This window comes from Serinus canaria, chromosome 2 (assembly GCF_022539315.1).
Source record: "Serinus canaria isolate serCan28SL12 chromosome 2, serCan2020, whole genome shotgun sequence".
In the NCBI taxonomy this organism is placed as follows: domain Eukaryota; kingdom Metazoa; phylum Chordata; class Aves; order Passeriformes; family Fringillidae; genus Serinus; species Serinus canaria.
Genome location: NC_066315.1, coordinates 44,178,812 through 44,248,866, shown reverse-complemented (window position 1 = coordinate 44,248,866; position 70,055 = coordinate 44,178,812). Strand labels below are relative to the sequence as shown.

The 70,055-nt window shown below is 40.6% G+C and overlaps 3 protein-coding genes across 5 annotated transcripts; 1 reads left to right on the top strand and 2 right to left on the bottom strand.

The window, feature by feature from the left end:
- The first annotated feature begins 7,595 nt into the window (after nucleotides 1-7,595).
- On the top strand, nucleotides 7,596-11,817 carry LOC103812985 (C-C chemokine receptor type 4). 2 transcript variants are annotated; one of them, XM_018909676.3, is made up of 3 exons: nucleotides 7,596-7,685; nucleotides 8,106-8,337; nucleotides 9,980-11,817. In XM_018909676.3, the coding sequence occupies exon 3, from the start codon at nucleotides 9,995-9,997 to the stop codon at nucleotides 11,069-11,071; it is 1,077 nt and encodes a 358-aa protein (XP_018765221.1). In that variant the 5' UTR covers nucleotides 7,596-7,685; nucleotides 8,106-8,337; nucleotides 9,980-9,994; the 3' UTR covers nucleotides 11,072-11,817. The 2 variants fall into 2 exon arrangements, with proteins under 2 accessions (XP_018765221.1, XP_030093968.1); XM_030238108.2 differs by lacking the exon at nucleotides 7,596-7,685 and having other exon boundaries at nucleotides 7,866-8,337.
- Nucleotides 11,818-24,419: 12,602 nt separating this feature from the next.
- On the bottom strand, nucleotides 24,420-66,915 carry GLB1 (galactosidase beta 1). Its single transcript, XM_030229210.2, has 16 exons — nucleotides 66,777-66,915; nucleotides 56,885-57,054; nucleotides 51,159-51,309; nucleotides 50,795-50,855; nucleotides 49,874-49,968; nucleotides 48,462-48,642; nucleotides 46,850-46,908; nucleotides 45,850-45,971; nucleotides 45,728-45,768; nucleotides 45,153-45,265; nucleotides 42,226-42,300; nucleotides 35,581-35,670; nucleotides 34,346-34,459; nucleotides 33,203-33,334; nucleotides 29,646-29,885; nucleotides 24,420-25,880 (listed from the first exon to the last, which is right to left on the bottom strand). The coding sequence occupies exons 1-16, from the start codon at nucleotides 66,828-66,830 to the stop codon at nucleotides 25,620-25,622; spliced, it is 1,959 nt and encodes a 652-aa protein (XP_030085070.1). The 5' UTR covers nucleotides 66,831-66,915; the 3' UTR covers nucleotides 24,420-25,619.
- On the bottom strand, nucleotides 59,610-66,914 carry TMPPE (transmembrane protein with metallophosphoesterase domain). Of its 2 annotated transcripts, XM_030229216.2 has the most exons (3): nucleotides 66,777-66,914; nucleotides 64,540-64,677; nucleotides 59,610-64,078 (listed from the first exon to the last, which is right to left on the bottom strand). In XM_030229216.2, exon 3 carries the CDS (start codon nucleotides 63,987-63,989, stop codon nucleotides 62,673-62,675), a length of 1,317 nt encoding a protein of 438 aa, XP_030085076.1. In that variant the 5' UTR covers nucleotides 63,990-64,078; nucleotides 64,540-64,677; nucleotides 66,777-66,914; the 3' UTR covers nucleotides 59,610-62,672. The 2 variants fall into 2 exon arrangements, with proteins under 2 accessions (XP_030085076.1, XP_030085086.1); XM_030229226.2 differs by lacking the exon at nucleotides 64,540-64,677 and having other exon boundaries at nucleotides 66,777-66,912.
- Nucleotides 66,916-70,055: the final 3,140 nt, after the last annotated feature.

The following is a 70,055-nucleotide window of genomic DNA, read 5'->3' as shown; positions in this document are numbered from 1 at the left end:
TGAAAACCAAAATCACCATTTTAATTTTGGTTATATTAACAGGAAGAGTATTCTAGTAATAGTTCCTTAAAAACTTTGGCTTCCATGGGACATCCCTGTGCTCTGAGAGCAGCAGGTAGCAAACTTTACCAGGTCTGGGTTCAGCTGCAAGCTGAGACAGGCATTGCTGCCCTTTGCTGCCCTGCACCATTCAAGCCTGACAGAAAGCCCATTGATGTCTCTTTAAGGACTGGACTTTCAGTTAATTGTAGCCTTTATTTAAAGACAACTTCTCTTTCAAAACCTCTGCAGCAGGAAACTGGTGTTTTCTAACTGCCTGGTTAGTTTATGCCCTGCAAAGCTGTTCTCTGTACAGCACTAATGATACATTTATCCTTAGATTGGATCCATGCATCCCTGAGGACCAGCAACACCCAGTGCCTCCCCATTACCCATGAGAAAGTAAACGAGTTATCAGTATGGGATAAAACCTTTCCATCTGCTATAAATTAAGGACAGACTCTTGCTTACTTAGCAGGTCACAATTTACACATGGAAATGCACACACACTTGTTGTATCTTTCCATTGACTAGAACTTAGATGTACAAAAAGGAGGTGAGGAAATCCCTGGGTTTAGGGGGTGGGTGTTGGGCTTTGGGGTTTTGAGGTTGATGAGCTATCTTTGCATCCTAATTTTTCATTATTATCAACTTTTTTTTACTGTTTGAGAATCACATTGACACTTACTATAAATCTTTTCCCAGCTGGGTTAAGTTTGAGGAACTAGTAAAACCTGAATCCAAATGTCCTTGCCAGGTTCAGGACAATATTTCATATTCTACTTAAAAACAGAATAAACAAGACCCATATTTAGCTGAACTGCTTGCAGTGAGATACATGGACATCAGTATTTTTTTAGGTGCCACTGTGAATGCACCTCATTCAAATATTACAACACAGTTCCAGAACAATAGGATTTACATTTCTTCTTTAACAAAACACCTGTACAAAAAGCTTAGAAGTGCAGCCAGCCAAAGCATCACATTGGCCTGGGAAATTGCTCAGCAGTGGAAGCTGACATTTCCAACACTGGCATCAGAAGGACCAGTCACTAACCACATATTTCCTTTGGATTCAGTGTTTGGTGGGAGTGGATTTGAAGTCCTGGTCCAGGGTAGTCTGAAATTTTAATGATGTTCTTAACAGAGAAACTATTAATGAATTAATGGGTATGAGTTATATTCTGTAATTTCCATTTTATCTCTATAACCTTTGTGGGGTCCCTCACTGTGATCTTGTGAGTGATATAAGGCTCTTGTCTTATCAGGACAACTAGGGAACAAGTCTGATCCATGCAAATCCCAAGTCCTGCTATCATTAAAAAACAAATGAGAATTTTTCAAAGAAAATCTGAAGTTGCACTATCTCTACGCACTGTTGCTTTTTCCGGTCCCAGCTGGTAATATAGCTATAGCCCAAGCATGATGCATACTTGCCAAAGGCCATTAACACACCACTTCTAAAATAGCCACTGAACAAAATAATTTCTGTATTAAGAACATACCTAGTCCTGCTCAAACTTTTATTGTTTGCACTTCAGTCTCTTAACTCTGTAGGACACCTGAAACTCTAATGAAAATCTGTGTTGTCTAGAGTTTATTATTTTGAAATTGAAGTTCAGTAATGAAAGCAAAAATTGAGAACAATTTCTAACTATTAAAATTTTGTTTCTGACACTTAACCACATACATACAGTTTCTGTTGAAGTTAGCAATAGTTCTGCTGTCATTGGTAAGCAGAACTTCCTAATTTATTTGGTAACCACTGTAAGAGATGGGTTTTCACCATACACACCCAAACCTCAAGATCTATGCTTTACAGGGCCAGGGTTAACACGCTGTTTTCAAAGTGGAAAAAAACCATCCACCAACTTTTCCTGTCCGATTTTGCTTGTTACACTAATATGCAACACAAAAATGTTAATATATTGCATTTTTCATTCCTCTCCCAAAAGAAATACTGTGAAATAATTCCTATTGGACATGAGGAAAATGGTTTGCTTTTGAAGAACAATTTGTATTTACCACATTTCTAACCATGGTATTTCAATGAGAAGGAAGGAGCACATGAACTTTGCATCACTGAAGGCAGAGTTTGGTGAATGGGATAGAGAATGCCAGCCAGGACTCTGGCACTGCTGTTTCACTATGCAGGGAGTACAATCCATTTTCCAACTGCTGCTGTCACTGGAACAGTCTGTTTCCCATCACACTCAGACTTTAGGTCTCTGATAAGCTGCATGCATTTGCCTCTGCTCCTTATCCAGCTGCAGCACAGCAGTCCCACAACACACATCCAATATGCCAGGAGAATGCAGGTGACTGAGAAGCTGCATTTCTCCCATGAGGAGCTCCCGTTGAGCCGATCAGTTTGCTTCGTTAAAATTAAAGCCAGCTCCACCGAGAGCCATAGAAATGTCAGCAGAGATTGCAGAGGCCAAACTTGCAGGGCACGTCGGAGGACAAAGCTGCAGAAGCAGAGCGGCGATGGCTCCTGTGACAGGACAGTTCCCCCTGGTGTCAGACACGGGCTGCTGTCCCCATGAGGAATCTGTGCCCCGGAGCAGGATGGATCCGTACAGGGAAGAGCTGATTGAAACCCTGAGCTGCTGCTTCGATGGTTTTTCCAGTCTCCAACCAGGTAGGAACCAGGAGGAAATGGTAAAGCTGAAACACACCTGGAGCAGGTGGTTGAACCACCTTTGTCCACAGCCCTTTGCCCCCCACTTCACCCCAGGCAACAATTGCAACATAGGTCAAGTTCATAGATCCCAGTCTGGCCACAGCTGGAGCCCAAGGCAATGGGAGCATTCCCCACAGGAAAATGGGAACCAGCAGTGCTAATGGCCTGTAAGCAGCCAGGCATGGGGAGCTGGATAAGTGTGCCCAGGATTTGCTTCTTCAGCACTTCCTAGGGATGTCATGCTAGGTCTCCTGGAACAGATGAAAGACCTTCACCTTGCATCTTCTTTGCCCTGGAAGGATTATGTCTGAGGAGGCTCAGAGCTGGGTTTGCCTGTTTTGGGAATGGCAGTAATAGAAATGACTAAAATTTACCAGGTCATAATCCCTAAGTGGCTTCAGAGCCCCTCCACAGTGAGTCTCTGCTTTATTGTAGTCCCCCTCCCCCTTGGACTCCTCCTAGAAAATAGGTATCCTCATGCAGTGATCAGCTTTTTCTTTTTTGGTTGGTTGGGTTTTTGCTCGTTTTTGTTTTATTTTGCTCTGTGTTTTGGTTTGTTGTTTTGGTTTTGGTTTTTTGGGGGTTTTTTGTGGTTTGTTTTGGTTTGGTTTGGATTTTTTTTCCCCAAGGGAGCCCTTGTTTGAATCATTAAGGCTCGCCCTCACTTGGTCTCTTGTTCAGTTCCTTTTTTTTGGTCCCATTGCTAAGCCTTGCTCTCCAGATCCTCCTGGTAGTTCAGGTTTCAGGAGGCTCCAGTGAAGGGATGGACAAAATTCAAGTTACAATAAAAGCAACGCGGAATGCCCAGGCCAGTTCAAGTCAGATTCAGAAGGTGCAACTGTAGACAGTGGCATTTGTCTTCTTGCACAAGGCTAACAGCACCTGGAGCCAAATATTTCCAGGGTCACCACACCCTCTCACTATCCCTGTAATCACTCTTGCTCACACAGGAAGCTCTGCTCTAAGCTTTCTCCATCATTCCTTCTGCCCATCTTTAGTGTCAGTGCTTTCTTTGCATTTCCACCAGAAGGTGGCATTATTAAACTCCATTGGACCTGAAAGTCATTCATGGTTAAAGCAGGGCACCCCTGACAGTCAGGCAAGTGGAGTCACTGATGAGCAATTGCAGAGTGTAAAAAATATGTTTATGAAAAGTAAGAAAAAATGAGTCATTACATTGTGCTGATGGAAGAACCATCAATTTCCCTGAGGTTTTATATATTTGTTTGTGAGCAAATGAAAGTCTGTGGATGTAAAACTAACTACAGGCAGTTTCACCAACAATTCACACAATACATCAGAATATCCTGTGAATCACAAAGATGACAGAGATGCTCCAATGAAAACCTTTTGTTGTGCCTGTCACAGTTTTATTTTGGTGTCCTGAGTGGTTTCCCCTGCTACTATAAGTGAATTGAATACTGTATAAGTTGTTTATACAGTCTTGAATAGGCCTTGCAATGAAACAACTTTTCCATGGGATAACAGAGTGCCTGGGCCTTGGCAAACATGGAAAGATTAGTAATCTTTAAGATCAAGTATTAGTCCTTTCTCCCTCTTGATCCTCTGCAAACACTTAAATTTTTTTAACTAGCCTCCTTTATATTACATCTGCCATGGGAGGAAGGTGGCAGGAGAGACTTTGAAGATGCAGATGTTCAGGATAAGGCCAGTTATTTAATAAGCTTTTAAAGGCTACCAGCAATTGAAGTGTTTGAAACTTGGGGCACCAACACAAAGCACACAGAACACAAAGCCTTTACACCACATTGTCCTCCTTCCTCTGTATCTAAACTCATCACAAAAGTGGCCTGAGAGCACTTCTGCTTTCACCACTGCCTTTTTTTCTTCTTTTTTTCTTTTTTTTTTCAGAAAGACCAGGATTTAAGAGGACCTCATAGTGATGATTAGGTGATGGCTGAGACATTTAGAAAAAAAAAAATTCAATCTCAGGTATCAACTGCTCCTCAGAGTGGAAACAGCCCAGACTTCTTACCTACCTGTAGAAACTGCTTGGTGACATTTAAGAGATCACTGAACATGACAAAGAAAGCTCCCTGCTGTGCTCTTTCACATTTAAGAAGAATAAACTCATCACCCCTAAAGTTTCATTACCCCCTGATGTTTTTTGCATCAGTGTTTTTTATTTCAAGTAAAATTCAGCATACAAAATGACTATTTCTGTCATGTTTGAGGGGAGAAGTTTCAGTTCTTTTTTTTTTAAATGAGGAGTTCTGTCTGTAGCAGCTTTGCAAGCACAGCATGTAGAAAGAAAGCAAATTAGGCTGAGGAAAAGAATGACTGACACCATTCACAGAATCACCAGTGGATAGAAACAGTAGAATGCATAGGGTTGGTCCACTGAAAAAAAAAAAAAGAGGGGAATTGCAGCTTAGCATTGAACAAGGAAAAGAAATTTTTGGCTTAAATAATTTCCCTGTCAGCACAAACAGCCATCTTCGCTAAAGGGAATTCATGCATTCAAAAAGATTGAAGTAAGTTGTGAGTAAATCACCTGAGAAACAACAATAGTAGTTGTCTCTAAAACTAAGAAATTATTCACTTATTTTTTTAAAGAATCTTCTCTCTCAGATTACTCTGTTTTGCTGCAGGAAATTTGGAATACATCAAGAAATTACAAAGAAAGGAACTATACAACGAACTGGTAGCACAAACACTTTGTTAACAAGGAAGAATGGGAGATACAGATGAGCAAACTGTGATCCAAAATCACCTGAATTTCAAAAGAAGAACTCCCCAAGGCCAGACAACACACAAAGGAGCTGGCTTCCTGATGGAGAGAATGGTTTGACAAGAAAGGTGTTTGTTCATCTGTGACTTTGGCAGCCTGGATCCTGCACCAACCCACACAATCAATCAAAATACTGATTCTTGCAATAGTTGTCCCTTTTTATTTACTGTCACCTGCTTCTCTTGTGGGCCAGCCTCTTCCAAACAAGGACTTGTCTGAATAATCTGTCGCTGGCCAGCGCTGAGATCAGACAGAGTGGATGTGCACTGGCATATCAGGGGTAAGTATCTACTTAGTGGGTTAGGCAAATGTCTATCTCCAGTTCCTCCTTGGGCAAAACTCCTATGCCTCCTGTAAAATGGCCAAATAATGATACTACTTCCCATAAAAGATGGGAGGGGCTGAAATAATCTTGTGGAGTTCATTTTCTGGAGTTCACACAACAGAAGTTTTCAGCATCTGTAACTGCAACCATTTTTCTCTTTTTTGTGGCTGAGCATTCCTCTTTCTGCAGAAACATTCTTGCTCAGTTCCCTCACAAAGACAGCCCTTCCTATCTGGCAATTTATCATGAAGTGAGTTGGTATGATAGCAGGTGCATTTGCTACTCAAAAGCCTTCCAAAGAAGGACTGGGCAAAAGACACTGTGCCAGGGAGGTGCTTTCTTCAAACCAGTGCCATATGGATCATTCTAAACTGGAATTCACATGGCTGCAGACTTTTTCCCTGCTGGCAGTATGCCTGAAAGATCAGAAGCATATCTGAAGTGCAGCCTGTGTGCTAAGGATAGGTCTCAAAAGACTGGTGATGATGGTCAACACCTCTTGCAAAATGTTGCTGCTGATGAGAAATCATTCCTTAACCAAACAGGGTTCTTACAGGATCGAAGAGATTTAATATCTGGATTCAGTTCTATTCACCTCTTCATCTGGAAATCAAGAAAAATCATCACTGATGAAATTCAATAATATCTAGTTTGATAGAGCTGAAAGAAATGAGTGGGAAAAGATAAGCATGCAGATGCTTGGTGGTTTTTGAGGAGAAAAAAATTACAGCCAGAACTAAGAAACATCAATGCCTAAGAGAGCATTGTGAAGAGCAAGAGGTATTTTTTCCTGAAAAGCATGTACTCAAAGAAAGATTTTCTGTCATAGTTATTGTGGCTGAAGAGCTGAACTTGTGGCTCTAGTGCAACAACATGTCGAAGAGATTACGGAGGCCCTTACAGAGACAAAAGAACAGCAAGAGGAACAGCTACTGCTTTCTGTGAGCAGAGCTGATGAAACAGGTACAAGAGTGTTGTCTGCTTATCTGATGTCTGCATCCTTTAAGGACTGCTAGTAGACTGAAGAGAAAATGTAAGTGATCTGCAGAGCAATAACCTGTACAGGAGGAACATCTCCCAGAGACTAACTCAAAAATCTACAGATGCAGCTTGTGAAAGATGACTGACAAGGTCCTTCCCACACAATTATTTTATTCTGGCAAAACCTGAAACCAGTAGATCCTGCATCTCATGCTTCAGGCTTTTCACATCCCATTCACATCAAGCTCTTCAGCCAAACAGAAGTTATTGGGCAGTGTAACAGTGTCAGAGGCATATGAGATAGCAGCAAATGGCATAACTGAACAAAAGCCATACCTGGGTCTGGAATAGCACCAGAGAGCAAACAAGAAAACAGATAATCTCTTGTGGACAGAGATGTCTGATTCTTCCCACTCTCACTACCACCTTCTGTAGATTTCTTGTTTCTGCTTCTCATTGTGTATTTTCAGTTTCTGCTGATCACAAGAAAACAGGCTCTCCTGTTGAGAAATGGCTTGTACTTTTGCTTGGCTGGCCTTTTCTGGGAAACAGAGGAGACCAGCACCTGCCAGCTGCCAGCACAGCTGTTCTGTTGGCAGGACTCACAACCATCCTGCTTGACTGCCATATGTCCTCTGTGCTCTCTTCTTCCTCCTCAGGATCCTCCAAAAGACAAATAAGGCCCATCTCACTCCCAAGAGGAATTCAAAGAAGCTGCTGAGCTTCCTACTGGGGCAGAGAGCCTCTGTAAACCTCAGCACTTTTCATGCTCTGCCCTTAGACCACACACGTGCGCACATCCTACTTCTTATTCACTATTCTGATCAGTTACATTTTGTCCTGGGCAGTGACAGGAGGTAGATTGCTGTATGCAAAACCTGCAACAGAAGACATCAAGAAAAAAGGTAGTTTGAATTAAAATGCCTTCATTTCTATTTTTAGTAAGATAAGTAGGAGTCAGGAAGATCAAGCAATAGTGATTAAAAGGAGCCTTCCCTACACTATCTATACAGTTTTCTCTTCCACAATTACATAATGCAACTTGCAAAATTAGCTATGTGTCAGAGAAGGACTAGAAACACACTTCCCACACACCCACCAAGTGCCCGCCTCCTCTCTGCTCTCTACAGAGGATTCTTTGATTTTTTTTTCCTGAGATTAAGAAAAGAACAAGGTTTAAGTTGAATTAGAGCTGAGTGACTTCTATGCTTAGTGACATCCGTTTTAATGATTGTTGGATGAATGAAAATGTTTTAATCATTCTCCCAGTGGAAACTGTGGGGTTTTTTAAACATTATGTGTTTAATTCTATTTCTGACTTCAAGGAACTATCTCTGATGAGCACTGAGGAGAGAAGTACTTGTGCTACAAATCTAAGGAAGTCGAAGTTTCCGCTACAAGACACAGCTACCTACTGCTATCTGATTTTTACATCTGGTGAATAGTGCTGTGTGGGTAGCACCTCACTGGCAGGCTACCTGAAGAAAAGCAAGAGATTCTGCACCCTAAGAGCAAAGAAGATTCTTCACCTCATCTGTGAAGAAAGGAGGAGAAAAGGTAAAATTCATAAAATGCAATTGCTCAAACATTTGTGTATCATGTGCACTCATGATTTGTGTGAATGTAATGCTTTTTCATTTACCTTTTATAGTTGCTCAGGTAATTTTTTAAGCAGTTTTAAGAATTCTTGCATCATCAGAAATGGGTGTATTCTGTAAGCATATGTTTTTAAGTATTCAAATGTATTATGCTGAACCTAGTTTAAATTCAGGTATGTCTGAGTGGAGTTGCTGGAAAGCTGTCATTTCTACACCACTGGTGTCAAACAGTTCTGTCCTTGTGACTTGTGAATCAGATTAAATTCCTCTCTGTGTAGAATGGAACAGAACTGTAGGCTGGAAAGGTGTCATGCTTGAGAACACACACGGTAGGTCTCAGATTATTAATTATCAACATTTGCTGGTATGTAGAAGCAACACACAGGACTAAGACAAAGAAACTCACTTCTGCTTTACATTCATAAAATGAAGACAAAGGGGAAGAAAATAGCACAGGCTTAGAGTTCTGATATGATAGGCTAAAAAATGCCACTTGTGATGTGAATAACACACACAAGTAAGAACAGCACTCAGACTTAAATTTCTGGTATGTTAAGTTAAAAAAATGATGCTGTGAGGTGAATAACACACAGACTCGTAAGTCAGCAAGATATTTCCCCTGTGTTAAAACTCTGTATCTTCCTATTAGAAAAGAACATATATATGAAGATGACAAATTCCTGTTATTCATTTAGCAACTGAAAATAAGCCCTTATTGAGAGCTCATGACAGCTTTCAGTAAAGGTAATTTCATAAGAAAAGTCTGATGCATGTTTATCACTATCTTTCTATGGTGAGTGATATATACCTGATGGGAAAGGTTGGTGAGTGAAATTCTGAACTGCTACGAACAGTGAGTTTGCGTTTTACTTTGCTCTACATGGAACTTAACCCTCTCTGATTTGACACTGATGTGGCCCACATCTTTCACTCCCATTTGCTTTCCTGTCATCCATTTGAACATACCTTTGTGCTTGGCATGCAAGTTGCACAGTGCTGCAAGGACTGAGCACATGTGTGGTGGTGTTCACAGGGGTCCCAGGACGAGGGAAGAGGCGAGAATCTTCACTCCATGTTTCAGAAGGCTGATTTATTATTTTATGATACATATTATAGTAAAACTATACTAAAATACTAGAAGAAAGGAAAGGCTGCAAAGGAAAGGAATAGAATGGAATGATAATAAAATCTTGTGACTGACCAGACAGTCTGAGACAGCGGGACTGTGATTGGCCATTAATTAAAAACAACCAAATGAGACCAATCAAAGATGCACCTGTTGCTGTTGCATTCCACAGCAGCAGATAATTATTGTTTACATTTTGTTTCTGAGGCCTCTCAGCTTCTCAGGAGAAAAGTCCTGGCAAAGGGATTTTTCAGAAAATATCATAGCTACACAGATGTATGCTAAGGACAATACCTTGCTCAAGTGTGCACATGCATCCATCCCATAATGCTTACATAATGTCTGAGAACCTGCAGTGAGTCGTGTCCCGAGCTGTCACTCATGATTCAGGTTTGTGGAGTAACCATGTGGTCTTGACGCACCAAAGTCACTGGCATTTTCATATTCTGACATTTTTGTATTCTTCCCTTCTCAGAACTGGGGAAAAAACATGATTTCTTCAAGTACAGAGTCCCTTGAAGTCGAGCCCTCGACCCTTTATGACTATTACGATAGTTATTACGATGCTCCAAAACTATGCAGTAAAGAAGGCGTCAGGAGGTTTGCAGCCTCCTTCCTACCTGTTCTGTATTCCCTGGTATTCCTGGTCGGGCTCGCTGGAAACATTCTGGTCATCGTGGTCCTCTTCAAATACAAGAGGCTGAAGAGTATGACTGATGTGTACCTGCTAAACCTCGCCATCTCAGATTTGCTCTTCGTTTTATCCTTGCCGTTCTGGTCCTATTTCACAGTAGACCAATGGGTTTTTGGAACTCCCTGGTGTAAAATCATTTCGTGGATCTACCTGGTTGGGTTTTACAGTGGGATATTTTTTATTATGCTTATGAGCATAGACAGATACCTGGCGATTGTTCGTGCAGTGCTTTCCTTGAAAGCAAGGACAACCTTCCATGGCTTGATTACTAGCCTTGTTGTGTGGCTAGTAGCCCTTTCAGCCTCAGTCCCCGAGCTTGTATTTAGAGAGTCTTTTAATGAACATAATTTTACTACCTGCAAGCCGAGATTTCCGGGCAATTTCACAACATGGAAGCTTTTTTCCACTTTGGAAGTCAACATTTTAGGGCTCCTAATCCCTTTTATAATTATGACATTTTGCTACTCCATGATCATTAAAACATTAGTTCACTGTAGAAATGACAAAAAGAATAAGGCTGTGAAGATGATTTTTGTTGTCATGATTGTGTTTTTCTTTTTTTGGACCCCCTACAATGTTGTTATTTTCTTACAACTGCTGGAATTTATGGGAGTCATTAAAGACTGTCAAGTGAGCAGGAATCTGGACTATGCTTTCCAGGTAACAGAAATCCTTGGCCTTTTTCACTGCTGCCTCAACCCAGTCATCTACTTCTTCATGGGGGAGAAATTTAAGAAGTACCTGAAGATGCTCTTTAAGAACTGGCAGTTACCAGGGTATTTCTGCAAGTGGTGTGGAGTTCACATCACTTACCACACTGAATCTACCAGTTCATTCCACACACAGTCTACAGGAGACCAAGACGCTCTGTAACACATTTCAGACCAGCCACTGAACTCAGCAGCAAGCAAACTGACAACAGCAGGAACTTTGAAAAGCAGAAACTTTGAAAAGCTAAGCAAATGCAGACACATTTAACAATAAGCTAGTGCCAGATAATTACTTAATTCAGCTTTATTTGTGCCTCTAGATTTTCTCAGTGTTATGACAGAAGGTGTCCCCACTGTGGAACGTGGAGGATGGACATGCAAGGTTTCTCTGCCGTGATTACAAATCACTGCTCAGCTCTGTGCAAAGCACTGCGCTGTGGGGCTTTGTCACCAGCATCGAGACATTGGCCTGCATGGAGGGGCAGAGGTGAGACAGCACCTTGTCATCAGCACATACACTTGGAAAACACATTCATGTACCCAAGAAGGATGATTGTAACCATACTTTTTTATTCTGCAGTTGATCTGTGTAGGACTTGTTCACTTGTGACTCTTAGGCAGCTGTTAGCAGTACCTGGTGCTTTTAAGTGTTTCATTTCAGGGGGGATGATATATCCCCTGTCGTTAAGAAAAAGCATATTCTCTACATGCACAAGGACCCAAAGCAAAGCCATTACTTTTCATTGTAGGTGCATTTTCTTACAGGTTGACATATTTGCCTATATGTAGGTATATATATAGGCATTTTGAATTACTTTATCACTGTAATTCAGGAGAGCACTTCTGTATTTTAATTAAAATGGAAAATATTTTGAATATTTTTAAATAAAAGTGTTAAAAAAACTCTTATTTTCCAGCATGTGTGAATAAATTTAAACTATCTCAGTTAAAAGTATATATTTTAAAATTAATGTCCTTTCTTCCAAAAGTACTTAACCCCAAAACTTGATTTTCATTCACTGGAGATGTATCTGGCAAAACAAAAGAAAGTAAAAACAGAGATTGTGTACAAAGGGTATGTCATAACCTAGAAACCACACATAGAATCCTTGCATTTGATAACAGCAAAATGCAAGCAGTGTGATACCCCAGTAGCTGCTCAGAGGATATTAATTCATCAGAAATCAGTAACAGGAAGGAAACTCACACAGCAGTGTTTAGATTTTGGCACAAAAATGATTTTAAAAGAGGCAAAAAATCAGTAATGTGGTGGCAGACAAATTGAGAGTTGAAAAATATGTATTACAAGATATTTCTGGTGTGTCTTTTTGCTGGACAACAATTCAGATTTCTTACACTGTCAATAATAAAGTGCCTGCTCAGCATTCAGCCAAAGCTGCAAAGAGCAAACAAGGCACTAAAATGCATCAGAAAGGGCTGAAGAAGAAATGTAAAAATATTGTAGTGCCATTGTGCTCATCACTCTAAATGAGAGATGTTTCTAAGTGAGAACTCATCTCCATGTGACCTCTCTCATGATATAAGACTGAAAATAAAATGCAGTACACTTAAATCTCACACACACATGTATCCATCATAACTTTGGGAATGAACAACCATTTGCAGTTTGCTGAGGATGACAAGCAAGGATCTGCATTAATGTAGATAATAATAATAATAGCTGTGGAAGACATTACTTGAACTAAGAGAGAGCTTTTATTTTCAAGAAAAAGCCTATAAATTCTTAATACTCAAAACCTTAGAATCCATCACGTAAATCACTTGGGAAAGACTGATAGAAGAGTGGGTTATGCCACCCATCACTTTTTTTGAAAAGGAAGACAAATTTAAAGTGTGAAGTGCTTCAAATTCTCACAGATGACACTGAAGCCATCATAACATCCCAAGGTGGCACGGCACATTATCCTTATGGCACATCATCCTCACAGCTGGTGATGCTGACAGCAGAGGCACTGGGAACTGCTGAGCTGTGCACTTGTCTGGTGCACAGACTGCCCTGGAAGCCAGACAGCTTCCACTGCAGCTTCTTTTTCCTTTGTCCTGCTCTGTGATCCCTCTAGTCAGCAAGAATGGTCCTTGCTTTCCAGACTAAGGGAAAAGCTGCCTTTGCTGGCTGGCAAAAATGAGGGTCAACAAGGAACAAGCAAGCTGATGGCTCTTGATAGATGTGATGTGAGAGACATCCAGGGCAAAAAGTGGTATCAGGGAATGTCTTGCAGGCAGGTCCAGGTCTGGGAAAAGTCTGTGGTGAGGGAGGATGCTGTGGAATTAATGGGGTGCACCCAGCCGCCATTCAGCAATGCCACAGAGCCAGTGCAGGCACAGCCCTTCTCCCACACAAAACTCAAATGTGCCTCATGTCACCGCTCAGCTTTGCACTCCATGGCCTGTGCACGTTTCCCTCGCTGCAGAGGGGGCCTGGTGCAGCCAGAACTCCTCCCAGGCAAATGTTGTCTTGCTCCTCTGTGCCAAATAGCCTTTTCCAGCTCTCCCAGTAATATCCACAGCTGCTCAATGTGTGTGCTGGACGAGCAACTGAGCTGAGCTGAAAGTTGAGCTCTGAGCAGCTTTGCTGCTTTGGGTGCAAAGAGGAGCTCATGTAAAATTGATGGGTTCAGGAAATCAGGTCCTGAGGCTGGAGCTCACTGAACATGGGTGGCTTCCTCCTCTGTCACCTGAACAAACACCCCCTCCACATACACCAAGCTGCAGTGGACAATGCCACTCCTTTTGAGAGAGGGTTTTGAAATCTGTTGATGAGAAAGGTCGAGATAATAGTATTAATACAGACAAAAATAAAGTAGGGATTTTCAAAAGGTCATTTGACAAAGGTGTTATTTCAGCTGAACAAGAGTTTCCAGCAATGAAGAATATATGTACAAACCCACTGAACCATGAAAGACGATGGATAGACATTTGAGTGAAACAAAGCTGACTCATTCTTAAAGCCACATTTTTACATCAAGGTTCCTCAGAAGGCCAGCCTGCATCCTCTCTTCAGTTATGCTAAGCAGCCACAGAAAGGTAGACAAAGGGGGAAATCAGCTAATTAGATTAAATACAAACAATGATGAAAAGATAACAACAAGTTGATTGGTTTTTATAGCGTGCTTAGGCCACCACAGTCACTTCCTAAACAAAAAGCTGAATTACACATTTACTCTGGAGGACAGCTTTACCCCTTCTAATCGTGCAGAAGCAGCATCATGGCCAGCAGCCTGCTCCCAGTCAATCTGCTCCTCTCAGTCTGACAGCCAGTGAGGAATTGCAGTTCCTCTCCTAGACTGCAACTGCTTGTCACTGTCCCAGCTCTGCACACCTGCTCTGAAGGGGAATACAATTCCACAGGCACCAGAGTCCTCCTCTGTAACCAGGATGCTTCTAAACTGCCAGCAGGGATCTACATCACACATTTTCCTGCAAGAGCTCTTAATTCTTTGCAGTTTTATCCAATATCTCTCTCTTGACACAACCAGAGGCCAGTTTCATCACATCCTGTCTCTTACACCAACATCTCCATCTGACTTGATTTACAGTTAGAAATCAAGGGCCATTTAATAATATCAATCAAAATAACATTAAAATAGTGCTTAAGGCAATGCCTACTGAAAGTTTCAACTTTGCTACTCCAGTCATGAAAGGAGGAGACTGGAAATGATACAGCAGTGGTGAGATTTGTAGCATTTGTATATCTGATAAGACCAATCAAAGCAGGAGGAGTGGGGATTGTATCTGCAATCATCTTACAGTGACACAGCAAGTGCCAATGGCAATCATGGAGAAATCAGTCCTAAAGCAGTGAGCCCTACCACTGAGGAGACACCAAGTTAGAAGTTCTCAGGATGATTTTCTTTCTCACAGTTATCCAGCAGCAACATCCATCACAAAAGTAACAAAATCCCATCTTATGGGACAGTCATTGATTGAGTCAAAGACATTTCTCACAGAAATAAAGCTCAAAAACAAAGAAGATTTTTATCTGTTCCAGGCCAACAAAATCAAGTCCTCCATATTAATGCAGCCCAAATACATGACTGATCAATGAATCACACTCCTTTAGTTTTTGTACTTTCTAATTTTTTTTTAAATTTTTCAAGTCATGTTTGAAGTTTCTCTGGGTTTTAATTTCTTGTTTCAAAAAAAAGTAACAGAACACATCCAGTATAAGCAGCTCTGTAACTGCATAATGCAAGCTCTTTGTGAATTCAAGTGTTGCAAAATAAAACTACTAAGGCACTAAGAATTTTTTTAAATTCCAATATTTTTGCTTGCTTGCATTTAACAACAATGGCAAGTAATCAAGAATCTAATCTGCAAGAATCAGATCTTTTTCCATTGATACAAAACACTCATAAAAAGTACTTTTGGTGATGCTAGCAACATGTAAGACATGAAGATTGACATTACTAAATGCACTCTTCTTCTCAAGAGAGACTAGTGGCATACAATCAGCATTTTCCAAGAAGGTCCAAGCAGCCAGGTTCAAGAAGAGAAGACTTTTGTATCTGGGACAGTGATTGGAACAACAGGTGGACATCCCTGCATAAAAAGCATATTGTTTCTTTTGTACAGGAACTTTCAACTCCTTAAAGTACCTCCATAGAAGTATTGTGGCTTGGGCAGGACAATGGAAGGGAGAGGCCCTCCCTGGCATTTAACCTGTCACCATTACTCACAAACAGAGAGAGCAGTACTGGATTGTAGTAACACAAAAGCATCTTAATCCAAGTGAGGAAAGACCACAACACATCTCTGTACTTGCTTATAACTGGTAAACTGAAATTGGACCCCAAGCAAGACCATGACTGCAGGCTGAGTGAGTGACTTGCCTTTTCTGCTACCAAAGTATGGGGGAAAGCTGCAAAAAGTGCATAGAAGGAATATAAGGATGGATTTTGCTGTAGATTATGCCCTTTTTGCTCATTCACAAGCACTGGGAACAGAAAGGAAGTATGTCTGGTAGATTGCAGGGAGCAATGACATGCTCTGCAGGCCCTGTGGACAAACAGCACTGAGAAGCTGCAGAGAACAGCTCTGCCCTTGCTATCGAGAATCTTGTTTTCTGATGCTTTCAAGAACAGTGACACCCATAGTATGAGGTGTCACACAAAACTCCCCAGTCCTACAGAGAAGGGGCTGAAGGGTTTATGAAAATAAAGATTCTGGCTGTTTTCTAATCAGTTCTGCTTTTCCAGCCCACCCTTGCATAATGCAGGTCACTACTCACTTCCTTTCCTCAGAAATATTAGGGAACCTCCAAAATCTCCCACAGGAAGGTTGGTGTCTGTCTGCTGCTGCTCTGGCTTTTTGCATGAATCTTACCTCATCTCCACAGTCACATGGAATCCATTCACATGTCAATCCATTCACTTCCTCACTGGCTTAAGCTCACGTTCTCTGCATGCAGAGGTCACACAGTGGGATGCCTGTCTTGTCACAACACCACAGAGTGTTTTCCTTTTGACAAGGCAGTTCCATGAAGATGTCCCTGCTCATTGCAGGCGAGTTTGACTGGATGACCTTTAAAGGTCCCTTCCAACCCAAACACTTCTATGATTTGAAGAAAATATGGAAAGGGCAAATTTTTGATGGCAGGTGTGTTGGCTAATGATAAACACCTTTTAGCCTAAAATTCCCTCCACATTTTCATAATCTTCACATTAAAACTATTTTAGAGTAAGTCCAGCCTATTTGTCAACATTACTGCAACAAAGTATTTCATTAATTCTGCTCTGAATTCTTATTATAATTTTATTATGATGGGGAAAATAATTTCAGAAGTCCTCATGTAAGCAAAAATGGTAGAAAAAAATCAAGGATTTGTCTTATTTAACACACCTAAACAGCTTAAATAGAACACGTCCACCACATTGCTCAATAATGAGCTTATTACACATATCCATAGGATTGCACCAGAACTTAGGAAAAAAAGCCAGCATTAGAAACATAATTTCAGTGACGTGATGAGTGCTGAAGACTACTGGATAAAAATAGGATTTTTTTCCTGTGTTTTTTTTTTTTTAAATCTACTGCCTATAAATATAAATACTAGTGTAAAGACAATAGTATTTTATAGACGCCATCAACATGAGACTGAATAAAATTTAAACAATCAAACATCATATTAGCATTTATGAAAGGTCAACTCTTAAGTGATAACTATTTACAATTTGCGTCAGAGACTGCGAAAGCAAGGTTAGTACTAGATACACAAGGTTCTGCTGAATTTTAATTTGCATGTTGGTTTTTTTTTTAAATTCCAGGAACAGGTTTGCACAGAGGCAGAGCAACTATTAATAGTGCCAGAAACAAGGGGGAACTAAAAAAGTCCACCTTTTCTCTAAGGTAATTCACAATAAAGATCTCAGTCATAATATGATACAACTGAATGTGACCTGAATTTTCAGGAGGGCACATGCCAAATTCTGGAATTGTCATATCAGCATAATACAGCGGGCATATAGAGGCTTCCAGGTTCCTAGAGAAATGTAAAAAACCATCTATAATTGTCAACTAATTGTACAGAGACAGCTGTGGAAGAGCTGACACCACCCAACAACGGAACAAATAGGCTGCTAGAATCAATGTTAATTTTAGACTTAAAAAAGTCTGCCATGTTTTCTAGACCTGAGGCCACAAGATTCCACAAAGTTACTGCTTTTGCAAAAGCAAAACGAAACACAGTAAAAAAAAGAAATAAAAAAAAAAAAAAAATCACTAGGATCCTTCACAACAAAAGCCCCAGCTGCCTGATCAGGGAACGGCACGAGAGCAGCAGCTGAGGACCTGGTAGGTGAGACCTCGTAGAGACTCAGCAGCCAGATGTGACATTTGAATGAAAGTCTGTTTCTCCTTTGTGACTCCAAATGCAGTGAGTCCCACACAGACAGACTGTGGTGGATGGGGGCAGAATGCAATTGTGCAGATAATGGCCATGTTTAGAAAAACCCCTATGTTTTATTAACACCGCCTTACTAAATGCCCTCCACCATCTGCACTGGCTTCCTTATCATGGTGGTGCAGATTCAGCCAGGCAGAAGTAACCCAGCCATATCAGTACCTCTCAATCTGAGTTAATACACCCAAACCAGACTGTAGTGCCCTAGTCCTATACTTCTCCCTGAAAACAAACCAACAAAATCTGTTGGGGTTTGACCTTTAGCTTTGCAAGGGATGTTGGTCAATCAGAGTCTTGCATTTGCCACATAGAAATCAAAACTCTGCCCTCCTTTGTAAAACAAGGCATTTTGCAGATGAAAAGTACTACAATTAGATAGTATTACAGAAACAAAAATCTGTGTATTACTTGCTAGATTTTTTGCTTTGTGAAGACATCAAGAACCATGCACTCACATTTACTCACAGCCCAGAAAGTTTAATCTCCTTCTACAGAAGATGAAAACAACTTCAAAATGCATTATTCTAAACACAACTCTTCAGTTTTAAGCAATTTCTTCCAAACATTTCTCAGCCAATGGATGATTGTCCTGAACCATGAAGGTTTGAAGACTAAACCCCTACCTCTTTTTAACTTGCTTGCCCAACTTAACTGAGGTTTTGACATTTGTAATCAGCAGGGGGTTTCACCAATTTGCATGAACACACTAAAACAGGTAACAGGAAAAAACAGAACTTCACAAGAAAGGATAGGAACATTCTTTCAAAGCCTAACCAGCATCACAATTTTGCATCAAAAGGTCTACAGCCTGACAACAAATGAGCAACCTCCCAAATCAGAATACACTATGGAGCACCAACCAAGGCTGTTGAACAGAACTCATACAATTAAATTATTTCAATTGCTGTACTCCAGTTTGCCTTGCAGAGCATGAACTTCAGAGTTTTGGGGTGTTAGTTTTGCTAACTGAGTCATGGCAAGTGAGCAGCTGAATCAGCAGTCAAAGTCTGAGTCTGTTGTACTGAAAAGAACTTAAAAACACTGAAATTCTAGCTCGACTTTGTACAAAAAAAGACTTCACCTTAAATTTCCAAGTCCTGAAACCCAAAAAAAGATGATCTGATATGCTCGACTTCAAAAGAAGATACTGCGCTAGATGGACCTTAGGCAAACTCAGTGCCATTAATCTTATATGAAAAAACAAAGTTCTACTAAATGAGATAAAGAGATCAAATGCAACAAAAAATATGAGCTAATCTTTGTGTATTTTTAAAGCCCTCAGCCTCTGAGACAAAAGGGTTCTTGTGAGCTGTGCCAAATCCTTAACCAATTGAGAGAGAGGACAAACCTTGGGAATCTCTGAAGATTCTTTCACTCACCTTGCAGGAGAAGTACAACAGCATGGTTATGTGTCCAGAGAAGGTGCTTGCTCACCAGCAACCACAGTGAAAGCAAACCAGAGATCATCCAACTTACTGTTTTGTGAACTGAAAATAGATGATGCCTATCAATGACTGACAGAACCAGCATGGTTTCTACCTTGCTCAGATAAAATGAAAGACAAGATGGTGACAAGCAGTGGGGAGAAAGTACCAGCAGTGCTGGAACTGATGGACATTGCCCATTCTTGCAGTTAGGCAGATTTTATTAGGATTTGGATTAATTTTCCCCACTTTGTACATCTAGCTAGGGAAGCTGAACCTTTACTACAGTTCACCTCCCTTCTTTCATGTAAAAATTCTCCACTTGTAGCTAAGAAATCTGAAAACTACAGAGCTCAGCATCATTCACCTTTGTCAGGTTAGTGAGATGCAAGGCCACAGCCTGTAGCTGGAGGTACCAGAAGGGGAAATTATTTTCCTTCCCCTCTCCAATGCCAACCTGCTTAGTTTAAAAAGAAAAAAAAAATCCCCAATAAACAAAAAACCAAGGAAAGCAAAACCAACACAAAATCAAAACCAAAAAAGAACCCACCCTTTACCCAACATATTATTATGCTTTCCCCAGTTCTCACTAGGCTTCAAATCCAGATCATGCTTTGTAACACTGAATATTCTTTTTAGTTTGTAGCTTCATAGGGCTTAAACACCCCCAGTTACAGCACTTTTTACTGTATCTACAGGAACAGGAGAAACAGCTTTCATGAAAGTCAAGTATGCTACTACTGTGATCTCTTTTCAGTATCTTTGCATGGACTGAGTTTTTCAGAATTTAAAAGAAAAAAACAAAACCACAACAAAAAGCCTCCTGGCTCATTTCAGCATAGGTAGTGTCTGCTCTTGCATCTAAATTGCTGGCACATGTCCAAGTTCACCTTGTTTCCTAGGATGAGTGAAAAAGCTTAGTTTTGGGGTGGTAACAGTACGTGGTCCTTCTTATCACAATAAAAGATTTTAAGAAGAGTAAAAAGTTTAGCTAATCCACACAGGATTATTTTTGGTTGTTTTTTTTTTTCCCCAGCACCTCTGAAGCCTTTGAATCAAAGCAAACAGACCTGAAGGGTTAATCTAGAAAAAGTTAAAAATAGGCAACTTGCTGCTAGCTGTTTCTGCTAAACTTTCCTCTACTTCAGCACAAGCTAGATGGACTCAGTGCTTTAAACAAAGTCACCTCTGAAAGTGTCTCTGGCCACAGTCAAAAGACCCACATTATCTTGACTTCAGCTTTTGAAGTAGATACTGCTCTGGATCAAAGGACCAGCAAAGCAACACGGACAGGGATGCAGAAAACAACAGACAGTATTTTGCAGGAAATCATGCTAACACTTTGCGAGTTCAGTATAAGGCTCTTGGGCTCTTCAGCATACTGAATTTACCTATTCATTATTAGTACAGACCACATCCTAAAATTGAGGGGGAAAAAGCAAAACAGCTTAAAAGAAAATATGTAAAGTGTACGCAGGGTCCAGACCCATCTCTCAGAGTTTAGTCTTCCAGGAAGCCTTGATGGTACAGCATCAGGAGTGTTTCAACATCCAGAAATAGAATTTAACATGGAAGACACAAGAAAAGAGGGCAAATTTTTCTTCTGCACAGTTTCTATGTTATTCCATTTCTGCTTGCTGTGAAAAGAGCAACCAACACTTTCAGCAAACAGAAGAAAGATCTAAAGATCAGCAACAGGCAAGGCATGAGGAAGGTTAGGAGCACGCTATCAGTTTATTTTTCTTCCTTCTCCTCATCCTGGGCTTTGAACAGCCCCTTCACCCATAGCACAGGAACAAAACCAGATCCCACAGCCACAAGACACAACTGCAGTTCACCCTCTCCCAGGGCAAGTGCTCTGAACAGTGCTATTGGACAAGCCCACAGCCAGGGCAGACTTCTGGCTAAATTTAGACTAGGGATCCATAAAGAGTGTTCACTCTGTACACCTGACCAAGAAGAACTTGAGAAAAGGAACCTCTGAATGAAATTTGAAAGAAAGGAGACAGGCATAAGCAAGCTGGATGCACAGGCATCTTCATCCAGCTTGCCAATGGGTAGATGGAAGGATTGGAGATAAACTCCATTTTGACAAATAAAGACATATTGAAGGAAATTTTTTCAGTTTCTCTACATGTAAGACTTTCCTACTGTGAGAGAAAGAAGCAGCAAGAGTTCAGGAAGAATGAAACAGGAAACAGGTAAGAATTTCTTAGCTACAGCATTAGAGCGATGAGTTGCTAGGCATCCGTCCAATCTGGCCCAGATCTGTGCTCTGGCCCACATTTACAAACACTGAAAATGCTCAGTTAATATTAGTACAGAAGCATGAGCCCTAAAGAAGCACTAAGTTTAATAAAAACAGTGCATATGCTTACAGTGAAAAAGAAAACAGAAAAAGCCATTCTGATGATAGATATTGCCTAGATATTCCTACTGAATTTGCACTGATATTCAACAAATCCACTCTACATGACAAAGGTACCTCCAGCTGGAGTTTCAAATTCAATTCTCAATTTTATAAGGGTGCCAGTTTTTCCCATCTCCTGTCTACCAAAAGATTTCAAAAGGCTAAATTACAATCATGCAGCAGTAAGCACAACACCAGAGTGCAAGACAGTGAGGTTACCGTGGTGCTGGCACAAGGTCTGCTCTCAAACTGTGCTGGGGAGTCTCAGGAACAAGTCTGTGCTTCCTAGTCCAAGTCTATGAAGTTAAATGAGGGACCTTCCTAAGATCCTGACTCTGGAGCTCTGTATATACTTGCCTCCTGAGGGACATGTGTATGTGCTAAAGCCCAAAACAGGAGTTCTTAAATATATCCCAGTTTCCTTGGCCACGCCATATATCCTAGTCAAAGGGGATTGCATTACCTGAAATAAGCTCTGGTTTTGTGAAATGTCTTGAGGTAACAGAGACCTTCAACATTTCCCCCAGAGCAGGGGAAGGTCACTACTGCCATATTTGATAATGTAACAAGCAACAGGAAATATCTTCTGAAAAGGGATTTTTAAACATACACACTTTATTTAGCAAAAACATAAGAAAGATCCTTGTGATGTAGTTTTGTAACATTTTTCCATTCAGCCCATGGCACCAAGTTCTAGGATAACCTATTTCTGCCTAGTTTTGCCTTCTCATTGAAGGAGAACCACCAAAGCAGACCCCATTCTTCTGCAGTTACCAGTTTCTTCTGTCACATGAGCTCCCAGCCAGGACTTTGAGGTTAAGCGCTATGCCTTTAAGTCCCAGCCTGCAAGACAACTTTCTTGTAACTCAGTAATTTCTATCAAAAAGAGATGCTGTAGCACCTGGACCAAGTCATTCAGGAGCTGGTTGCCCTTTCCCATCCTTGCTAAATCTTCTCTGTGTTACCCTGCACCTCTTAAAATGTCTCTAAATAAGTTCAAAGAGAGATAAGAAAGTAAGTGAGAGGGCACAAAACAGCCTCAGAGCACAAATACACACTTTGTGTTGGCTGTAGACAGTGAAAGTGATAACTGGCTTACATACAGCAATGATGGCTTTGGTTACTGCTAACAAGTTTCCCAATAGTAAACACTGGAATAACTTGCCCAGGAAAGAATGGAGTCTTCATCACAAGAAATCTTGAAGGCTAGGTTAAAGAAACACACTGAGAATATTTAAGATACAAATGATGTTGCCTCAGGGTAGAGAGACATAGGGCTAGATCATCTCTTACAAACCTTTCACCATGTGACTCCCTATGGCTCCTCTTCTCTTACTCATTTTCCCTCAGTCAGAAGGTTTAATTCTGATTACATTTCCACTTCAGACAGGGCTGAACTACATTTGAGGCCAGGTTAAAGTAACTGACCTGCCTGAGGCTGCAAAGGAGGAAACGCCACACTGTCCTGTTTTGTATCACAGTCCCAGCAGGACTCCATGCCAAGGCTAGGAAACCTAAGGTAAGTCCCTGGTATGCGGTGTGGGCACAGTGCCCCATTGTGGGCACAGGCAGGGCAGAACACTCAACTGCAGCACCCGCAGACACATCCTTGGTAAAGCAGCAGCAACTGGCAACAGGTTTCTTCTAGAGCTGTGCTCTGGTCCTTTGTCACAGGGACCTCCCTTCTGCATAGTGAAATAGCATCTCCAGCAGTGTTTCTATGTAGGTGAAAGAGGATTAGGAATCAGGGCCACAATTTCCAGCTCTTTTCTGTAGACAGGAGACCACTTCACTGTAAATAGGCAAGTATGCTAAAGAAGCTATCTAGAGCACTACTTGAAAAACTTTAAACCCATTCTTTCCACACTGTTATTGTTATTCTTAGAACTAATCAGATGCATGTTTATAATTCTTGATGCAAAGCCCTTCTGCTGGTAATATCACACAATTTTCATGGTGAAAAGTGAAGTCTCACAGATCACACTACGCTTTCACAAGAACAATGTAAAGAAGTTAGAGTGAGAACCAGGAGTTCTACTGCCCTCACAGCACTCACTGCCATACAAATAAAAATATTGCCAGATGTAACAATACTGAGATTAAATAATACATGAATAGGACTGTCATTCTGCACACTCCAAGCCACAAAACCCATCAGTTAAAAACTGATTCTGTTTCATCCTTTACTTTCAAGGCCTAGCTCTGAAGTAACTAATACTTGATAATTAATTGCATGCAGAGCACATTCCAGGTTCTCCATAGCGATGGTGCCAAGAAAGAAAAAAATCTGTGGTCAGAGCAGACCATTCCAAGAATCAATCATGTCTGGGTATGGAACACACAGCCCTGAGACCCTGGAACTGACATGTGAGGTCCAAATTTAAGAGAACTGCTCCATCCTGGATGAGCCACATTTGTCTCCTTTGAACGCCCATCAAACATGCCAAACACGTAGCAGACATGAAGTGGGTGGTGCTCTTTTACACCTCTTCTCCAGTGATAGCATTGGTCCTCATCAGAAGAAATAGCCAGGATCTTGCACTGGCCATCTCAGAAAAGAGTGGCACCTCCAGTATATGGTCAGCTCATCATAGCTGCTTCATTTTTCTTTGTACAGATCTTCATAACAGAGAAAATAAACAAGACATTAATAACAATAACTCCTCATCCATAGAGACTACAATCTCATTTCTCTCTTAATATAAATGCTCATAATTCTCTCATCCTTTTTTTACTTCTCAAACACACAGAGCAAGAATTTAATCTTTAAAGAATCATTTTAATAATGTCAGACAAAATTCCAAGAAATCACAAATTATGAAAATACTTGATCACCTTCTGTTGTTTAAATATCACCATGGAATTTGTATGACTGACACCAAAATCACAAGAATCAAAAAGAAGATTCTGTCTGCAGAAATTCAAATGCATCTTTGCAAATATCAGTCACTTTAAAAGACCATCAGTTTACTGGAACAAAAGAACTGATGTGAATTAATGACTAAAAGAGAAATAAAATTCTTTAACTTAAAGCATTCCACTTCCAAGGTGCTAGCCTATGAAAAGGAGGTACACCATGACCAATAGGGAAAAAAAAAGAAATGAAACAAAGAAACAAACCAGAAATAACCCAACTCAAACCAAAAAGAATAAAGAAAAAATTCATCATTTTAAAATCACATTTTGCAGGCAGGGTTAGTCAGAGGTTGTGGTTCCACCAAAGCAGCCTAAATTTCACACGTCTTTGCACTTATCAATTTACTTTAAGTCTTCAGAGACAGCAATAGTGAAGCAGTAAATTGGCTTTCCAAGAGGGGACAGATGCAGACTCCATGTTACTGCTGTTTGGACCAGATGGCATTTGAATGCTCTCTTCCACAGTTTTTCTCACTGGTCCTATAAAAAGTCAACTGAAATTTTCTGAAAGTCACTTGCATTAAAAAATGAGGCCTACTCAAGGCTGACAGTAAGCCAAATGAAACTAAAATGATGTTGATACTCTAATAAAGTGATTAGGGAAGCTGAAAGTGTCTTGTCTATTGGCAGCTCTGAACTTACTTAAGTCCACTTAAGTGAAACCAGCAAGGTAGTGGGGGCTGCACACCTTTTGAAGGCTCCTCTCTCCAGTTGCAAAACATGGTGAAAAATAAAAGCATAGGAAGGTTACTGCAGTATAAGTGGAGTACAAGGACTACATTTTTACTAGGCTGATGAAAACATTATCTTCCAGTTGAGTTCAATTTCATAGTCCAAGGCAAATTTCAAAGCTCCAGCTTTTATTTTAAAAAGAAATTCAATATTTAACTGAGAGATTTTAAAAAATATATCTCCTTGAAGGATTTAAGAAGTTGCCTCACCTAAACAACTTCCCTTTTTCAAAGACCCTGTGTTACACAGTATGGTTTAGGGCAAGAGAAGCAAAGGGCTGAGGGTGGAAGATAAAGAAATACTCAAATCATTATAGATGCTTCGTCCACATCTCTCTAACAAAGAGTGGGGGTTTTTCAGTTTCATGCAGTAGGGTTGCATTGATATTAGGTTCATCTACAAATTCTATTTCGCATGCCTGGGCGCTGCAAGGAGAGCGCTCCAGCTCCAGCACCGTTATGTTGTTTGGCACCGAGGCAACAAGCACATTCCTTGGAACATAAAGGGTCAGCTGAGGACCACGGGCTGGCCAGTAGCGACCAAGATTAAAGCCATTGATCCAAATTTGCCCCTGTTAAGAGAGAAAGAAAAAATAATAACATTTTACTAATCTGTCAGAGGTGAAACGACAAAATAGACTTAAGCATAACATTCTTGATATAGTGACTGAACTCCCTTCACCTTTTGATTGAACACAAGGATAGAAAATCTGTACAAGAAAATGCTAATGACAGTCAAAAGAGCCTATATACCCTGAGCAGTTAAAGCCATTGCTAATATTTAAAAAGAAAGTGGTAAAATACTAAAGTAATTCCAAATATGACAATAACTAGAAAAACAACTGCAAGCTCCTTGCACTGATTTTTGCCCCAAGTTTAAGACCAAGAAAAATCCAAAAACTGTATTTGCTTGAAGCTAATTGTTAAAAGGAGAATGAACTCACAGAAGAAAAAAGCAGATCATAAGGCTTTTATGGTTCTCTGTACAAGTATAAGAGTCCCTGCTCTGTGATTTCAAGGGCAAGATACAGCTTGTCCAGACACGTGAAATTCAGATCTCTCTTTTACTTGTAATAGCTTGGTCGACAAAAGTACTTGTGAAATCACACTTCAATAAAGTACTGTTGTAGTTACACACAACCATTAAAAGCCTTGGGATCTCCTAGTATTATTTTAAGTACAATGAAATTGTAGCATAACAATTTTTAAAATTGCTTTTTATAGTTGAGGTGGTCAGAACCCCTAGTTCAAAATACTGTACTAACATCATAAATACCTTAAATTCAAAAGATTAAAATAAATGGGCAAGGAAAAAAGTAAAAGTCAAAACATTAATTTATCTATAGACACACTGAACTGACATAACTGCAGATTTTTCCAAAAGTCCATAAACTGGCAGGCTGCAGAATGTTTAGTAGAACTGTAAACTGACTCCTACTGAATTGAGCTGAGTCTTGGTTCTTAAGCAAGACAGAGGGAGGATATACTGCTGATTTGCATAAATAATTTGCTTTTACTCCTCCAAAGTGTCCTTTCACAGTATATCAAGCAAGAGTTTAGTGTCAAGAAAAGGGATGGAAACAGATAACTGCATCCGTGTTTCTCCCTCTTGCTTTGGCCTTCGGTAATCAAAACACAGACGAAAACCAGACTCACGGCATGGATGTACACTGATAAACATAATAAAATTGTCTGAATCAGTGGAAAGTAGGACTTTTACTGCATTCAGTGATTTCTAAAGTTGTCTGGGATAGCTGAAATCAGAATATTTTAACACAATTTACAGAAGCAAAATTTAATATAACAAGTATTGCCGTTCAAGCTGCTTTAGTGGTATTTTTCTGGTGGTTTTTTTTCAGGTATTAATGAAAATAAATTTTATGAAACTCACAAGAGAAACTTTTTAAGGAGTCAGTAACATACAAATGCGGCTGAGTTATTTCACCTCTGTATCCACTTCCGTGGTATAAGATCCTATCTTGCAATGTTCTGCCAAGGTGTTAATAAACCTTGACCTCAAACGCTTTTTTTTAAAAATCAAGTCTATCTTTATTCAAACTCAGTACTTTATGTAGTAGGTTTAGAAGAAAACATGGCATGAATGCAAGCTCCCCACACACAAGATGGATGAGTGAGTGTACCCACTAGACAGTGGCCCTCCTCTCACAGAGAATGACAGTAACCTGTGAGAAGTAGGTGTTTAGTGTGGGAATCAACTGCACTAGAGTTCTGATGCAGGAGATATGATCAGACAGTTCTCTGTTTCTGATCTGAATCAGTCACTGGCTGTAGCTCCTTTTTCCAGTAAAGCTAAGAACTTAAATTTCTCAACTACAAACTGCCTTATTAACACTGCAGTTTCTAAAGACTCCACACTCAGGAATTTGTATGCACCAAACAAGCAAATTATGACATTATATCTACTAATAAATATGTCCTAGACAAAATAAAAGAGGGAGGAACTTCATCTTCACAAGCAAGATTTCCTTTAGCAGGGACAGCAAATATAGCTCATAATTCCACAAAAAACAAGAACAGTTCTGACTCCAAATCCTCCTTTCTTTAGAAGAAAACAAAGGTCAAATAAATCTAAATATTCACTCAGTGGTATGTATGCTTAAGGGTAACATGGTTCCTCATGTGAGGGTGGAGTAAGTTTTATAACTACTGAAGGGTTTAAAAAGCACTGAAGGCAAGCAAGCTACAACATAGGTCAGGACTGTTAACACTGCAGCTTTCCTTCCAGGCTGTCCCTCATGCCATATTCCCTGCCTTTGCAAAGGCAGAATCACCATTAGGACTTTAAGTTTTCTTGTAAAGTGCTGCTTCTGTGGTTTTTCAGCTATTCAGACAGGTGAATTTTATCCCTTGTTAAGAATCCCACTCCACACTTGAGCAATTTACACAGCGCCATGCAAGGAACTAAGGCCCACATACAGTGACTGGAATTTATACCATCTACCTAAAAGGCATTTGCTCATTTGTAAATTAATCTGAAAGTCTCAGTTTCCAGGTATTTTACTTAAAACTCTCATCCAATCCATAAAAAGATTGAAGGATAAATTCAACATCCAAACTTAAGTTCATCTGAAATCTCTCCCCAGGACTGCTTTACAGGGCATACAAACTACATAACACAGAGGTTGCTATAGATCAGAGGAAAAGATTTCCACCAGTACCTAAGAATTCTTGGACTACCCTGCCATTTTAAATATGTCAGTTTGCCAACTGGCAGGTATGGCCACCTCGCTTCCTGAAGATTTATGACTGATAGGGTCATAGAATTTACTAAAAAGGTCTAAAATTCCAGTTGACATGAAAAAAAAGCTATTTTTAAAATTTTAATCAGCAATTGTGTGACATGCACATATAAAGGAACAGGGACCAAGTCAGACTTCCTCATCTAAGCTCAGTGTCAGCAACACCAAGAGCATGCAATGAATCGCAGCCTTCTGCATATTGTGAAGTGCTTTAACCACTACAATACTGGCAGTGGAGACAGACCAAAAGCAGCTCTTTCTCCTACTTTATTTTAATAGCAGTAAATTTATTGTTTCAGAAAAGAACAATTTTGCTACCTAACACTGACACAGACACTTCCCTAAAGCCTGGACTTAAACATTTAGGCTTCCAAGAGAGTAGCACTTGAGTGCACACACTCTGCTCCCTGCGCCTGCCACCAGGAGCAGCTGAGCTGCTCCTCACCCATCCTGCATGCTGCTGGTTTCAGACATGGCACTGTGAAAACACACTCCTTCCTGCTCTAGCTACACTCCAACACTGTGAGAAATTCCTATTGGCAAAGACCTGCCCACAAGCTTCTCACAGCAGTGCTCCCTGATCAAGTCCATTCAGTCCAGGTACAGGTAACCTTCTCCATGCATTCGATCCATATCTGTGGCACACCACCAGCCACAAAGTCCAACACTCTTTATGCTTTGCAACAGGATCCATAGTTCCTAACACAGCACCTCAAATATGATTCAAAAACCCCTTCACAATCAAATGCAACACTTCTAAACAGCCTGAAAGTTAATCTTTCTCACTGATGAAAAACTTGTGTGGATTGGTTGTTTTGGTTTTGGGGTTTTTTTTGTGATGCTCCACTTTCTAGATCAACACCATGTATCTTTTGAATATGTTTCCCTTTTCTTAATGTTTTATCCCCAGATTTACTTAAAGCAAAGAATCTATTCCTTAGTAATTTAAATAAATTTGAGACACCCATCTCTATGACCAATTTCTACCCATCTCAGAGAGGTGGACTTTGATTGTCCATAAAAGTTTCAGTAGCTTTCTAAGTGGACTTTGAGGTTTTTACTGCAAAAAACTTGTACCTTTGTCCAACCAGGAAAATTGACATAGGTGTCTTGTGGCAAGTCTGGAATCCCTCCAGGAATTGCAAGAGTACCCGTGTAAAATGTAGGTACTTCGTAACTCAGTGCTTCAACAGCAGATGTCTTCTGGTGATAAAGGGGATAAATAATGTCATTGTTCACTGCTCCATCTATGTCTAGAGGATAGTTTTCCCATCCAACAAGTATATCTTGAGCAAGAGTTAAATTTGAAACTAGACCCTAGGAGGAAGAAGAAAGAAACAACACAAAAATATAATTAGCTGATGTTATTGAAGTTATTTGAGTGTAACTATAAATCAGTCACAAATAAAAACTGAATCAAAGTAACAGCTGGCTGCCAATCTGTGTACAAAAAAACCAAGCATCTGGTCTTCACCAAGTAATAAGCTTTGCTTAAAAATAAAGGGCTTCATTTATTGTCTGTGAAAGATCTGTTCTTCTTCAGAGTTTCAGTCTTTCATTGATACGCAAGAGTTTTTTTCAAATTCTTTTCCTGTAACTGGAAAAACTTCTGTTTTGCTTTTACATGGACATGATTCCAAAACCTGAGGCTTAATAAAAAGGAGAAGCAACATTAAAGGTCATTAAGCCTGAGATACCATCACTGAGTCACTAACCCAAGACATTAACTTGCGCAATAACAGAGAAAGTGGAACTTACTTCCCACAAATCTTCTCCAGACAAGATACAGTATCATAAAATCAATGCATATGCCCAATTCAGTGAAATACTTTCAGCTTACAGCCAGCTTCAAGCCCATGGAATCCCACCTCATTTCTACAAGACCATGTACACAGTGGTTCACAGCACACCAGGGTGCTTGCACATGGAATGCCAAAGCAAGGTAAGGTCATAATTTAAGAAGAATGAAAAGAACATGAAGTTACCCCTGCACACACCCTAACTTTGTTACAGTAATGGTTCCTAAAGCAGTGTTTCAGTGCAGTGCAAGGGGCTGGTTTTAACTGCTTGAAAAGACCCTGCACAGAAGCTGGTTTTCACAGCTGGTGCAACACAAGTTATGTTGCAAACATCACATGTCAAACAGGAACAAGCAAACCACAGTTTCCATGCCTTTGGAGACATGATACTAAGTTGTGTGTCTGCTGTGATATCTCCTAAGCATTGCACTGTCTCCAAAAGGCTCACCATCTGTAGGAGCACTAAGTGGTTTTCTCTTCCTTTACCTAATATCCACTTTACAGAGCAGGAGCTTATTTTGCTTATGTCAAAATAAAATGTCTTCAAGTGTTAAAAGTTAAGTGACAAAACTTTTCTATGCAACCTAGACTCTATTCTGTCTAGCAACCAATTGAAGTAATGCAACATAACTTTAGCCTGAACTTTCTAACCCGCCTCCCTAAGTTCATCCATAGGCACTATGAACAGATTTTTCAACTTATATTAAGTACCTACTAAACATTCTTACTTAGGTCTGCATAAGAATACACATTCAGTGATGCTTATCTGGAAAAGATTTGTAGGAAGTAAATACCACTTTCTCTGCTTTTGTGCAAATTAATGTCTTGGGCTAGTGACTCGGTGTACCAAGATGTGGATATAAATTTTCTGAGTAAAACTGAGATGTAGGTGACAGTGTGCATGTGAAAAGACACATAAAATAACAGAAACCACACTCTTCCTTCCTTTGTGTCTTTTAACAACATGACTTAGATCAACAGGATGTTTTAAAAGCAAAATCCTTTCAAGATTCCTTCCCAAAAGCTAGATGCCTAGTTCCATTTCAAGCTCAAAAAAGTCCTAAAACTCGAGCCAAACAAAACCTGAAAACCTATCCTCTTTGTTAAAAAATGTAAGGCTTCACAAGACAGGAACCTCTTCCCCTAACTGGATTTTCAAAAGCACATGGATTTTTAAAACTCAAGGTATAATTACACCCAGTTTTCAAAATCAACACGAAGGAGAGCACGAGGGATGGAGTCTACAGAAAGAAGCAATGCACATAGTCCAAAGCAATCCAAGGAAGGCTGCCTTTCCTACACAGAAGGATCCTGCTTTTAGAGGATTATTTTCACCATGGACATGTCTCTTAAACCTGCTTTTACTCTTATATGGTTAAAAGGTATAAGTGTGAATTTCAACTCAACCATAGCAACTGAGCACCTCCTTAACCCAACCTCTAAACCTCTATTCTCTTACCTTAATTTAAAACTAAGCATGTAGGTTTCCTTATCATCTGGCTGGTTAACAAACAAACAAACAAACAAACAAACAAAAGCAATATCTCTGCTGCCTCAACATGACGGCAAAACACTGGGGTACCAGCTTCTTTCCCCCGCCACTCAGATAAAGGCAAAGTACCTTGAAGAGACAGTATGAGCAGTTAGCCTACTGCTACCTATTGTATCCTAATAATATCAAAAATCAAAAAAAAAGGCATGCTGTGAACTACACAGCACAAACATAATACAAGACTCACCTCTAAAGCACCCCTTTTATTGACTGTTATGTAGCACTGGGAATCCCATTAAGTCTAAAACCAGAAGAGTTTACTTTTCACCCCTGCCCTTCCTAGGGCTACATTAGTGGTACCTCCATGGTATGGGGTTCACATGGCAAGGGTTTGTTAGCAAGGGGAGCTGCAGTGGGGACTTTTCTGAGAAGATGCCAAAAGCTGCCCCATGAAAGACAAAGACAGTTCCAGATGACTCTGGAACAGATCCACTGCTGAGCCCATCAGTGATTCTGGGAGCATCTCTTTGATGACATATTTAAGAATAAATTGAGTTGCCCAAGTTGAGTTTATTTTAACCATGACAGTAATTTCTGAGTGATCTCCTTGTCCTTATCTTGAACAACAAACCCTTCATTTTATTTTCTCCCTGTCTCCAGTGGATGGAGGAGGAGTGACTGAATGAGCACAGCCAAGGTCAGCCCACCACAGCCACTCATGCATGGAGGTGACAGTCCTGAAGAGTAGCACACACCCAGAAGCACAGGCAAGCTCTGTGATAATAGTAACACCTGGTCAGTTTGGGTGAATTGGCCCTTTTGCATGCTGAAGTGCTCATGGGCAGCCTTTCCCAGCCACACTCAGAGTACTGCAAGGGTACACTGCTGACAAATGAAATGGGACAAGAAGAAAGATACAACAGGGTATTTATGTACCCATACATACACCCCCCCAGCCTCCAAAAGCAATCCCAGGATTCACAAGCCTCAAAGTGCAATTAAGTTCTGGACCAATTTCCAACCCATTTTTGAGTTTATAGAAACAATTTTGATATTGTTATTTATAAACTCATCTGAAATAGAAAATCTTGTGGGTGTCACTTTGGCTGTCAATGTAAGTGAACAAACAAATAAAGTTTAAAAGATGTCTAGCACCTTTTAATTTCACATTGATTTTGGTGTCTGGAAAACTCATATGGAAACTACTGACTAGTTATATTTTAGGTAAAGTTACAGCTGTCTAATCCTGACCTTTTTGCTCTTCCTAATTCACTACTTTCTTTTTAACCTGTGGAAAAGACAAAAAACCATCACAATCCAATAACTCAATAGATTTTACTTACCTTAAAGTCATTATTGTATCTACCAAAGTTGACTCGGCCCATATTCTCTACCAAGATGTCCAGATTTGCTCCAGCCTGCCCAGTTATATTTATCTTAAGTGATTTGTCCCTTTCAAGGACACCCTGAGGTACCTATATGAATTGCAACAACAAGAAGAAAACAATAACTACTGAAAGCCAAGAATGCCCTGTTACTTATTTTTTCAACTTACGTGAAAAGATTAAAAGTGACAAAGGAAAAAAGAGTAAAGAAAATCCCTTTTCTCTCCACCTCCTGCATGTCAGCACATGCATACACAAAGGGCTTCTACATCAACATTCACATTTCAGTACATCAGCTGGATATGATAGTGGGTCTTGATGCATCTGATTCACAAAAGCAAGTTCCCAAATTTAGTCCAGTAACTGAAAATATTTTTGGCAATATCAGTGATTTAATCATTGGCTTCATCTTCCAATTATGTGTACAACAATATTTAGTTTTATTTATTCCTATTCCCACCACACAAGGAGAGATGAGCTTGATCTGGACACAAAGGTGATGAGAGTCAATATGTGTCAAATATTAATTGACTGTAAAATACATGAATTTATATTAATTCTCATGAAGCAAGGCCAAAACCCTGCTTATGGAAAGAAAGACTAAGTTTACATTCTGTACAATAAACTTTCTTTTTTTTTTTTTTTTTTTAAATGTAGTTAGAAGCCAGTTTTATAAGGTAAGACATAGGCTCAGGCTTCCTCCTTCTTCCACCCTCAAAGGAAGAAATAAGAGAAAACTTATAAAAAAATATTTGCAAATATTGCAGAAAGCCACCAAATATATCTATCAGTAACATATTCCATAAACCTGCAAGTAAATCCATTCTCTAGGTCTTTTATTCACCTCAGCCAAGAATGTGCATCAACATTCAAATATGTCAAAACTGGCAAGACAATAGATAGTCATGTTTTCTACAATACTAATTTGAACATCGGGTATGCATCAACTATATACTTCCTTATTTTTCTCATGAGATTAAGTACGATCAGGGTTGCTTTGGTGATCTGGAGAAAGGAGGAAAAAAAAGCCCCAGTCTGCATCCCTGACTTTCATGAAGGGCACTGATGGCAAAAATTAATACCAGCAAACAATGATTTTACCCCATTCACAGAGACATAGGCACGATCATGGACTCCATTTAAAGTTGAAGACAGTGGTGTTGGCTCCACGCAGTTCTTTGGAAGTGTAGTTCTATACAATACATATCCAAAATACTAGGAAAAGAAAAGGAAAAACCACCAACAGATTAATGAACCAAGTAATTCTGTTGTTTCAATTTGGGTCATGAATTAAAAATATCGCACATTTCTGCCTACATGCCTGCACTGAAATGCTAACTTTCATTCACTTCAGACAGCAACTATCACCATTCCAGATTAGAGTTTACTTTGACCTTTAGGTAATGGGTGACCTTTAGGTAAACTGGTGAAAATCCCTTTATAACTGAGTTTACATAAAAAACTTGGAAGTTCACTTCTCACCCAGTGCCCATAAATTGATACATTCATCAAGTCAACATGATCTAGTTATCCATTAAACACTACATGGTTTACATCAGGAATATTTTGGAATAATTTTCACTAAGTTCCCCATCAGGAACGGAAAGAATATAAGACATAGCCATTCCTGAGACCTTAGCAGGCTGAAGAGTTGGATGGAGAGGTAAATAACAAGCTTCAGAAAAAGGCAAGTGCAGGGCCCTACACCTGGGGAATAATAACCCCATGCACCAGCACAGGCTGGGGGCTGATCTGCTGGGAAGCAGCTCTGAAAAGAAGGAGCTGGGGGTCCTGGTGGACAACAATCTGTTCCTGAGCCAGCAGTGCCCTGGGGGCCACAGAGGTTGATGGTATCCTGAGGACATTAGAAAAAGCGTGGACAGCAGGTCAAGGGAGATGATCCCACCCCTCAGCCCATCTCCTCAGCCCTTTTGAGGCCATATCTGGAGTGTTGTGTTCAGTTATGGGCTCCTCAGGAAGAGAGGACACAGAACTACTGAAGCAGACCCAGCAGAGAGCTATGAAGACGATTTAAAAAAAAAAAAAAAAAAGCCATTTAAGACCTGAAAATCAATACTTCAAGAGGAGAGAAATCAAGGTGAAAGCCTAGACAGCACAGACACCTACATCCACAGGAAGAAGAAAACCTCAGGGGCAAAACAGGAGCAGTGTAGAATATGAAAACGTCTCCAATGCAAAAATCCAGGATACCTTTATAATACTATTACTTGTGTGCTAGACAAAGTGTAAGACATGACATAAGAAGAGTAATACCATAGAGGGCTCAAATAAACTCCACAAAATTACTGCAAATGGACTACTGAAGGAATCCTCACCTGCTTTAGCTCAACAAAGGTCAAAGGGTAAGTGCTTCTCACTGGTCCAGAACGTGACAGTCCATCAAGAACCTCCAACACAGAGCCTGCCTGCAGCACAAAAAAGGCAGACATATGAAGGTCAGTAATTTTCAGTCCAAATATAAGGCCTGCACATCCAGCCATCAAGTCAGCTAGCTCTATGTGTCCAGAAGGTTAACCAATCTTTAAACCATCCTTGCAGACATTTAAAATACAATATAGCAGAGACGACTGATGAACTCTGAAAGAAATATACCACATGTAAAGCAGTGTTTTAATAAAAACAGATGCTCTAATTTTGCTATGCATTCATAAAATAAAAGTGACCCTTTATTATTTAACTAGAACTACCCCAGGAGTTTCTCACAGAAGTTGTATAAAAAACCACAACTGCTCGGGATGATTAATACAAAGCAATATATAACCTACATTTTGCTGATTTATACTTAGAATCAAGCTAGGGAAAATGCCACTGTTTCCCATTGAGTTACTCTGGAATCATTCTGAGCTAAATAGAGATACAGTTTAATTCTATCAAGAGCCATCCAAGATGAATTTACCCTATTTAGTCTTAAATTATTTTAGAAACTCTAAGGCTGTAATTAAGTTGTCATGTGGAAGTAGCTGGACTGGTTTTAATGAGACTGGGGGCAAGGTTTAGGCTAGTCACACACATAAATACCTTGCTGAATAAGGACTTAGATATGTACAATGTAATTGCCATTATGGAGTATTCGACCCATCTACGATTCTCTCTCAAACACCATCATCAGTTTTAGGTTAGTTAAAATGCACACAATATGCCTAATGTCTTACGAGCTCAAAAAATCAATTGCATATGATTTTTCATGAAAGATGTCAGTCTGTTGCCCCAGAATTATTGTCACTGTTCAGCAGTAACTCAACACTGTGTCACTGTTCAGTGGTAACACATTAGACATTCAAATATCTCTCATATACCAGATTTATATTCAAATGCTTAATAAAAAAGAAGAAAAAAAAAGGTGTTCAAAATCCAGTAAAACTATTCTGTAAGAGTAATCACAGCAGTAAAAATTTCTGAAGGTACCTCAATAACAGAAGTATTGAATTTCTGCAGAACTTACATGAAAGTTGTCCTGAAATACTGTACAGTATTTTGCAGTGATGCAACTGAAGCCAGCATGAATTGTCTATGTATACATTATGTAGTCTGCAGTTTTGGCTGGGATACAGCTAATTTTCTTCACAGTAGTTAGCATGGGGCTGTGTTTTGGATTCTTGCTAAGACTGCCAATAACACAGAGATATTTTGGTCATTGCTGAGCAGGGCTTACACAGATTCAAGAACTTTTCTGCTTCTCTCACCAGAGAGCAGGCTGGGGATGCTCAAGAAGCTGGGAGGGAACACAGCCAGGACAGATCAAAGGGATATTATTCTGTACCATTGGTGTCACGCTCAGCAATAAAAGCTGGAGGAAAAAGGAGGAAGGAGAGATGTTTGGCATGACAGTGTTTATCTTGCCAAGTAACCAACACACACAAATTGTTTGAAAGGTGTGTAATGTGGCGCTCTGGAACATGGTTTAGTGAAGAACACAGTAGTGGCTGGGTTAATGCTTGGACTCAGTAACCTAAGAGGTTTTTTACAACATTAATGATTCTGTGATGGAGCCCTGCTTTCCTGGGGAAGGCTGAGCATGTCCCTCTGCAAAGGTAGCAGCAAATGAGCTCCTTATTTTGCTTTACTTATGTGTGCAGTTTTTGCTTACCTATTGAACTGTCTTTATCTCAACCCACAAGTTTTCACACCTCTACCTTTCTGACCCTCTCCCCCACCCTACTGGGAGAGAATGAGTGGCTGCATGGTGCTCAGCTGCCTACCAGGATTAAACCACAACAACCATGTAGACACAGATCTAAGCAGACTTCTGAAATGAACTTGTCATTACTCTAGGTAGGAACAAGCAAGTCGTAAATAAATAAAAGCTAACACCAACACTGTCTGGAGGTTGGGTCACCCTTACGAGCCCACAGCTAAGCATGTTCACTTGGGCAAGAAGACTGCTGGTCAAACACAGCTTGCAAAATTTTGATGAAAGTAGCTTGCTCTTATGTTTTCAGTTTAAAAACTTGTATCTAAAATAGCAATCATCTTTCATACAGTAAAATTTCCCAAACATTCCAGACTGCTCACATGGTCCGCTCCTTATCTTGTGCCCCTCCAAGGGAGCCAGTAATGTTACAGCAATATGCAGGACTTGCCAGGCCACAGGAGAGATTTAGCTACCACGTCTTCAACAAGAGCTGTGAAGCAAAAGATGCACAAACACTGACAAAGGTAATTTATAGAATTGAACAATTCCATGGGCATTGATAGTCTTAGCCCTAGGTGGACAGCAAAACCAGAAATGAATAGAAGCAGCATTAAGACATGGTCATCACTTGAATGAATTGCTAAGTGGCAATGAATGCTGTTTTGTGCCTTGCTGACCTGAGTATTAGCTGCTTGTACACATGCCTGTTGGTCATTTTATTTTAAGTCCTTGTTATCAAAGGGGCTTCTATTCTGAATATGGGTCAACCATGATTCACTTAGGGATTGATAAAAGGTTGTTTTTTTGAAACTTCAGTAGTTTAGTTTTGTTCAGCTTTTCAGTCTTCAGCGGTACATACAAAAAACTCCTTCAAGACAAGATTTGGTCTTGCTGCACATTCCTGTTGACTGCTACTCAGTGGGCAATCAGTACCACAAGAGAAATTTACTAGTAAACTTTAAAATTACAAATATTGTCAGGAATTTTTTAAAAAAACCTGTAAAACAACAGATGACTGCTAAAAAAAAAGCAATATTTTTTTAATCCTCCAAAGTACTTCAAAACCCAAGTGTAAAGTCAGGTGTTCCAGATTGCAAGGCAAGGCAAGATGTATTCTATTACCATCTACAGGGCAGTTGTCTTGTGTCAAGTGGGCAATTCTCCTTATCTCTCTCCCTGAGTGATCATAATCACCCCTCCCTCTGGGGAGACACCTGCTGATAACAGGCTGTTGAATGTCATGGCATGACTGATAAGAACTATAACATCCCATTGTGAGATGCTCCTGCCAGAGGGAGGAGCCAAGCATTGCTGCCCAGATATAATCTGGAGGTTCTGACACACCAGCACAGCTTCCCCCTGGATTCCCCAGAGGAACAGCAGCTGCTTCTGCTTCCATGGATCTGCGGAGGAAGAATACACCCTTTCTCTACAGGACCCCCTGCTCCAACAGAACCACACCGGACACTTCAGGAGGACTGCAGCCACCTTTTCCAACTGGACTGCTACCAACACTCTGACCAACAGGGTGTCAGGTTGAGTTCTGACTCTGGCAGTGTTGTTCTAGTGTATTCCATTTTTTTATTTTATCCTTTTATTTTTTTTCCTTCTCTATAAAGAACTGTTATTTCCTGCTCCCATATTTTTTGCCTGAGAGCCCCTTAATTTAAAATTCATAGCAATTTGGAGGGGTGGGGAGGGTTTGCCTCCCCTGAAATTCTCCATTTCAGGGGAGGCTCCTGCCTTCTTTATCAGGCACCTGTCTTTCCAAACCAAGACATCAAGCATGAAAGAAAAAAGGAAGGAAATAGCTCCAACAGGAATATCAACTACAGACAGCATCCTGTTTGCTTAACCCCTTTTTAGCCCCAACACACAGCAGCACTGCCTGCTACTTGCTATTGCTTGAGCTCTCCACATCCTAACAACTGAATACTTTTCCAGAACTTGTAAGTCTGCAGCCTGCTGTGCTAGGGAAAGCACTTCCTTGTGACCAAGCACTTCTCAGGCCCCCCAAGTGGTAACCAGAAACTACCACCTGCTCACAAACCTGCACAGCCTACACATTGCAGGAACTAAGATTAATTTACTCCCCTCTGGAAAGAGTGCTTCCCAAATTCCAGGGCTTAAATCCTTAAAACCTATCATCTTGTTCACACTTCTGGAGCCCATCTACTGTGGTTCTGCCTTTGCTTGCCCTCATTCCTCATCTTTAGCACTTCTCTTCTGCATCTGTACAACAAGAGTATTTCCATATCACCTGATTTCCTGCCTTTGCTCTTACATAGTAATGTCAGTGTTTTCAGAATTTTTTAATAAACTGTATTTTTCCCACCCAGGAGAATTCTTTAAAATAAATCAATAGCTCAAAATGAACAATTGTCTCATCAGGGGAGTTGGTACTTAAGGACTGAACTGCCATAGAATATCTTGAGGAAAAAAAAGACAGAGAACATCCTGCTCTGGTTACATGTACCTCTGTAAAGTACATCATATGACCCCTGAAAATACTCCAGAGTCTCCTTTCTCTCATCCTTTCTGCAAAAGGGATGTTGGTTCACTGGAGCAGATTCAATGCTCTCCATGGCAGACTGACTGCTGGACCTCAGCTGCAGAGTGAAGATCCACACAGTACCTATTTTAGCACTGACTGTCACTGCCAATGACATAGCTAGGAAGTTTACTGTTACCAAAGCTTGTAGCCATGATATTTCCTGAAAAATCCCTTTGCCAGGATTTTTCTCCTGAGAAGCTGAGAGGCCTCAGAGAAAAAGAAAAACAATAATTATCTGCTGCTGTGGAATGCAACAGGTGCATCTTTGATTGGTCTCATGTGGTTGTTTCTAATTTGTGGCCAATCACAGTCAGCTGGCTTGGATTCTCTGAGAGTCACAAGCTTTTGTTATCATTCCAATTCTTTTTCCTTTCTTGATAGCCTTCTGATGAAATCCTTTCTTCTATTCTTTTAGTATAGTTTTAATATAATATATATCATAAAATAATAAATCAGCCTTCAGAAACATGGAGTCAGATCCTCATCTCTTCTCTCGTCCTGGGACCCCTGCGAACACCACCACAAAAGCTAAGTGCTACTATTTAGAATAGTCCCTCTCTGCTATTCACCAAAATATATTAAGGCTTCTTCACACAACAAGATGCATTGAAACTGGTTCCAGCTGGAGCTAGAAAGGAGTTGAGAAGGCAGCTTTGGGCTGGGACAGTACAAACCCCTATGACTGGAGACTTGACCTGTGTTGCAGGGTAACCCAGCAGAGCAAACTGCTGTAGCTAAGCAGTGGGTCACAGAGCAAAAGGCCACCTTCTTCATAGAAAACAGTTCCAGAGGCTCTCAGTGCAGATGGCAGTATATGTACAAGCATGACAGGAACCTTACATCTGGCAGTTTAGACATGCCATCTGCATTCCTAAAACTGATGTCTGGAGAGTGAAACGCTTCCTCTCAAAAAATCATAAGGTGTAGAAGGGGCAGGTCAGGTGAAAGATGCAATATTTGAGCAAGTTTGGTCATCGACTCTTGAGAGAGTCCAGCAGCACTCATTTCTTGAAGACATGAAAGAGAAAATTCTTCATTCAACTGAAGCTGGACAGTCTTATGTGAGAGACATGATCCATGACAAGATGGGAGAGTCAATATCTGATAACCGGGCTGCCAGGAGCTGGCAACCAAAGACAGCAGCCATGGTGGTGGGTGTAGCGATAAGAGCCTATAATTAGTCACTGCTGCCAGTTCAGTGAAACCTCATATGGGAAGAAGACACTCAAAGGTTGTTGAAAGTGATAGAGATCTCTTTCAACTTCACAGATGAACCACTTTTATGCAAAAAGTTCTTCTGCCCACCACTTGAGCGGAATGACTTGAAAATGCCTGCAAAGCCTTATCACTACTAGACTTTGCAATGCTCAGCTGCAGAGATGAGATACATGACTAACTGGAAAAATAACTGCCAAATTGAAATTACAGAGTATGAAATCAAAGCATTAGGAGTTACAGTATCCAGCATATCAACTGCAGTAATCCTCCATCTCAAAACTTGTCTGTGCTCAGCAGAAAGAATATAGCCAAGTTCATACCTGCAGTCTCCTCTGCTGCTTATTAAACCACCCACTTCACTCACTGCAGGAACCTAGTTCTCAAATGTATCTCACAAAAAATTGTCCTTGGTCCTAAAGTGATGGTGCTATGGTCAAACCTCAGATACTTGTGAGCTGACCAGCCATACCACTACTGTCACACAGGCAGGGCTCTGAGTGCTTAGTTTTGTGTGCTTTTCCCTCAGCAGGAAACCAATTTAATTTCTCTCATCAGCTACAGGTGTTGTCAGAAACTTTATCAATAAGACTTTCAAATTTATCAAAAATGTTTCACATTCAAAATTTAAATGTCTGGAAGTATTAAAAATATGTACATCCTACTTTTCCTTCCACTTTTGAGGCATCACCAGCTACAAAAACACTTTGTTGTAAGTCTCATGGTAACATTCCCCCAGCTACACGACTGATGAGTTATCTAAAACAACTATGAATCTGTTGTGTTAAAAATATATTAATTTCAGTTCAGCAAAGCTTCAGGCACATACTGCATATTGTAAACACTATCTTTTTACAGCCAGGCAAGATGCATTTGATCATTTTCTAACATGGGCATGATTCCTAACTCCCAAACTCTGCTCCCTCCTTCCTCAAAGTCTGCTTTCAAAGTTTTCCTCTTTATTTTGTAGGATATCTAGAGCCTGTTGTGACACCCTCATAAATATTTTTAATAAAAAGCAAACAGAGAGCACTGTGAAAAGATACACAGTTAATTTACCTTCTGCAAGCGAACCTTCCCGTATGCAAATTTGGGTGTGGTTGGAGGGATAAGACCTTCTGGTAACTCCTTATACTAGAAAGAGAAAAAGAAAAAAACACACATTCACACACACAAGTTAAATACAAACACACTTAAACTGAATTCTCACTTTACACTTCACAACTTACAGAATTATAACTTTGGCTAAAAGTAAATAACCACCCTAAAGGCTACTAAAGCATCTAGTCTTCAGTTGGAGTTTGGTTTTTTGTTTTTTTTTCCAAAAGAAAAAATTAGACTTGATCACATTTGGTGAGCAATTTTTAATAACCATTCAACATTAGGTAAAGGTAAAAAGCATAATGAACAAAGTGAACTACCAAAATTCCCAATGCCCTTGGAGCCCTCCTGTGGCTACAGCCTGAGTTAGTCTCTTCCACAGCTTTTCTGCAGTCCTCTCCCAGGTCATGGGAGCTTGAGTGAACAAAAAAAAGACAGTATTTCCATCTCACCCTTTGTGAGCAACACTTCCTTATAGGAATGACTAACCTCTTGTGCCTTTCCTTTCAGTGTTACAATATTCCACCACCACCACCTGCTACTCCATTACTGCCTGGGCTGGGGTCTTTGAGAAACAGGACTGGAGATCACAGCTCCAAGAATCCCTGAGGTCCCATCTTCAGCTTTCCTCTGTTCCTGTTCTAGACAACTGTCCTATCAGTCACAGGGAAATATGACAAAGAAATGCCCTGAACACCCATCTACTTCTGATTTCTTCTTGTCCTACACTTTTCAGAATAATCACCAGAAATCAGCAGAGAGAAGGGATGAAGGGCTTCCACTCACTCACTCCTTTCCTGGACACCTTTGAGATGTGGCAGACCAGACAGTGGCTTTCTGCCCAGTACCTTGGCCTTCTCCTTTCTGTGCCTACAACCTTCTTTTCTTCTTGCCATCATCCCCTTCTCCCCCTCCTGCCATTATTTAATAGCCACTCTTCGCATCTGTTCTTCTTTCATTAACAAGACATGGCCTGTCTGCATATCAGAGAAAAAACTTCTGCAGATGAGATACCCACGTGAACAAGCAATCCAAGCCTACATTTTAATAAACATGTACGAAAGACCAACCTTGTGAAGAGTGTCTCCATCTGCAAATTTAGTAACTTTGGAGTGCTTACCTTGTCAGTTTCTTTTTTAAATAAATTTGATTAGGGGCTGAAAGGGTTTTTGATTTAGCTGGAGGCTTTGTGTTTTGTTTTTAACAGACCACAGCAATAAATTCCCAATGCTACCCTGTCAAGTATCAATTATGGATGCATGAAAGTCTGATTTACATTTCCAGTAAGAAGTTAATTTTTTCTCCTTTGTATTGGAACACAATCAAGATTCCCAGATTTAAAGAAAACAAAAGTTGTATTCACCCAAGAGAAGAAATCAAAAGCAGAAAATTTCAGTCCCAATAGTAAAAATTAAAAGAATGCTATCAACAATTGAAAGAAACTGCAGACTGAAATTCTTCATTACATTTTTTAACTAATAGGAACTGCAAAGGAATACTTTAATGTCATCCTTGTAGCACAGCTAACATGTTGAACACAGTCATTTGTTACAAGTAACTTTATTTCCTTTCATCAGCTTCACCTCCAACTGCAACTGAATAGAGAACTTGTTACAGGTTTAGAATCCACAATAGTGACAGGAAAACATCACTGAAAATCTATGGACATGCAAATTAAGAAACAAACCAACCACAGCAAAAATGACCCAATATACCTGAGGTTATAGTGAACATTTCACATCTTATCAAGGCTCTCTCACTGCACTAGATTACTACTTACATCTCAGAGAGGGGTCTTGCACCTTGAAGAAAAAAACTCAAAATCAGGAAGTTTGTGGATTTCTCTGGTGAGAAAAGCTGTATCAAGACAGGAAACTTCCCTTGAAAAGGCCATCAAAATTATCCCATCAATTTATCCACTCAGGCTTAGGGATAATGAGGACATTGATGAAAAAAAAAATCCAGGAGGCCTTCCACAGTTAAAGAGATAAAGGCATTCTCAACCCTAGAAAAAGTGTAGTACACTTTTGAGAGACCTACTCTTAGAATAAAAATGTCTTCTAGTGCATAGGAATGTTGCTGGGATGCAACAGGATAGTGCCTACAAGCCTGAACCTTGGGATTCACATGGAACCTGTTTTTAAGCCTCATCTGAACAGCCTCCAGTGCAAGGCTATTCAATACCCAGACAGAGGTTCCATGTTCTACTTCAATCTCCAGTTTGTAGAGACACTGTGCATTTTTAGAGCAAGGCAAAGCTGGTCCCACCCACTAGCTGCAGTTTGTGAAAACACAAAACCAAGATGTGCTCTTTTGAGTAAGCCTGGTCTTTCTCAGAGGCCCAAAACCTCAACATGAAGTTTGGGACAGACAGCCAAAGCACTATACTGCAGCACAGACTGGGCTGACATCAGGTCATCAGCCTAAGCTGACTGAATGGCTGACTGATGCTGCAAGGAAAAAGCTCTGTACACTCCTCCTCCACCTCTACTCCCAGCCAAACCCTTCCCACCTCCCTCTGCTCCCCTTGTGGCACCATTGGCTCTCATCCTACTGAGGGAGCTGATTCACCTTACTGACCTTGAGAGAAAACAAATATAGCAAAAAAGGAGAGCTGATCTACGTCAGAGTCAGACCTACACCACTATCCTCTCATCCAAAAGGAAGGAGGAAGCCATTGGGACAGAAAGAATAGCTAGAGAGGTGCAAGATCTTTTGCTTTTTGTAATGAGAAGCAGTTAGGTTGGCCTAATTGTCAGGTTCCATTTCACTTCCCCCAAATGCAGAAAACAGTATATTGAGGAGTAACTTACACCAATACAAGAACAAGAGAGTTTGGAGTATGTTTCAAAGAACCATTCTAAAAATGTCCTGGGGACACTCACCATACCAATGACTTCTCTCAAGGCAAAATACTTTTCTGTCAGATCTCCTGCCTCGCTCAGGGGAGCATCATAGTCATAACTAGTGGGCTGAGGCATATAAGGCATATTAGCACCTAGGGGAAAAGGAAAAAAGAAAAAGCAATAAAAGCAGTGGAAGAGATATTTTTTTTCCAAAGGTATCAACTGTCAGAATTCTTTTCAATTACAGACAGATTCTGCTACATTTTTAGACTCAGTGTAGGCCTTGATGTTTGGGATTTGGCATAAAAAACTGTTCCTGAAGGAGGACAATGTCCTTGTGAGCTTACACCACTCTGTGAAATATTCTGAAGAGAAACACATTTATCTGTGTTCCAACTGTTTCACATCACCAAGTGAAGCAGAAGGAGCCTTGGAAAAGACAAATACCATGCAAGTTTGGGTACAACACGTTGGCAATAAACAAAGAACAGCTAGTGCAGTCATGTCTTTTGCCATGGGCAAGTAGGCACAGCTTATTCTTTCACAAAATATATCACTACCTAATTCATAAACAGCTCCCCTCTGCCATTAGTATAATTTAAATAATTTCTTACCATTCCAATAGGCAAAGTTAGTCCCACCTATAAACATGTACCTAAAAAGAAAAAAAATCAGGTTTTGCTGAACTGGGAAAAGAAATCCCCCCAAAGTTAAGCTCTACTGAACACACACTTACAGGTTAACGTTAGCACCACGTGTCAGGATTTCATTAAGTGTTTTAGCTATAGTTTGTGCAGGCACAACAGAATGACGGTGCCCCCAGTGATCCAACCATCCAGTATAAAACTCAGAATTAACCTGAAAGGAGGAAGGGCAAAAGAGGAAGGGAAAACATGAAGAGGGAACAAGAATGCAATGTGAATTGAGGTTCCTAACTGTAAGAGGGAAGGAAAAAAGGGCACCTTGACTAATTTGAGCCATTTTTAAACTACTATAAATATAGCAAAGTACATACTAGATGAGTCCTTTTCAGCTGAGTACAGGTCAAAGGAATTAAAGGATTGTTTCAATAATTTTATAGGGACGTTTTGAAAACAATTGCTTAAGCATCAAAGACTACAGATTTCCTGGGAACCTGGCAACAAGGATGTGTTTCAGATGCTTGGCATTCAAATAAATGATGGAATCAACATTTTCTCTGCAGAATAGCATACACAAACTGGACGTAATGAAAAATATTTCAAATTGCTTTCTAAACAACTCCTTAGCACAGAGATAATTTTGTACCCTCAGTGGGCCTTCTCCCTTTCTCAAAATGGCTTCCAGTGTTTTCACAATCCACTACAGCTTGTATAAAACCTCTAGGGTAGCTGAAAACAGGAAACAACTTCTAATCTGCCCTTTTAATTCTGCTTTTAACTTCTACCTACACACATATCTCACTAACCTGTCTAACCATCCTCAGTGTTTCCGCTGCTTTGTAAACATTTGTCTTAGCAAGGAAAACTACTGAAGCAAAATCATTACTTTTTGAGACTAAAATAGCATTTGCAGAGCAGCAGTTAATGTGGATTACACAAACACACAGAGAAGATCCTCTATTCCCTTTTCCAACTTGGAAATTATGTCTTCGTCAACATGTCCCTAAAATTGTTCAATGCACTGCTGTCAACCCCTCTCTGATTAACAACTTCAAGATTAGACATGATACAAAACGTTTAAGTGAAAACACATACCAAAGGGCCCTTGGGTTCACTGCTCCTTTGAGCTAAGAATGCTGCTGTGACATTGCCACCTATAAACAGAAAGAAATAAAATTGAGTTGCTATATCCATAATTTTCTGGGTCTGTCATTTTATTGAAATTGGTGTCTTATCTGCCTTCTAGTCTAGCAAAAATCATGACAAGAAAGCTGCTCCAGCAAACACAGGAATCAATACTTTTGATTCTGATGTTTAACTTGCAAAACTTATTTTAAATATATACATGCACATATGCATGCCTGTGTATGTGTCTTTGCTTTTGAGACACATCTTTTGAAAACCCAGCATTTCTCAGAAATGACATCCTGGCACAAAGAAGTCTGAGATGTGTAAGAACTGCCAGTGATCATTGGAAAGTCTAAGTCTGAGGTTACGTTACCAAGGCTACAGGGAAGAGTAGAAACCAGGCAATCTCTAAAGAGATGTTTCACTCTTGATCACTCCTAGTGGCTCAAGGCACAGTGGCTGGAAACAACTTCTCTAGTGAGTGGCTCACCATTGTATAAAGGATATCGGTGTAATTTTGCCCGATTGGCAGGAGGAATGATGAGGAGGACTCCATGATATCAGAAGGCTAATTAATTACTTTATTATACTATTATTCTGTACTATATTACACTATATTACACTACATCTAAACTGAAACTGCACAAGAACTCAACTGAACAAATCTCATGACTGCCTGCTGACCAATAGTCTGGACACGTGCTCGGTCCTGACAGGCCAAGGAAGCAAAACACCATCACTTTGGGTAAACAATCTCCATATTCCATTCTACTTTGGCACAACACAGGAGCAGCAAATCAGATAAGAATTGTTTTGATCATTCTCTTCTCTGCTTCTCTCAGGTTCAGAGAATGTGAATCCCACAAAAGGATACACACGAAGACATCCACAATTTCATTCTACTTGCAAGAAAACAGATCCCTGCTAAGCACATGTGTTTGGCTGTAGAGAGAATAAGGTACAGAAGAGGCCGCACAATAAAAAAACCGAAAATATCTGTCTTGGAGTTTGTTTCTTCCGTTTTAAGCCTATTTTGTCAAATCCATGCAGTATACAAACATTTAAATCCTGAACTCTCCTATCAAAAGGGTACTCTCTGATCACACTACTAATGCTTAGCCATTCTTCAGAGCTATAATACAGCAAATTGTAGCAGTGTGCACATTTCTAATGACGATCTTCAACAGCATTTTTTTTTCTAATAACCTCTAGCATAAAAAGAAATGTATTTGGATGGCTGGATTCCAGGACAGACAGAGGACATTAAAAAACCCCAACACCAAAAAGGAATATTAAAAAAAATACAAGGAATCAATGCCAACTATTATTCCTAATTTTTAGGAGCTATGTGATATGAGCAGCGTAAATTAGCTATTCATGATTTCAAGATGCAAGGAAGTGATTATGGCTTTCTAACTGGGTGCTCATGGGTGATTCTTGTATGTTTAAGAGTATGTCAAATACACATAAACTCCTGTCGCTTCATTTAAACAAAGCAGGCAAGTTTGGCAAGCAGTCAAGTCAGTTTGTCTTGCCAAAAAGAGCTCAGAATTTTTGGAATCAAATAGCAGTCTCCAACCTGGAGCAAAGTCCACCGTTGCATAGAGACCCTGGAGAGCCCCACATTTCAAGTGAAACTGGCTGGCACCATCAGTTGTGAAGAGCACCACCTCATCCCCAAGATGCAGGCGAAAAAGCTTCAGAAGGAAGCGCAGGTAGTTGTAGTCGCAAGCGAAGTAGCTTCCGTACTCGTTCTCTACCTGCAGAGGAAAAGCAAGTCAGTAAAGCCATAGCCAATTCAGTCTGCATCTGATAACAAAACAGAAAGCACAAATCCAACCCTCTTCTTCCTTTGATAGCAATATTGAAAATGTCATTTTAACTCCAGATCTGAGGAGTATGAGAAGACAAGACTAATTCCTCTCAACTGTACTTTACAGTGGACCATCACTGTGCAGAGCTAAGCCATTTGCCTGCAAATTTCCATCCCCCTCCAAGTATCTGTTTAGCTACAGTGATCATAATAGAGTCTCTATTAAAATTTGAGATCTATAACCCACCTCCCAAGCAGACCAATAAAACCATAGAACAGGTTGTGAAATGATCAAAACTATGACAAAACTGGACATTCAGAACAGACATCTACAAAGGGCTCACACGAACCACAAAGCCCTGAAACGGACTCCAAAGGATTTAAGGGAGAACAACTGTGCTACTACTGGGAGGTACTCATCTTGCCCCTTTTCCAAAGAGATGAACTTTTCAGCTCCAGATACAATAGGTTCCAATCCTAAAGGTTATTTCTGAAAACTCTGTTATAAGCATCCTACTTCTGCCAAAGAATAATTTTGCTCAGTGCTTCTGCTCAACAGACAAAGCACACTGATCAACAAAATTATCTTGGGCATATTACAAGAAGCGTTTCTTATCCCATCCTGTGCCAGTCAGGGAGTTTAAAGAAATTGAAATAAAGCTTTGTTATGATCAAATACTACAAATATAGGACAATCACTCCCACACATCTATCTAGAAGGAATTTAGGACAGAAGCTACTCACCATGAACATACAAAATTGAGCTCTGAAACACCTACAACTTAAGTTAGGTGCTAATTTAGGCTTACTCCATGCTGCTTTTGCTTCTCTCTAAGGGTATTCTTATTCCCCTTTTTCCTGTCAGATTGTTTCAGGCAACTGTATGCATTTTGGCTTTATGTGAGAATTGCCACAAACCTCAGATCTAAAAAGCTACACAAGTTCCCTCTACTGCTTTATACAGCTGTGGGAAACAACTTTGACAGAACAGATGAGGGCTCTCTGAGTCCTAGAAACAGTGGATTCAGTTCTTTAGGATAAAGTATTTCATCAAAATCTTGCAGCTACCTGAAACTTAAGAAGTACCTGTGACACCACCACCCAAGACCCATGGTGTGTATGCAAGAGCAGTACAAGCACTCATGCTGCTTGGGTTCATCTGATTTTCAGAAAGTTACCTGCACCATGATGATTGGACCTCCATTTTGATAGAGATAAGGCCTCATCTTTGGCAAAAGGACACCCATCCATCTCTCTACTGCTTGCAGGTAATCTGTGATACACAAAGTTTACATGTTTCACAACTTTTCTGCCTCTTTCTGATTTTGTCTTAAATTACATATGGGTCATCTTTATGTAGTGTTCTAATTATGTAAATTATGAACAGCATTTAATGAACAGATTTCTCTTATACTTGAACAAATGTGCTCTTCTACTTGTCCATAAATGCTTCCAGTACAGTTTACTAAGAAATAAAACATTTAAATACTGATGAACTTTGAAAATTATCAAAAGGACTTCACTATGTCTCACAGGTTGTCCTAATGCATTTCAACAGGAAGACAAATTCAACTCTTGATCTATGTACTATTTTTTAAATAGATAACTTAAACACAGTCAGCAGAATAGATATGATTCTATGATCCAATAGAAGTTGGATATGATACTTATATATTCATCCCCTACATTCACTTCAATAAACACAATCTCCCGTCTCATCTTATTCTCCCATGTCTGGTTCTTAAACAGGAGCACATGAGAATGCTGTAACTCATTCTGGATTGCACACTGACCAGCCAAGAAGGATCCCCATTATGAGTGGCTGTGGCAAATCCAAAAACCTCAAAACTGAAGCTTTCTTTTCCTTAATGGTGACAATGATTCCCCTCTTGGCACCAACTTGACAATACCTTGGAAACTTTCTCCCCTACTTTGATTGTTCTACACACTTTTTGAATGCACACTTCTAACTAAAAGTATTGAAGATTTTACTCACAAGAAAACTTGAGCTGAAATATGAATTATCTAGTAATGGCCTCAAACAAAAAGTTGCCTTGCTGCTACAGTGCATTTTTAATGGTCTTTTCTGATGCCTCTACCTGAATCAGAAGACCTGAGAACAATAGATTTCTTTTCCAACAGCCATGCAGGAAGACCTCCCTGGGAAAAAAAAAGGGAAATAGTGACATTTTAGGAATCCTAAGAAGAATTTAGCCTCTTATCAGGAAATATACGGAGACTTGTAGAAAACTGATTTTCAACAAGTAGTAATTCCTAACGAAAAAAAAACTAGAGTAAGTTTGTATTGTAAGAAGTCACTTAGGATGCATTTTAATTGGATTTTAACACACTACACCAAGACTCTTGTCTAAGGATACATCAATGACTAAGTCTTACTTTTCCTTTAAGAAATACTTGCACTAGATTTACCCTAGCAGTGAGCTGTTACAAAAGGTTGTATACCATGTCCCATTCTGCACAGATGTAAGGTCCAGCTCTCAGAATAACAAGCAATCCAGTGTCATTGGCAAGCTGCAGGAAATACTCTAGATCTTTGCCACCAAAAAAGTCATACGTGCCCATCTGGGGTTCGTGGTAGTTCCATGGGACATACCTATTAAGAGAGAAAATCACCTTCCATTAGGAAACTGAGACTAAACCAGAATTCAGGAAAACAGCTATTTGCACTACATGCCCCAGAGATCAGTAATGCTGCTGATCCGAAGAAGACAGGAGTAACGCTCTGGCTTTTCTTCTGCCAGGTATTTCATACAGCAGAAAGCATTAAAATTAACACTGAAATTAGGATTATGTCTGCAGGAGTCCCTATCAGAGCAAGAACAGGTTCTGGTAGTGCCGTTGTGAAACCATGATGTCTGTTCCAAAATTAAATAAACAGTTTTGAAGCTGGCAAGGCAGCTGGCAGCTGTATAGTGGTGGGAGGTTGATGAGAAGATGAATGTGGTAAACCACTCATGAAGGAGGAGGCCAAGAACAAGCACAAAACAGCACGTGACCCTTCATTAATGGATCACCCAGTTTGCACAGGGAACACCAACCAGGCTGTCAGGTCTATGCTGCTGCCACTGCAAAGCATTTGAAAAACACCTAAGCCTCACATCATGTTGCATCTAGGTTTCATTGACCTTCATTGACCAGAAACAATGCAAGTTCTGGAAAACCACCACTGGAAGAACAATTAAGTTAAGAAATGTTAAGGTGCCCAAGAACTTGGACAAAGTAAAGCCTTATTTCAACTAAGTAATAAAGATGCCAAACAAGCAGATCACCATTTGAAAGAACACCTCTCTCCTACCTCTAGGACTCAGAAGACCACAACTTCAGCACAGAACATCTCACAGAAATAAAAAAAACCCCATTTGGTTGCAAGACAACAAATAAACAGTAATCTACCAAATGCCATGAGGAGTGTTGTAGCTGACAATCCCTGCTTGACAACCTTGTTTTGTTTGCCATGGTACTAAATGACAGTCTAACAAAGACAGACTAAAATTAGGGATGAGTACAACCCGAGCAAGGATTCGAGGGAACGTGAAAACTCATTCCTCTAAAATTTCTAAAATTCCCAAAACTGTGTCTAGTCAAGCAAAGATGCTCTAAGGCAACACTTTCCTTACTGCCTGGGTTTGTTAGTATGCTCCACATCTAATTTTGCAAAAAGCACCCAAGAGGGAAAGAAAGTCCCTAAACCAATGCTTTCAATAAGGAAGAAAAGCAGGAACCCTCTCATGAGTACACTACTGAAATGGCCATACACAGACAGACATGTACATGAACATTAAATACAAAAGTTATAATCTTTAAACCCTTGTGAATATTATAGCATCTCAAATGCCAAAATTTTAAGCCTCTGTTTGAAAAGATAAAGCTTAAAATCTGAGTGCCAGGATGGAGTCAAAGCAATGCACTCAGGCATCAAAATGCAGATTTTCCCCTTTATGTGGTATATTTTATTTCTGTGTCAAGCTGCTCTAATTGTTTCTGAAGCACAATTAACCCACTTGTTAAAAAAAAGACTATATGTGCATTTAACAAATATATGAACCATGTGAAAATACACTCATTGAATTACGAACTTGTTCAGAAAAAAGTCTTAAGGTTTAAATGCACTTAATACTGTCTGAAGTTAGGATGACAGGGTTTCTCCAGCTCCCTTATGCTCAAGATGGAAGAAGACAGACAAATCCTTCCAGAAACAGTTTTCATTTATGTCACATGCTTGACCACAAGACTGGAAAAAAAGCAGATTTTAGCAGAGAAAAAGGGAAGAAGCACAAGAAAAAAACCTATTTGAAACCATTGTTTTATATAATGAATCATGATAAAAAATTATTTTAAACACTGGTCTAAAAATGGTTACTAAGACACTTTAATCCAGCACTATATTTTCTACAGCTAGTGATGGTCTCAAATGAAATCATTGAAATTGTTATCTTTAATGAATATATTTGTTACATACCATTGTCAAAATTTACAGTCAGTTGTTGGCCCTGTACAGCTCTAGCTACAGAATATTGAATTTATAAAGGAAACTCTCATCCTTTTTCAAACTTGAAATATAGTATTTATTCTGTATTTGAGTTTACTTTCCATTTACACACAATTTCTAAGCTTCATGCTATAACCTTCCTTTCTTTAGAAGTTACAGCTTTCCTCTCCTATTTCAGATATTATCAACAGGCAAAAAAAATCACACTTCAACTTCTTTAATGTACAAGATAATTCTCTCTGTAATACCAGGATGGGATTTTTTTAATAGTGTAAAATTGAATAAATTGTACTACATTCATCAATGAGCATGCTAGTTAAATTACTCATATATGAGTCTTTAGGAACAGTAATTTGTGTTTAAATTTAAAATATTCCATATTCTAAACAACAGCTCCTTCATAGAAGGACTTTGCACAGGTTGACACCCTTCTGTTCATTAGTCAACAAACAGAGTAAAACAAAGAAAATGCTCTACATTCTTTAATTTTCTATGAGCCTGTAAAGGTAACTGTGGATTCTTCTAGGAAGTGTCTCCACTGAATCAGTAAATCCTGTATACATCTTCTGCCCCATCTAGTGGCAACTGTTTATCTGCTCTGCACAAAACAAACCCCAAAGCTCCCCTGCTTTCCAGATGGCCTCTTCAGCCAACACTCATTTCCAGCTGGCAGATACAGCTCAGAAGCTGAAAACAAGGACAGTTACCTGTGTGACCAGACACCCCTGCTGAGGTGGTGAGTGAGCTCCTCAGCATCCTCCTCCACCACCTTCTGGGACATCACACCAACCACAACATTAAATTTCAACCTGCTCTTTAGAAGGGGTAAGCCTTGATCTCTTAGGCTTAAATAGAAGATCAAGCTTACTGTCATCTGTTTTCTCATGTTCTGTTATTGCTTAAGATGTTACCAGGTGCAGACAATTATATTCATGCACTGACTTCACCTATTCCAGAGACCAGGAGGAGCTGCTGCCTCAGCCATGAGCTGAATGATGCATCAAGGCACAGACAGCCTTTTGGAAAAAAGGCTGCACAGAACAGGAAGGAGAACATGTCTGGTTGGCTTTATCCACAAGGTATTTACAAGCACAATCCCATAATATAAGGATCCTGTTTCCCTTGAAGTGGTAAACCCACTGGGAATGCCTTGATAAGACAAGGAAGTTTCCCATATTTCAAATTATAGCAGGACCATTCCCTGTCTTATGGAAAAAAATCCGAAGCAGCAAAATCACAGCCTTCAGATGAGGCCTCAAGATTGGGAGTCCAACCACCACATTCTGCCATGGAGTCCAGCAGTGCTGCTGCCCATTCATTCCAGAATGACTTCACGAAATTTGTATCTCTGTCCTTTGCTAGCAGTATTACTGATCCAGGAAAGAGTATGCAGATGAAGAGAAAACAAAAACACAATCACATACACCAATTTCCAGTCTTTTTACCAAAATCACACAAAATCACAGAAGATTTCTTTGGGGTAATATGAATACTCATACCTTTATCTCAAATAATCAAGAGCAGTAAGACTTGATTATTGACAAACCTCAAAGAAAAACAAAATGGGTTTTTCGTAGGTGAGGTGCTTTTTTAGCATCAGGAGAGAGAGTGATTGGTGTCAAATGGAAAGACACATGGATTTGACTCTTGTAGAAAATGCAAGGCACAGGAGCACTTTCTGCTTCTAAAGTACACTTTCAGATTTATCTTTCACCACAGCAGAAAAAATCCAGACATGAGCAATAATGAGAGAAAGTCAAAGAATCTCAGTCTGCTCTTAGAAAAACAAGAGGAGACCAATAAATCTGTTATGATGTGATACAGCAACAACACTTAAAGCCACGGTTGCCATAACCACTTGCCAGCTGCACAGCACCATTTGTGCCAAAACAGACACAGCTCAGCTCTCCCAAGACCAACAGAGATAGCTGGCACCAGCAAAGTAACAAATTTTCACTCCTTCCTGCACAGCAGAAAGATACTAATGCACAACAGTAAAGCAGAGTAAGAGGTCTCAACAAGGGAAAAAAGCAAAAAAGAAAGAAGGAAAAAACCCACATTGTTAGTGGGAGATCACAAATGAAAAGGGAGAAAGCAACAAGAAAAAACCCAAACTGGCCGTGCAGCAATTTTGCCATTGAACAACAGTGACAAAGGGAATGAAAAAGAAATATACCTATCTCAAAATGCCAGTGATGCATCAGAGACATGAAAAGGCAATTAAAAAAAATAAAAAGAAAAAAATGGACTATTTGAAAAAGCTGGAAATGAACAAAGGGCATTGGAAACACATGGCTGTTGGGAGGAGAAGGAAATAATCAGAGACATAAGGAAAGTATGAGACACTATGGATCATGGGAGTCACTGATCATAGGGTCAGTCACAGGCTGACCTTCAAGCCAGACACCAAAAGGCATAATTTCCAGGTCCACTTTAAATTACTTTTATTTCAGCAAAAAGTAATTACTTGGGCAAATCCAGCAACCTAGTCCTGAGCAAGTGTGTAACTTAATCCCATTGCTCTTATTAATGTGAGCAAAGACAGAACCTGATTCCTTAATAGAAAACAACAAAAACAACCACAAAACCACTCAGCAGAGTGAATGCATCATCCCACACAGGCAAGAGTCTTAAGATATGCAAAAAAAAAGAGAACCCTAAATTTGAAAAAATTCAACTTTTTTTTCTCTCCCTTCAGTCTGTTCTTCACCTCCTAACTCTGACTAGTCTCATCCCCAAGTGTACAAAGCAATGATACAACTTGCAGGTCTAACAACCATACAGATTTCAAGGGTGAGAAAGGAGTGGTGGTACAACACTCCTACTGAGCCTACAGGCTCTGCACTGCCAGAAGCTGAACTTTCTAGAGCACAAAAGCAGGTGATTTCAAAGAGAAGTTCTAAGTCTTGCAATGACTTAAGAAAAGAAAACAAACCTGTTTGGGAATTACAACAACTGCTTGAAAAGACTCTGCCTTTCACAGTACCACTTCCCGTGTCAATGAAGCCATGGCAAAAATAAGGAAAAGCTGAATTTATTTTTTTTAAATTTGTGCCTCATCTGTTGAATTAAGTACACAACCAGGTAGAAAAGACAAGAAAAAAGGACTAAGGGTTTTGCACACGCACACACACACACACACACACACAAATGAAAGATGTTTAAGCTTTTTTTTTTTTAAGAAGTACACCTAGCTTCCCATCCGTTTATCTAAATTTAAATACTTCTGGTGAAATAGTTTGAAATAACTTTTAAATGTTACTGCAAGTCTTCACCAACATTTTCAAGGCTTCTGGGTGATACCAACCCAGGTTATTGTTTCCTCACACCTAGTCTGTCTTTTGACCAGAGAGTGTCCCTAGCAGAGGCAGAGCATGTACAATTGTTCCATAGTTGCCAAAGTTCATAGTCCAACAATTTATTTCAGGTCACATTTGCACCCTGGGTTGTGAAGACAGAGGTGCTGCCTATTATCAGAGAAACAGACTGCTGGTTACAACCTGCTCAGCTCCCCCATTTATGTAGTCAAAAGTCATCCTGTACCACCCTTCATTTCTCCAGAGCTTCCTCACCTATTACTGGAAAAATAACAAACAGGTAACAATGGCAGCATTCCTCTTAATGACTTCTCATACAGCTCCCAGGACCACAAATCACTCGGAAATTAACAGCTACTCACGTTTGAATGGCATCAAGCCCAGCCATCTTCATCTTCAGCAGGCGGTCCTTCCAGTAATACGAGGGCACCCGGGAGTAGTGAATGCTGCCGGAGATGTAACGGAAAGGTTTCCCATCCTTGACAAAGCTGTTGGATTCATAATCAATCCCAAAACTCCTCTCATGTACATTCTGTACACAAAACCAAACCAAAACAAAAAAAGACATGGTATAATTTTTTTCTGCCTTGAAAGACACAGAGAATAGGCTATACAACATCTGTGGGTTGTCTACAATAGAAGATACAATGGTCCTAAAATAAGAGATGGTGAATGACTTTCCTCTAGCTATCTATAGCCCAGCTGAGTCTTAGCACAACAAACCAGCAGAAGGGAGCCAGTGAAATGTGTCACAGGATATAAGAACAAGGAAACTAGCAGATACAGTTCAAAGAAAACACACTCCCTCCTGAAAAATGGAGGACAAAATAGACAAGCCAATATGTCTATCCCTAGACTGTCATTAAACAGAGGAACTGAGACAACACTTTACAATCATTTCAAGACTACAAACTCCAAGGAGGAAGACAACAGCATGTCCCATCTGCAACAAAGGGATTATTTTACAAAAAAACGTAAAAAATGTAGAGGAAAATGTCCCAGATACACATAGTAATTCAAAGCATTCTGCCAACAGTGAACAAGTGAAATTGTGTGGTGAATGTGTAGCAACAGGTATGAGAGGATACAGCAAGGAGCTGGCAGGGAAACATAAAAAGCAAGAGGCTGCCAAGTGCTGCACAGCACAGGCTTTTTATGCTGTTTCCACAAACAGGGACCCACTCTTAAGATTACTTGACTTTATTAAGATAAATAAATCTTCATTCAACAAAGGTATGGGCATGTCAGGCCTTTCCAAAATAGGACCACACAGAATTTGGAAATACAAACAAACTGCTCTGGAATAAATGTAACTCAAGGGTTGGGATTCTCCATAGGAAATTATGATGCTATAGTAACTATAGGCTGTTAGACCTCAAGCAAACTATTGCTGCAAAGGATGTACAGGTACATACAGCGGCTTACTTCCTGTTCAATTTAAATCTATGTGACTTTTTCCTAATCTTTCATTTATAACCTGCACCTTGATGGCTGGGCATGCTGCACTAGGATGGAATTGTGTACCTATGAAGGAAACTATTCACCCTTACAGACACCAAGCAGATGTTTCATATTCTTCAAATGTTTTTACTCTAGGGCACTGTGACAAGTCACAGCACTAATGCAGAGCTGAGTGCTTCAAAATGATCATGACTAAGTGGAACAGAAAAGAAACCAAAAGAACCCAACCATTATGGATAGAAGCACCTTACACATTAAAAGGCCATTATCCCTGGAAATAAAGAGGCAAAATAAATTGCTGTGGTGTCCCTCTGTAAGAGGATTTTAGCCCGCTCATTCAGACTAACCACATCAAGAAGTCTATGGAAAAGACACTTGTTCTATTCATGGCAGAGAACTGTTGAGATGATGAATGTTGAAAAAACTTTACACACCCTCAAGGACAGACATTTCTGGCAGAGAGCCATGGCTATCTTAAAACAATTAAAGGGAGGTATTAATTATGAAAGAGGTTATCACTGAGCCAGTTACCATTTAGAAGTCAGGTTTTTGAAGCTGTGACCATAGGTGTAAGTCACCTTCCCAACACATACACTTCCTGACACAGTGGTGAGGACAAGGAATAAGCTACCAGAATACTTCGAATTCACCTCATTCATCATGCATTGTAAACAGACTTCCTTCATGATCAATTCCTCAACATTACTTCATTATCAGCAGATGATCCAGGGCTTGCAACAAAACCAAGAGAGTTGTCCTCATGAATTTATGTCTGGCTCTGCCAATACCGTATACTCACCCTTGTGACTATGCAGGGAATTCACTCCCACTTTGTCTCCCTTGAAGATGGGGTAGTGGCTCTGCTCGTTTGGTAAGCAACACAAACGCACTGTTTGGGGTGCCACTTCCTTCATACCAAATCATATTGGTGCCCAGCTGAAAATTCAGACCCTTACAGGCAATAGTATCATGTTGCACCTTGCATCCTCAGAGCATACTCACATGGAAAAGAGAACTAAAGAATTGGTCCTTGCTTAAATCAAGTAAGAGTTTATGTTTGCAACCTTAATGCTATTTCAACATTCTATAATGTGCGTGTCTCTTGACACAAAATTTTTTCCCATCTTCAACACACAGAACTCTTTATCAGTGGCAAAAATCTCTCACTCTTCAAATTTACAAAACAGGGGGATTTTTTCTTATTTAGAAAGCAAACAAATGCAGGTACAAATCCTCCATCTCTGAAGATTTTTAGCCTCTCTTAGACCAATCACAGAACACCTCTTTCTCCACCTCAAAGCTTAAGTATCAAAATTGAGAACCACAAATCACTCATTTTCTTCTGTTCCTTCCAAAATATTCTCTCAATAACATTTCTCTGCATCACATCCTCACCCCTGCTGTCTGCACCTTTTTCTCCTAGTAGGCTTTAGATAAATGTAATAGTGGCCTTTCCCACTTTCCACCACGACTCATTTAGCAGTAGGGGTGTAAGAATTTACAAAACTAGTCAGGTTTGTTGTTGGTAGTTTTTGTTAGTAAATAGATTGAGTGTGTTAAAACTATTCAGCACAAACTGCCACAATGTATACTGGTACAAAATAAAAGGTCACTAGAGGCCTCATAGTTGATTATAAGAATAAAGTTTTATTAAATCCCAACATTTAAAGCATTTGTTATACCACAATTTACATATTTACCAATCCATTCTATAGTAATTATATAATAAATATAGTTCTCACAAAGTGACAATACTATTATATTCTGCTATTAATTCTGACATTAATTAACTCCTCCTCAGCCCCCAATGAACTGGCCTTTTATAGGATGAAATATATCATTTAGTTAAGTTCTCTAGATTAAATATATTACAACACACACATAAAATTTACTAAAAAAAATTTAAAATTAAAAAATAAGCAGCACAGCAATTTTTCTTCATCTGAAATACTGAATACAGGTCTGCATTGTGTACATTCAAATCAAACTGGAAAAAGTACAGAAAGAACCTTGAAGGACAGTTAGAGATTGCTGATTAGAGAGATTATAAGAAACCGTTCATTCCTTTTATCAAACAGAAAGTTGGTCTAGGATACTTTCATTCATAACTGAAAAGCAAAATAAGAAAAGGCTTTGAAGTCTTTTGGCACAGAAAGAAAGCATTTAAAGTAAGAAGTAATCACCAGCAAACAACCTTTCAGAGACAGAGATACAAAAAAAAGGGGCAAGAACTAAATTACATCAGGAGAACTCAACCAATGTATGAAATGACAATATGACCACTCCTAAAACAATGCATATCTGCTTCTGAAAGGATACATAATTATCTTCTTAGAGAGGCACACAAAGTAATGAAGAAATTTTGGGATGGAAGGACCCCTTCATCTATGTTTTTGCACACACTTGATCAGAATGAAGAGAGAAATAAAAAGGGCAGGGAGAAAAAAAGGTAAATAACACTAGCATCATACTGAGAAACTCACATGATCTAAAATCAGTCGCACAAATGTCTCCTGTTGAGGAAACTGGTTAACAATTAGCCTTCTTAACATGGTAAGAACATTCAGTGCAACAAGTGTAAAAATCCTCCTGGACTACTGGCCAGGTGAGAATACTCTGCACCACTAAACCCAGAACACAGCTCTTAACTGAAGCCAAGTTGAAAAGTAACCTGAGGGTTACAGGCAATCAAAATTCCTTCCTCATTCCTTCCCCATCTGACATTGTGCCACCAACTGCGAAAAGCCTCAGATGGATCCCGCATGGACAGTGGGCAGTGCTGAATACACATGGAAACCTTAGGATACTTAAGCAGATATTATCAGTCATAAAAAAAAGTTTACAAAATTATAAGGGGCGGGAAACAGAAATTATCCCATCTGGCAAGGAGAGAGCATGGCTGGTAAGGTATTCAGTCTTTCAGAAGAGGACTGACTTCTCCAACAATTCCACTAACCTTTGTGACACATTTAGAGTATTCCTCACTATTCCTGAGTAAAAATGTAAGATGTTTGTACAGAGGAGCAGGATGCAAAACTTTTCAAACACACTCCTACCTATCTCCTTCAATATGAGAACAGAAGCTGAAGAACGAAACCAAGTGTCTATGGTTGTCTGGTTCAGGATCACACAGGAAGGCAGGAAAAGACTGAACACCACAGCTCTGGTCTCCCATCCTCAGTCTCCTGGATAAGAACTGCTCTCTTTTACCCTATGCTGTGGGTCTGCCTGAGGGGAACACCAGCACTGGTGGCCAGAAAGGCAGAGCAAGGAAAGCCCTGCAGCTACAGCTGCAGACTACAGAGGCAGGATTCCCAGGCTCTAGTGGTTTGTGATATTTCATGCAGCAGAAATGAGGTGGGAAGGGAAGAAGTAAAGTGTTTTACTGGCCTGGGCAAAAGTCACACATTATTTTACATCCTGGATATCTTACATGAATGCAAAGATATAGAAACAAGAATATTTGTGTTAATTATTCTCTAATACCCCAAAAATAGCATAATTATGTTAATTCATTATAAGCCCTTCTATGAAAGATGGGAAGAAATCCTCTATCCATTATGCCGTAGCAGTTTCTCTCCTATGTGCCCATCAGACAACAAGGACACTGACATCCAAATGCTCTTAGGGAAAGTCACCTGCTGCAGAGTTTAGTTTCATTAAAAGAGGACATAATTTACTTAAATATTAAAGCCTTTAACAAATTTCAAGTATTAATTTATTTGCATTGTATTGAAATAGCATCTATTTATTCTTGCAAGAGAAAAATGATGGAGGATAAATTAGAAAGAAAAAAATACAGAATGAAGACAAAAGACACTGAGTATTTCAGCTTTGGAATTAGTGCTTTAAATAAGGAGGTACTGTATGGTGTCAGACAATAACAAAAGTTAATTTTGGAATTTTCCTCATTTGCCTTTATTAGAGCTGTTTTCAGTAAAAATTTACTGGATGCCCAATTATTCTGGGGAAAATGCCTGAGAAAGACAGCTGCTTTCACCTTTTGGTGTCAGTCCCTCCAACTTCTTAACTGGACAAAACTGAATTTCAGAACTGATGCCTCACAACTGATAGTACTAGTAACTGGAAGCCCTGGTGCATGCTGCAGACAGACAGCAGGATAAAAATATCCAGTCTCAATTAAAAAAAAAAAACAACCCTAAATTATTAAACTCTTCCTTTCCCATAATAACTCTAGCATAAGCCTCCTAGAGTTTACATACTCAGTGCACATTCTTGCAGGCCTTTCTGCAAAGCACACATCAGTGACTTCACTGCACAAGCTGAGAACTTCACCTGCCTGAGATCTGATAAGGCAGTTGCCTGATGGACACCAAACAGTGGAACATGAAGTAGCTGCAAGACATAGCTATTACTAAACATGCACAGGACACACATTATCTCCGTGACATCAGTGTTATCTTTAAATGCAGAACCTCAACGATAATGAAGTCAAAGACATAATTACTTCAGTACTTTAACATGTGCCAAATTTGTTTCATAGGCCCAAGATACAGTTAGTGTTTTCTGCTCAAACTTAACAGAACCTGCTGAAGTTCAGCCAAGCACATCTTCGCTGGCTTCCCTGAAAAAGGATTTGCTTTCATAGTAGAAGAGCCAATATACTGGCCAAAAAAAAAAAAAACAAAACAAAACCAAAAATTAGAAGTCTGTCAAATGGAAAACTCCTCAAGGAGAACGCAGAATAATCTCTGTTATTTCAGCTCTGCTGCCCAGCCTCATGGGTATTCCATAGTACATCGTCCCTGGGCTGACGTAGACAAAGGTATTCTGCCCAACTTGGTACAAGCCAACAAAGAATGGATTCAGAAGATAAGCTCCAGCATTTAGAGGGAAAATCTGCCCTCCATGAGTATGGCCAGAGAGAATTAAATTTATGTCTGGTCTCTCCTGAAGGGCCCACTTTGCAGCAATTGGCTGATGAGCTAAGAGCACTATTGCATGCTCACTGCCACAACCTCTGAGAGCTTTTTTCAAATCCATGCCATGTCCCGAATAGCGCAACACATCTGCTTCAATATCATCCACGCCAGCCAGACAGAACCAGTCAGAAGTGCTCTTTGGTGAAACAATCTTCACATTCTCGTTATGCAATGGCTGAATGTTAAATGATTTTAACAGCTCAAACCAGTTGCTAACATCTGAGGTGTAGTACTCATGGTTTCCTGTGACAAAGTAAGTGCCCAAAGGAGAATCAAGTTCTCCAAGAGGCTCAACAGCAGGTCGTATGATCTTTGCCTCAGCATCAGACAGGTCCCCAACAATCACGGTGATGTCTGGTTTTAAAGCCTTAACCATTCTCACTATCATGGCAAGCTTGGTCTTCCCAACTGTAGGCCCTAGATGGATATCTGAAAGCAACACCACTTTCAGGTTATTCATTGCTGAGGGCAGCTTGTGAACTGGAATCTCCACTGAATTCACAGTAGGGGGCTGGGAAGCATTTAACAGCCCAACAACAGTCAGCACAACAGTCAGCAAGACTGCCAGAACTGGTTTCAGTGCTGTTCTGTTCTTATTGCCAGTGCTTGCCTTAGCGCCTCTCCCAGCCAAGAACTTGTAAGCCTGCTCCACAGAGCCTAGAGTGAAGAGGAAAAAGATGAGAATAATATAGGCCCCCAAGCAAGTGTAGGCAGCTAAAGAAAAGAAATAGGGCTCTTCTGCAACAAGAAATAGCAATGTAAAGAAGCTTGAATGAGCCAAAGCTAGAAACATGAACACAGCTATTTTCCACAGCATGAACCAGAAGGAGCTGGCAGCTGAAGACCTGGTGAACGTGGTGACTGTGCTTCTCCAAACATGAAGAGATCCCATCAACATGAGCGTATTAGCAAATAGTGCCATTTGCAGCCTTAGAAGCCAGCGCCGCGTCCTGAAATCGAGTTTTTCCGCCAGGTAACTCCGTGATAGCATCATGGAGAAAAAAACCACTCCTGCAGCCACTGCAGCCTTGGCTTCAATGGGCAGTTGCTTGAAGGAGATCATCTTTGCTTCCTGACTGCTCCCTTCTGTTCTGCAGAAGTCTCCAGAAGTCAATAATGTGGTTATGAAGGGATGCCTTGGGTCAACAAAGCCTGCAACCAGGAACCAGTATGAGCCGCTTTAAAATATTATACACATTCCCTTTTTCCCAGACTGCAACAAAGGACTGTTACTCCACATAATACACAAGATGCTGGGTCATGCAGAACCACAGTCCTAATGACATAGAGATGGCCTGAAGTGGAGTAAACAAGACAAGAGAAAAGACTGGATGCTGGAAGTCCCGTTCCAAGCTCCCTGCCTGCCTCCCTCAATCATTTCTCCCCCATACCCCCTTTTCTTTTAAACACTTTTTCCTCATCAAGACTTCCTAATAGTAGATGGCAATACATCACAAAAGGGATGCAACGGGTCCTGGGAAAAACCATTACGGCATTTGTACATGTTCTGGGACTACGTTGCTTCTGATATTAACTTAATATGTGATTTCTGTTCTTCTTGCCAAGCAGTTGGCTCCATCTGAAAAGCAGGCATCACCCTACATCATTCTTACCAAATGCAAGAGGTTCTACAAACACATGCTACAGCAGCAGTGAAATCCCCACTGGACAGATGCAACTGTGGTCCCAGAAGCTGCAGATGATCAGCAGATATCCTTGCCTGCCGTTGTGAATCAGACTTCTCCAAAGCCCTGGAAATCAGTAGGATCAGTGAAACTCACACTGTGTTTTGCTGCTCACTTCCAGCTCACCTCCACTAAATGTAGAGTTTTCCAAGACTCAACACCTGCTCCAGTATATCCTGGTCTAACAGGATGCAAACAAGTTAAAAAGTGATTACAACACCACACCCTGCTCCTTCAGAGAGCACAGAATCTAATGCTTGACTGCTCACAGACTGGAAACAAGCAAGCAAATATCAGTTATGTTTGAATGGTAGAATTCTCTGGTTTGCTCTGTATTTTGCTCAATCATAGTGTTTCTATTAATGCTCAGATTGCACATTTCTGTTTAGAAGAAACCTATTGTTTTATTTTAATCATAGATGAAAAAAGTTTGGGTAGTCTTTCATAACATACAACAGAGACCATGTCTGACATAATAGCCCCATAATAGCACAATTATTTTCAAAACACTTCCTGCCTCTCAATCCACACTTAGAGAAAGCAAGCAATCATTACAGCCAAAAATATCTCAGAACTAGGGCACAAAAGCAGCATTGTAGGGCTCAGCAGTGAGCCTAAGCCCAGAAGTCTGCGAACCCCAGTTTGCCAAGTTGCTTATCTGCTCTATGTCTTCTCAAGCTAATTTAAAAGAACACATCTGTGATGACAGGACCCTGATCTACTTTGAGGACTAGACCAAGTTTTAAAAAAAACCCTTCCCTCACTGCTTGTGTCAGGGAACTGTGGGCTGATAAGGGAAATTGTGCCTACCAGCCTCAGCTCCTCAAACCCTCTCAGCTGTTGCTAAACTACTCTTAAGAAATAGTGCTGTTATGCACATATGTATCTACAGAAAACACACAGAGCTAGGAAGATAAGAGCACAAGAAATGCCCTACTGATTCAAGTCCATAGGTCCTCTAGGCACCATGCAATATTCTGTCTGGACAACAGCAGTAAGGAACACTGTCTAAAGAAATGACAGGGGAACCTGGCCGCAGTCTGTGGTCTGCTCCCTAATACTCCTTCAGCTGACACAGCTGCTACACTAGGGATGTTAGAGGACAAATCCTTGCACAGTCATTTCTTGTTGAAAATGGATGTTGGAAAGTCTTGGATGTTGCTTATGAGCCTAACATATTTAAATTTGGCAAATCCATTTTTTTTAATCTGTTCAGTACTATCTGGTTCTGCAACCCCCCATGGCAGCAAATTCTCAAAACAATGTATTTTTACAGTATCTGTCTGAAATGAACCTATTAGATCCCCCAGAAGTGTTAATACTACCAAGTTTGACGAGTATTTGTTCTTGCCTGACACCTTCAAAATTTTGGAAGGCTCTGCAACAACCTCACCCCTAAGAAAGCACACTAACTGTGACCCAATCTTCCCTTCCATAGGGTCTCACGTCATGTTGCTCTATTTTTCATACATCTTTACCCACCCGTGCCCCATCCAACTACAACATCTATCACGGTAATAGTATCAGTCTGCCTTCAACTCGAGCTATAAACCACGGGAACTGTGGAGCATGAGGATTCGTCCTTAGGCTGTGCTATTGCGTCCCCCGGGATAAGGCGGCCACAACAGCACCTATGGAGAACAGGAAAAACCTCTTTCCCTCCTCTCACACACCACAGGACGAGCACGTTTTCCCACGGGATCTACCAGCAGTGTCGGTACCGGTTCCCCCACAGCCTCGGGCTGCTCAGCGAGGCCTCCGCGATTCCCGGACGCGCAGGGAGCCCCGGCACCGGCAGCACCGCTCCGGCCGGGCGGCCACGCCGGCCGCCACCCTCGCTAGGAGGCACCGCCAGCCCTTCCACACCTCCAGCGGCCCGGGAGCCGCCGGCCTGCTCGAGAGAAGGACACGGACTCATCCCTGCCTCGGCTCCGCGTTCTCCCCCTCGGTGCAGCCACAAGCCCGGCACCCGTGGCCTGTGCGCCGCCCACGAGCCCGAAATCTCTCATGGTTTAAAAAAGGACCGAGGCGAAGCGCCTTCCTCCGGCGGCGGCAGGAGGCCCCTGCCAGCCCACCCCCGGCCAGGCCGGCTCCCGCGCCCCTCAGAGCCGGCCCCGCTGCCCCCCGGTGTCCCTGGCGGAGGGGGAGGCGAGGCGGGCACTCACCGCCGCCTGGAGGAGCGCGGCCAGGGCGGCCAGCGGGAGCAGGAGCCGCAGCATGGCGGGCGGCAGCCAGGAAACGGCGGCGTCAGCTGACGGCTCCGCCGGGAAACGGCCGGCGCAGGACGGGCATCCCTCCTCCTCCTCCTCCCTCCGCACCGGCACCGCGGCAGCGGCGCTCCGCCCCTCCGAGCCCGGCCTCCTCCTGCCCTCCCCGCCCGGGACAGCCCCCGGCAGCCCCCCCTGAGGCCCTGCGGCTGGGCGCGCTGCTTCCCGTGTTCCAGCAGTGCAGTGTCAGGAGCTCACAGCAGACTTTGGGATACAACCTCCGATGCTGAATACATCCAACGATTTCTCCCACACAGAAGTTTCCGAGATGGAAAGGTCTTGCTGAGCTTTACCTCCCGTGGGCAGCCCATCATCCTCACGGGAAGCACTGGGCCTGGGTGCTCTCCTTCCCATGTCAAAGCACGGTCATCCTCTTTCTGGAGCCCTGCGCTGAAGTCAAGAGCTGAGTACATCTCCAAAGATTGCTCTCATGCAGTAGGTGCCAGGACAGAAAGCTGATTCTGGCCTTTACCTCCAGTGGTCAGACCATCTTCTGCAGCGCCACTCACACTCCGGCTGGTCCGAGGCCAAGGGCTTGCCCCAGCTCCCCAGAGGAATGACTGAACAGCCGCAACCTCTGCCACCTTGGCTGGGCAGAAAGAGGCATTTTCCCAGGGGACCTCACTCACTAGCTCCCAGAGTGGCCTGAATTTTGCTCACTTCATATCCAGAGTGGAAGTTTTGCTGGCAGTTTTCCTCCTGCCAGCAGAGATTTTAAACTTGATTGCTTCATGGTGCAAGAAGCAATCATGGCCAAGCAAACCACAAATCATCACTCAAGAAAGTCACAAATCATCACTTTACCCACAAGTCCCTCTCTGTTAATAAGCAACAAATCAAGGAGGGCACCTTTCCCAGTCAGCTCTCGTAGTACCCGTACCAAGACATATAGGTGTTTCAGGAATCTTATGGACCTGTTATCTGCTATGTTGATTTACAGGTACTTCTTAGTTGCTTAAAGACTAATTTGTTGGTGTTGTCATCCTGGCTGGGTGGCCTATAGTATACTCCCACAATCACATCTGCTTTATTTGTTTGTCCTTTAATCCTTACCTGGAGGCTCACTTATGCCAGTGACTGTGCATCTCTGGGGCTGAGCCAAGGCTTCTGAGCTCCTCTTGCTCATTCCTCATGCTGTGTGTAGAAGCACTTCAAATGCAGTTCTTTGTACCCAGTTCCTCATGTAGCCAACTAAGGATCTCACTGGCACACAGCCTCTCAAATCTCTGGTTTGTTTGCTCATCCCTGGTGAGCCTTGTTGTATCTTTTTGCCCTGCACACTTCTGCAGGGAGTTAACTTGGGAGTTAAAAAACACAGTATGAGCCAGTATGCAGTGTGAGTAACAAAGCCATTGGTTCTCCTAAAACAGTAGTTGGACCTGAGATCTGTAAAGCTTTTCTATCCCTTGGGAACAGATGCAGCCAAAAGAATGTTTACTCTGAAATGGGTACTCCAAACTAGGCAAGCAGGTAAAGGCAGCTTCTAATTTAATTCAGAATATACAGCACAGGAATATGAAGACCTAAAAGAAATGAGAATGTTTAACACCACCTTTGGGGTCTGGTTTGTCTGTCCCTGCTTGCCAAGTGCTCTGTAAAAGGAACTGCTGGTGACATGGCTCTTTACAGGAATTGCTAAAACATTCCATGCCAGCAAACAGGAATTGTGTTCACAGAAATATATATATATATATATATTTTTTTTTTTATCCAGTAGAAACTGGATAACTGTGCATCTTCAGTACGTAGACTTTAAACCTGTCTATTTTTGTGGAGGAAAAGTGTTGCTACACTTAGGGCAATGTAAATAATACTTTTTTTTCCTTCAAGCTCTGTGTTTGCAATCCCTCTTTACAGCCAAAACTGATATTTCAGCTATTTTTAGGAGTTTACCTGTGCAGGCCTGGGCTGATGCATTTTTGTGATGGATGTTCTAATTGCAGGTCCACTCAGAGAGTTTGCAAGCTAGTTTTGTACTTTAACTCCCCACCCTTCTGAAGAGAAGGAAAATTTTAATGACTGAACATGCTGGAACAAGAAGACCCTTTTGTTTCCTCTTTATGGAAATCCTCAGAGACCCCTGTGAGTAATCTACATAAACAAGTAACCTGGCTGGAATTGCAGTCAGAGGCACTGATCTCACTGACTGCAAATATCCTTCATATAGAGGACAGTGAATTGCAGCCAAAGCCTCTCCCCTAAGTGGACCATCTGAGGAGTTATTGAACCTCTCAAGCAGCCTGCCTGGAATGAAGCAGCTTAATGTCCTCTTTTTACCCAAGGAAAGGAATATAGGCATGTTAAAAGATAGATTTACTGCAAACATGATGCAGTTTTCACTGTGAAAAAAGGAAACTTCTTGGTCAGGCTTAGAAGAGGATATAACCCTAAATTTTGTTTTGTTTTGTTTCTGCAAAATCTTTCCAGCTAAGTAAAAGCTAATGTCAAGCTAAGTACTTCTCTACCTATAGTACCTGCAAGAAATGAAGAGCTTTAAAAATCAGCCCCAAATTACGCTCAAGCATCCCAAAGTTAAAAAAAAAAAGTGGTGGCTTTAGTGGCTTTAGTTTTCTTACTTTAAACAAAACAAAAAACAGCTTTTGCAAGTGAAAACTTGCAGTTTTTCACTTGCAAGTTCTCTTGATGAACATGAAAGCAATATATTTGTAAGAAAAACACAAATGCTTAGTTTCGCATTGAAATGAGGTGAAGGGAAATCACAAGTTATCTCACAATGCATGCTAATATTGTAAGAACTGAGTGCCTTGTCTCTGGTTTTGCTTGAAAGAATTTAACTATGGATTGCATTGAGTGAGGATACAAATCAGGAACCAGTTTGGCAGAAATTTGGTAAGAGGACTAACATTCACAGTGTTCTGCTTCTGTTCGCATTCTTGAGGGCAAAAAAGCTGCTGTTGTCAGCAACACTCACTTAACAAACGTCATGTGGCAGAAAAGAGATGAACAGGATGAGCAGCTGCCTCTGTTCTAGTCTGGAGGTTTATCTACCCTGGGGGGTTTTAGTACAGGGGGACAGGCTCTGTAAAGTGCTGGGTTAAATTATACTTATTACTTTGCTTCCAGGGGGAATTAAACTAAGTCTGATTAAAGTCACTTAAATCTGAATGTGAGGATTCAGATTAATGAAGGAGAGACCAAAGGATGTGATGATCCTTT

Bases quoted from the DNA above. Each gene is read 5' to 3' on its own strand.
- LOC103812985 (XM_018909676.3), top strand. From the start codon at position 9,995: ATGATTTCTTCAAGTACAGAGTCCCTTGAAGTCGAGCCCTCGACCCTT.
- TMPPE (XM_030229216.2), bottom strand. From the start codon at position 63,989: ATGATCTCCTTCAAGCAACTGCCCATTGAAGCCAAGGCTGCAGTGGCT.
- GLB1 (XM_030229210.2), bottom strand. From the start codon at position 66,830: ATGCTGCGGCTCCTGCTCCCGCTGGCCGCCCTGGCCGCGCTCCTCCAG. The intron at 48,643-49,873 runs GTAACTTTCTGA...TTTCCTCTGCAG, and splicing joins GTCCAATCATCATGGTGCAG to GTAGAGAACGAGTACGGAAG. The intron at 45,266-45,727 runs GTAAGAAATTAT...CTTTTCCCCTAG, and splicing joins TAACTTTGCCTATTGGAATG to GTGCTAATATGCCTTATATG.